The sequence below is a fragment of the Neofelis nebulosa genome, chromosome 4 (genome assembly GCF_028018385.1).
Source record: "Neofelis nebulosa isolate mNeoNeb1 chromosome 4, mNeoNeb1.pri, whole genome shotgun sequence".
In the NCBI taxonomy this organism is placed as follows: Eukaryota; Metazoa; Chordata; class Mammalia; order Carnivora; family Felidae; genus Neofelis; species Neofelis nebulosa.
The window spans coordinates 28,449,886-28,510,833 of record NC_080785.1 but is presented as its reverse complement, the minus strand read 5'-3'; the positions used below and the strand labels follow the sequence as shown (position 1 = coordinate 28,510,833).

At 38.7% G+C, this 60,948-nt stretch overlaps 2 protein-coding genes, 1 long non-coding RNA gene and 1 other non-coding gene across 5 annotated transcripts in view; 2 read left to right on the top strand and 2 right to left on the bottom strand.

Moving 5' to 3' along the window:
- Nucleotides 1-995: 995 nt before the first annotated feature.
- On the bottom strand, nucleotides 996-46,037 carry LOC131509052 (uncharacterized). Its single transcript, XR_009260277.1, has 5 exons — nucleotides 45,842-46,037; nucleotides 43,464-43,624; nucleotides 18,183-18,268; nucleotides 12,007-12,126; nucleotides 996-1,061 (listed from the first exon to the last, which is right to left on the bottom strand). It is a non-coding gene; the product is annotated as an uncharacterized LOC131509052 (long non-coding RNA).
- On the bottom strand, nucleotides 15,218-15,422 carry LOC131511285 (small nucleolar RNA U3). Its single transcript, XR_009261463.1, has one exon. It is a non-coding gene; the product is annotated as a small nucleolar RNA U3 (small nucleolar RNA).
- On the top strand, nucleotides 23,412-31,888 carry LOC131509051 (hyaluronidase-4-like). Of its 2 annotated transcripts, XM_058724431.1 has the most exons (4): nucleotides 23,412-23,588; nucleotides 24,286-25,237; nucleotides 29,071-29,164; nucleotides 31,349-31,888. In XM_058724431.1, the coding sequence occupies exons 2-4, from the start codon at nucleotides 24,317-24,319 to the stop codon at nucleotides 31,795-31,797; spliced, it is 1,464 nt and encodes a 487-aa protein (XP_058580414.1). In that variant the 5' UTR covers nucleotides 23,412-23,588; nucleotides 24,286-24,316; the 3' UTR covers nucleotides 31,798-31,888. The 2 variants fall into 2 exon arrangements, with proteins under 2 accessions (XP_058580414.1, XP_058580413.1); XM_058724430.1 differs by lacking the exon at nucleotides 29,071-29,164 and having other exon boundaries at nucleotides 31,351-31,888.
- A 3,640-nt stretch (nucleotides 46,038-49,677) lies between the features above and the next one.
- Nucleotides 49,678-60,948, top strand: part of HYAL4 (hyaluronidase 4) — a 12,464-nt gene continuing 1,193 nt past the window's right edge. The window contains exons 1-2 of the mRNA XM_058723479.1: nucleotides 49,678-50,673; nucleotides 59,594-59,683. Of these exons, the coding sequence (XP_058579462.1) occupies nucleotides 49,720-50,673; nucleotides 59,594-59,683 (1,044 nt within the window). The 5' untranslated portion in view covers nucleotides 49,678-49,719. The remainder of the gene's footprint in view (nucleotides 50,674-59,593; nucleotides 59,684-60,948) is intronic.

The window sequence follows — 60,948 nt, the reverse complement described above, 5'->3', positions numbered from 1 at the left end:
GTAGTAACCACTTTCAGCTAGAGGAATTGGGCATTTCTGCATAGAAGGGTCATTAAGCTGTGCCAAAAAGAATGGGTTACATCCCATTTGGACAAACAGTGATTGGGAAGGCAGGTCTAACGCAGGGAATGCCTTGAAGAAAGACACACACTCAGTCCCCGAGAGGCAAATCAGCTACTCGAACAATAGCAAACATTCTTGTTTCATCATATTTCCTACTTGGGTGTATTAAATGTTTATATTTCATATGAGTAATGGAAGATATTATTATGAAATATACTCTATATTTGCTCTATAGTAAAAAATTGACCAATCAACAATATGTAGAGAGTAAAATAGTACATTCTGAAGTTCCTTTGATTGCTTTCTACATTTTTCTTGTCAAAGTAAGTTCTTCATTCAGAGCAGCTATTTCATTAGTCAGCAATCTCCAGAGAAACAAAATCAGTAGGGTATATGTGTGTGTGTGTGTGTGTGTGTGTGTGTGTGTGTGTGTGTATTTGTGTATATATGTGTTTATGTCAGATATACACATATGTATGTATACACACATTATGTATACCCCATATTGGTAGCAGAGAGAGATTTATTTCAAAGAATTGGCTCATAATAATGTCGGGGCAGGTAAGTATGCTATTTGAAGTGTTGATGGGCAGGCTGGCAATTCTTGCATGGGTTGACTATAACCCATATAGTCTTGACTCTGAAGTCAGTGTGGAGCCAACATTACCTTTTTTGGTGGGGTAGGGCTTCAGTTTTTTTCTTAAGGTCTTCAACTGATTGGATGGCCTACCCATGTTATGAAGGGTAATGTGCTTTACTCAAAGTCTACTGATTTAAATGATAATCACATCTAAAAACTACCTTCACAGCAACATCTAGACTGATGTTTGATGAAACAACAGATCACAATAGCCTAGTCAAGGTGATGCATAAATCATCATAGTTAACATGATCATGAAGATATTCCCACTAATGAAAAGGGAAAACAGTACCTTTCATTTGTTTACGGGCTTCATTGTAGTTTTACAAAGATTTTTGCACATGTAATTTTAAAAGCCCTGTAAGGAAAGAAGGGAGCATTATTACCAACAATTTCTAAATGACAAATCTGAGGCACAGAGAAATTCAGAATCTTGGAGGTTAAAGAGCCGGAAGTGGCTGGTGTCAGAAATAGAACTGATGTCTTCGGACCCATTACCCGATGGTCTTTCCATTGCACCATCTGCTAGTGTTCCAATCCAAATTCCTATAGCATTTGCTATCTGCAATACCCTCTCCAAACTTAAAGATATCATTATTGATATATTCTATTTCTCCAACTAAATTTTAAGACATGCCTCTCTGTAAATAACCCTGTCATATCCTACATATAATTAAATATCAGTAAGTATTTTTTAAAAATAAGAAGGAATGGTGCTACACATCCTATTTATGCTGGGAGACAATCTGTTTACATAATGGATAAAAGACTCTTTGAATTAGTTTTCAAGTCATGCAGATGAAACGGTCACAGTGCTTTTTATGAGGTTGGCAAGTCTGAAAGGCCTAAATTCTTCATGTTAAGAAAGACTTTGAGTTGTATCAACACGGGCAAGTTGCTCAACTCCTAGGTCTAATTTCTTTATCTGTAAAAAGAGGATGATAATAGAACTTCAGGAATGTGTTGTGGGAATAGAGGCTTACTGCATATATAACAGGTATGAATAGTTCTGTGACACTCAAGGTGCAAGAGATGTCATGGTTCTTTATTTTCCAAATAAAACCATCTCCAAATTACAACTTAGCAACATCGATGAGTCCAATACCAGTTATTAACTGGGGTTTTCCTCATTGGAGCTTACGAAATGGCTTACATCTTCCTGGTTCTTGGTCATAGGATGGCTATTTCCCTCCTTGGCTCCATTTGGCTGCTACATACAGGGTTGTATCTACATACAGGCTGTTATCTCCAGAATGCAGAGTCCAGGCACTTGAGAAATCCACAACCCTCCCCATGTTTCAATTAAGGAATAAAATCCAGTGTAGGGCTACCTGCCCGAAGTCTCCATTTTCACCTCCCTTGGGACAGTCCAGTTTAATCCCTTTATTGGCTGAGAACTTTGCAATGAATCCTATTAAAACCCTCTCTCCGAAGATAAGGGGAATCTAGATTTCAAGGGCCAACAGCCATCTTGTCATCATTCTTTGGTGAAAACAATAGAAAAAATTAAAATACTGATCAGTTTCTCAGTAAATCACACAGTTGCACAGGCAAATCACTTAGCATATATTAGCATATGTTAATTGCTCAATGTACGTTGCTTTTTATCATTATTGTTTGGAGTATTACAAATGAATAGTGACTGCTCCATTGAATCTTTTATATCTTGAGAAGCTTTAAGGTATAGGGGAAATTCCTGGCTTTTGGAGTCAAACAGCTCTGGTGTTGACTCCTGGCTCCGTCGTCTCTTATCTCTGTGAGCTTAGGTAAATTATTTTACCCAGCTTCAGTTTTTCTTTTGTAAAGTTAATTGTGTAGGCTAATTGCACATAACCCATATAGCCTTAGGCTTCACCTGCCAGGACATACAGTTGATATTCATAATAATATCCCGATTCTCAAGGCTTTGAGTCCACACCTGAGTGACCAGTAGAAAATTTGGTCTTTTGGTGGCAGCCCTTCCCATTAATTTATTCTGTCTGGGAAGCCCCGTGGGTGAAGGATTCTCATGTCCTTCATTCTCATGTCAGACCGCTAGGCTGCTGTTCTCATGCTTCTCTTTCCTTCTGAACAGTAGGGAAAATTCTTTAGAGTCCCATGATCAGATATTTCAATAGTTAGGTCCCCTGTGTCCCTGCATTTTCCTTCCATGGCACTCTCAAGTTTAGGAGGAGAGGGGAAATGTCAGAGAAGATCGAGTACAGTCTTCTGCTGCCACTGCTCGCCTTGACACTCAGGCAAACTACCAGGCCTGTTCTTCCATATCTTCTCATAGTTTCTAAGGTCCCTTTCTCTAGATCACCCTCCTTTGGGGAAGCTCAGTCCCCTAGATTGATTTCTGGATGACTGAACACAACATGTGGACCAGGTTTGCGTTCTCTTCTACAGATATCCTGGGCCCGTGCAAAACAAGATGTGTGTCTAGACATCTGTTTCAGTCCTTAGGAGCATTCTGTGATGGTCACAAAGCCCCTGGAACATTTTGTCACACCAAGTTGTGCTATCAGGGGCAAAGAACCTTATGTCATGCTCCAACCTTGACCTACTGCAGAATATTCCTTTAAGCAACTAGTGTATGGTACACAGTAAGCTCTTAGTAAACATAATCCCCCTTTTGTCTTCTTTGCCTAAAAATGATTTGATGTATTTGCCAGATAGTTGACTATAAAACACATTTTATCTTTATGTCAAGCTAATTGTTTTTTTAAGTGTATTTATTTTGAGAGAAAGAGAGAGAGTGTGAGAGAAAGCAAGTGAGTGGGTTGGGGGAGGAGGGGAGAGAGAGATAGAGGGAGAAAGAATCCTGAGCAGGCTCCATGTTGATAGCACAGAGCCTGATGCAGGGCTTGAATTCACAAACCATGAGATCATGACCTGAGCCACAAGCTAATTGTTTTCATAGTGAAAAAAATCTGTGACCCAAAGTCCTCTGGGTCATGTTGTTAAACAGAGCATCTCAGGACTTGGGAGCTTATTATCAATGCAGCCTACACATTGTAAGCATGACTGGCTTAATCAGAAAAACTATTAGTAGAATGTATAATGGCTACCGGGAAAGAGTCACGGCCTTGTACCCTGGTGGAAGCCATTTCAGTTTGGACTCCTACAAGCAAATGGAATAAAACTAGTTCTTCAACTGCCTGTGACAGAGACACATAGGGTAGGATGCTCAGGTTAAGAATAAAATACCAAACAAATAAATAAAAACCTCCCCCACAGTTTATAAGTAAAGCAGGAAGTCAACTGTTTGCAAACTGTATTGCAGGGAAATGAAGCCTCTATAAAGCCTTTATTTAGGTGAACTTTGAACTTTTGTCAATGCAAAGAATAAGTACTATTTAAAAATCCTTAGAAGGCACTGAAGAAAAGAAGTAACACACAGAATGGTGTGGGGGAGACATCATGGGAAAACAGAAAATGATTTGCAGAGCTGGGACAGTTGAGGAAGAGGTGTTCAGATCTGACCAAACCTGAGACTATTCCTTACATCATTCTGGTTTAAGGATTCTCACAAAGTCTTTAAGGAAGAAAATCTGGAAATTAATTTAAAAAATACACTTAGATGATGTTTATGGATATATTATGAGCCTTTCACATTATAATTTAGTTAATCTTTAAAACAACCACATGAAGTGCTATTGGTCCCATTTTTATAGATAAACAAATTGAGGCATAACTTGCCTCCAAACATAGGGCAAGAAACAGAGCCAGAATTAAAAGTCAGGTAGTCTTGATTAAAGATAGTGTTATCATATGATGTAGCAATTTCACTCCTAGGGCCTAGTAATTCTGTCCGGAGAGAAATGAAAACACATGTCCGCATAAAAATGGGTGCACTAACATTTATAGCAGCATTATTCATAATAGCCAAAAGGTGAAAATAATTCAAAAGTCCACTGATGAATGAATGAATAAACAAAATGTGGTACATCCGTACAAGGGAATGTTATTAGTCATACAAAGGAACCAAGTGCTGATCCATTCTATAACATGGATGAACTTTGAAAAAATACTGCTAAATGAAAGAAACCAGTTACAGAGACCACTTATTATATTATTCCATCTGTATGAAATACCCAAAATAGGCAACTCTGTAGAGACAGATAGTAAATTAGTAACTGCTTAGGGTGAGAGACATGGGACCTGGGAGCGATAGTTGAGGGATAACAGAGTCTCAGGGGGGAAAAAAAAACCACCCAGGTAATCTGGTTCCAGAGTCTGGCATTTCAACCCCTGGGCTATGCCATCTTTCTTGACCCAGAAGCCGGCTGACCAGAGCTTTTTGCTGTGTATGCTCAGACATTTTAAGTTTATTTTTGTGAATGGTGTGAGAAAGTGGTCTAGTTTCAACCTTCTGCATGTTGCTGTCCAGTTCTCCCAGCACCATTTGTTAAAGAGACTGTCTTTTTTCCATTGGATGTTCTTTCCTGCTTTGTCAAAGATGAGTTGGCCATACGTTTGTGGGTCTAGTTCTGGGGTTTCTATTCTATTCCATTGGTCTATGTGTCTGTTTTTATGCCAATACCATGCTGTGTTGATGATGACAGCTTTGTGGTAGAGGCTAAAGTCTGGGATTGTGATGCCTCCTGCTTTGGTCTTCTTCTTCAAAATTACTTTGGCTATTTGGGGCCTTTTGTGGTTCCATATGAATTTTAGGATGGCTTGTTCTAGTTTCGAGAAGAATGCTGGTGCAATTTTGATTGGGATTGCATTGAATGTGTAGATAGCTTTGGGTAGTATTGACATTTTGACAATATTTATTCTTCCAATCCATGAGCAGGGAATGTCTTTCCATTTCTTTATATCTTCTTCAATTACCTGCATAAGCTTTCTATAGTTTTCAGCATACAGATCTTTTACATCTTTGGTTAGATTTATTCCTAGGTATTTTATGCTTCTTGGTGCAATTGTGAATGGGATCAGTTTCTTTATTTGTCTTTCTGTTGCTTCATTGTTAGTGTATAAGAATGCAACTGATTTCTGTACATTGATTTTGTATCCTGCAACTTTGCTGAATTCATGTATCAGTTCTAGCAGACTTTTGGTGGAGTCTATCGGATTTTCCATGTATAATATCATGTCATCTGCAAAAAGCGAAAGCTTGACTTCATCTTTGCCAATTTTGATGCCTTTGATTTCCTTTTGTTGTCTGATTGCTGATGCTAGAACTTCCAGCACTATATTAAACAACAGCGGTGAGGCTCAGACATTTTAAAATAACTTATGGTTTGGATACACATGGGGAGAAAGTCAACTAAAAAGAGACCTTAAAGAAGATTGCCTTGAGGAAGCTCAATGATAAATGGGTGGGTAGAGTTTTAACATCTGTCTGCTATGACTACTCCTGTACCCTTCCCTTCCTATTTTCTGTTGCTGCTTACCATCACAGAAAATGTGGGGTGAAAGTGTCAAGGTAGGATGCCAGAACAGATTTGCTACATTGCTGGTCTATTTCACTAAGTTAACCTTTTGAAAATGGCCAAATAGAACTCCAAACTTAATCTCTCAAGGAAACAATTTGCAAGTTGTGAGACAATGTCAGCTAAGTAAACGGAACACAGATACCTCAAAACTGAAAAGCCGAAAATTTTTCTCCTGCCTTTGTCAAAAGATCTCACCATTGATTTCTGGTACTGACCAACAAACAGGTGTGAAGAAGGGCCCCCTGCTGGCCCTTGACTAATAAATTCTAAGTGAATTGGAGGCCTATACTCAGTGCCTTAGTCTGGCACGTGTAACTGTCTAAGATTACCAAAACAGGAGGCTCGTTGATGATGATAGTTTCAGGTTATAAATAATGCTCTCATCATTACCAAAGGCTGCTTTAATTAACCTGGGTTTCATGTGAACAACCACCAATCAGAAATGGTAATATGAAAAGTCACACACCTTGTATTTGTCCCTCTTTTCTCAGAAGAGGATTTCATTCCTCAAGTCTCAATTCTAAAGCTCCCAAAAAGCTTTCATTTGAAAACCTGATTATGTCTATGGTAATAATAATACTTTTCCAAAGTGCCCACACTTACACATTCAGTAATTCTCCATATTCTTTCCTTCTCACCCACCAGATGGTGCTACTTCCTTACATTTCCTAAAGATAACAACTTCCTTCTGAAGGAAGTTACTGCCGTAGGTTTTAGGTACCCTGGGTTCATATTCCAAAATTTGCAAATTTCTCTTATTCAACATCTCGTAATGTAATAAAGAATTTTGTAAATGGAAACCTGTTGGTTGTAATTGGAAAAAAAAAACAAAACACCTAGGTGTTTGACTTTTAAATCACTGTTGTGTATTTAAACCAGAAGTAAGGTCAAGTGGTTACAGGAAAGTTGTGGTGACAGAAACCATGCGATCACCAGAGACCCCCCCCCCGCCCCCACCTTCTACTTGCATGGTATCTTATTCCTAATGGGAATAACGGGGGTAAGAGTAGATGTGTTCTTATCCCACAAACATTGCTTCATTAAAAACAAAATATATTACCCGCAATGATCTTAGAACTGTAACTTAGTCTTTAACAAAGGTTTACAGAGATCTTAGAATATTCTTCCCCAGTCACAAAATGTAAAGCAGTCTCTAAAATAAGGATAATATTTATCCTGAACCTACAAACAACCTTGGGAATGAAAGATCTGAGATTAGGAGGGGGTAAGCGGCTGGATGTGTGCATCAGTTCATAGGGCTGTGAAAGAGACAGATCAAACATTCCATTTGCTCTCCTCCATTTCCTGGCCTTCTTGCAATTAGAATGAGCACAAAGAACTAGTTCTGACCAGTGAAATAGTAGTGGATGTAAGTGTATTACTTGCAGGGTGAGGGAGTCAAAAGCCCATGCAAGTTTCTCAAGTTTCTCTCTTCCCTTAACAAAGTACCTGAGGAAGCTGCATGTTCCGGATGGTGTAGCTAACAAGATGGTGACAGCTCCATTGGCCTGGATCCGTGTGTGGAGCAGAAAGTCTGCCAACTCATATGGGAGATGTGATGTGAACAAAAAATATATTTTTGTCGTATCAAGCTACTGAGATCTTGGGTTGACCGTAATCCTTGAGCATATGCCCAGAACAATGCTAGCATGTTTTTTGGGTTTTTGTTTTTTTTGTTTTTTTGTTTTTTCTGCTCCACTGCTTTCTTCTATCATGTCTAAGCAATACATTACTTGATTCTGTTTCAGAGTATTTGCTTTTTGGGCTTTTGTTAGAATGTAGATTTTAAGTTGATCTGTGTTCATTTGCATTACCTACTGTGCTGAAATCCTTGACTGTTATTTTCCTCTCTCTATAAGGATTAGCTACAAAAATTTCAAGAGAAGGCATTTTAGCATGAGCTTTGTAGATAGAATGGTTAGAGTCCCAATAATGTAATTCGATAATTTGTGTTATAAGTTAAAAAGTAAAAAGGTCTTCATAAGTACCCATTTCTTCTTCTCTAAAATGGGAGGAACAAGATCACAGAACTTGTAAGTTTGATGCGATGATTGATTGAATCAGAAAATTATTATATTTTGAGTACTTTTTAAAAATTAATAATATAGTTTTCTTTTTGCTTTTCTGAGCCCATGACTTTCATCTTGGTTTTAAGGAGGCTTCCCTCTATGAACCTAAAATTTGTTGTATGTGGAATACAAATAGAATAAATTAAAATTCTGCTTCTGATATCTAAAATGAATTGTGCAGCAAGATAACAGCCATGTTAGCTAAGTAGTTAGTTCTCTAGCGATGGAGAGATGTCACTCCTACCTAAGGCCGCCAGGCCTTCCCTGGGGTAAAACACACTCCCTTTTGAACTAGGGGGAACTGTGGCAAGAAGAAAAGAGTAAGAAAGTGGCAGTGAAGGGAGCAGATGTCTCTGTACTTTTCCCTCTCTGGGCTTTGGCTCTGGCCTAGAGCTGAGCACACAGAGAGTAGAGAGGTACTCTTTCTTCCTCTTCATCATTTGAGACTCTGGGAGGAAGCAACCATGCTGGCTGCCTTACACCAAGTTGAAGCACAGTCACCTAAAAATGAACTACGGTCAGGTAGCTTTCCTGGGCTGCCTTTGATCCTATGTAGTATACACTGACCCCAAGTTATTGAGCATCTGACTGAAGAGCTTGCCAGGAGTCACCTTAGCAGAACAAGAGGCCTAGTGGCCAGGATTTTAGAGAATACTTGGACCAAATGAGAGGCACAGCCAGACCCAGAGCAGTGACCTGGACTAGTGGGAGATAATGAGACTTAGCCAGCCAGGGGTCACTACTGTGAGACCAGAGAAGCCAAATCACAGTTGCACCCAACTTAAACTTCAGCCTTAAATACCTCCAAAGGTAAGCAGTATCCTGGTAGATAAAGAATATTGCACTACAAACCAGAAGAAGCAAAGGACATTACCCTCAAGATCCTTGATCCTTCCTGGCTGCCATGAGGTTGTTTAAGCTCCCCTCATGTAATCCCACATGAATGGACTCCATTCTTAGTGAGAGACGAAGAAGAATGAAGGAGGCTGTATGAGAGACTGAGAACTTTTATTCTATAGAAAGGAATATTACACTTTTAAAGATGTTGGTTTGGATTAAATTTAAATGCAATTAAACAATCAACTTGTTTATTAATTCAGAAGTAGGGGGTTCAAACTGAAGACCAAAATAGTTGTAGACAAAATAAAGTAATTACATCATACACACACACACACACACACACACACACACACGTATATACACACACATATATTCATATGTAATATATACATATACATACATTAATATATAATATATACATATATACACATAAAACATGTTTTATGTGTATATATTATATATATTTACATTATATGTAATTAATGTATACATGTAATTATGTATACAATGTAATTACATACATGTAATATGTATACATATTTTAATAAATATATATGCATATATGTGTGTGTGTGTATACACATATACATAAAATGTAATTGCTTTGTTTTGCCTACAACTGCTTTGGTCTTCAGTTTGAATCTCCTACATCTGGGTAGGAAAAAAAATACACAGCATAGTATGACTTAAGCCTATGACCCTGCTACACAGTGCTCATAATAAGTGTTTAATACATGTTGAATTAATGTTAAAGCTTCCAGAATACACAGCATCGCTTCTTGGATATTTAAGAAGCATATAAAATTTATTATGTAAAATAAGGAATTCCTGATTCCCGCAATTCCGATTTACTCTTTCTCTGCCTTTTCCATGTCAGTAAATGGGCTCACCATTCAGCTAATTTCCTCAGTCTTTGGGTTTTTCCTTTTCTTTTATCTCCACATCCAACCCAGCAGGAAATCTTATTGGCTTTCTCATTAAATATGTGTTGACTCTATTCCTTTCTCTCCATCTCTGTTACATAAATTTGATCAAGACCAACCAGATTTCCGTGTTTAATTTCTTAACAGTTCCCCTATCCATTCTATTTTTCCCCCAGAATATAGTCTTTTAAAATGTAATCTTTTAGAAATATAAAAGAAATCTTGTCAATCCCCTGCTTAAAATGATTTCGTGACTTTTTATTACTTTTAAAATAAAATCTAAACCTATTGCCTTTGTCAACAAAGCTCCGCATAGTTTGGTCTCTACTTGGCTCCCTAACTTCATCTCTCACCTCTTTCCTTCCTCAGAGGTTAAAACTGTACAGGACTCCTTGATATTTCTCAGTCATGCCAGAACTTCTGCACATGTCCTGTGTGTCTAGAATCCTCTTCCTCTGGATCTTTGCAAGACTAGCTCCTTTGTGGTCTATATACATCTCATCTCAAATATCACTTTAGAATTTTCTGACTATCCCAGTTATTCTTTATCAAACGTTTATCTTCGTTATAATGTTTTTCACAATCTATAATTCTTTTGATTTTTAAATTCTGCTGACCTGTTTATTGCCTGTGTTCCCCCAATAGACTATAAGCTCTGTGGGGGCAAGAATCTTGTCTATTAACCTAGAACCATCACCTAGAATTCCCATCACCTAGAACCATTATCTGTACACAGAAGGCTCAATAAATATTTGCTAAAAGAAAAAGGCGGGATGGAAAAAAGGAAGGAAGGAAGGAAGGATGGGAGGAAGGAAGGAAGGAAGGAAAGAAAAAAAGATGTGCAAAAAAGAATGAAATGCTCCTAAGTCCAAGGGATTAATAAAGTTCATTTTGATAATGTAATATATCTTATTTTCTGCTATATAAATCAAGAATAAGCCATTTATTATTTATAATGAAACTTGAAGTTATTTGCTTTTTATAATCATTGTATATTCTGAAGTAATTTCATAAGAAATTTTATTAATCTTGGTTATTGAGTTGCTTTACCAAATTGAAACACAATCCATCATGTAATAGTGCTGTTTGTCAAATATTTTCAGCTTCCTGCCTTCAGGTACATGGTAGTAGGAATGTACTTGTGGTCCCTTTTTTGGTTGGGTGGGTCCATGTGACTGGTTCCAGCTAATGAGTAATGAGTGGTGATGGATGTGGTGTGTATCATTCCCAGACTGAAGCATAGAATTACTGATACAAGATGTTTCGAAGATTCGCTTTTTTCTGCCATGGGTTCACTGGATAATGTTGTAGTCTTTATGCTACTTTCATTATTTGTTCTTTAGATGTTTTTCTCTCAATAATTTATTAAATTTTGATGAATATAGGCATTTTTGCTTTACTTTGTAAAGCCATTACTTTGATATGCCTTGGAAATACATATATTTTAAATTTTTATTATTGAAGTATAGTTGACATATACTAGTTTCAAGTATACAGTATAGTGATTTGGTAATTCTGTCCATTAAGCAATGTTCGCCACAAAAAAGTATATTGGAAATTCGATTCAATTCTTCATCACTCACTTATTCAGGAAACATCTACTATGTATCAGATACTCTCCCAGGCTCTTGGGATAGGTCAATGGACAAAACTGACTATGATGTTCACCCTTTTGAAGCTTGCATTATGAAGTCAGAGAGACAATAAATATGTTATTTAAGTAAATTAGATAGTATGTTGTAGGTAATAAATGCCATGAAAAGAGAAAATGTACAGGAAAATGGGAAGTCTAAGATTTGGACTAGGTGGCCAGGGTAGACCTCAACTGGCAGAGTAAAGTACACAGGCAATGTCTTGAAGAAGGTACAGGACTGAGCTGAACAGATAGATATCTGAGGCCAGGGTACTCCAAGCTAGAGTGGAATAGCTACAGCGACGATCCCCAATATTTTGGTCTCAGGACTCTTTTATGCTCTTAAAATAATGTTAAGGACCCTTTTGTTTTATTTTTGACCATTTAGTCCCATGAAAGGGTCCTGAGGACTTACAGAGATCCCTGGGTTATCCTTTGAGAACCCCTGAGCTGGAGCAAAGGCTCTGAGAGAGTCTGATCTGTTGCCTGCTCTGTTGCAGGGACCTTGAGGATGCCAGTGTGACCAGAGAAAAGCCTAAGGGACAGAGACAGGAGAGGAGGTCAGAGAAGTGACTGTGATCAAATCACATAGGGTCTTCCAGGACACTGTAAAACCTAAATCTGTACCCAGAGGGACATGGGGATCATTTAAGAACTAGGAGCAGAAGAGCGGCATGATCTGACAAGTTTTTAAAAGGACATTGGAGGGGCGCCTGGGTGGCGCAGTCGGTTAGGCGTCCGACTTCAGCCAGGTCACGATCTCGCGGTCCGCGAGTTCGAGCCCCGCGTCAGGCTCTGGGCCGATGGCTCGGAGCCTGGAGCCTGCTTCCGATTCTGTGTCTCCCTCTCTCTCTGCCCCTCCCCCGTTCATGCTCTGTCTCTCTCTGTCCCAAAAATAAATAAAAAACGTTGAAAAAAAAAATTAAAAAAAAAAAAATAATAAAAGGACATTGGGGCTGCTGTCTTGCAACTAGATGGGAAGAAGCAGGAGGACAAGATGAGAGACTTGTAAGAAGAGGCTACTATGGTGATCAGGTGAGGGCATCTACATTTGACAGTTAGCTCTAAATGTATCAATAAACTGATCACAGGCTCCTTCAGTACTATTAGATAATGCCGTTTCCCTCTAACTGGTTCACATTCAAGGTACTATTCTCTTCCTTTCCCTCATAGCCTTACATAAAGACATTGTTATTCCTTTTCCGTATTTTTGTTTGTTTGTTTTTCAAGTTTATGTATTTATTTTGAGAGAGAGAGGGAGAGGGAAAATCCCAACCAGGCTATGCGTTGTCGCTTGGAGCCCGACATGGCTCAAACTCACAAACCAGGAGATGAAGACCTAAGCCAAGACCGAGCTGGACACAACCAGTGAGCCACCCAGGTGCCCTGACATTGTTATTCTTTAATCGCACATTTCCTTTCATTTTCTTATTAAAAAGCAAAACAAAACAAAAATATTTATTTTTACAGCTCCTTGTTAGCCAGTATTTTCAACCCCTACCGTTGTGTCAGCAGGCTCATTTTTCTGGATCTTTAAAAAAATATAGTACTTTGCAAGGCAATTATGAACCCTTTTGTTAACATTTTTGTTAATCATTTCATTTATTCATTTGGCTCCATGCTTTTTGTTCTTTTTGTCAGACATATTTTTCTACAAATGAGTGTCTTGCATTTTAAACTAGGTCTGTCTTTGACTTCAATTCTAATATGAAATTTTTTTTCCTCAATTCATTTTCTGGTATGTGAATTCATTATAAAATAAAAATAAAAGTTTCCTTTCTTCTGGTATTTAAAAAATCAAATAATGGGGCACCTGGGTGGCTCAGTTGGTTAAGCGTCCGACTCCAGCTCAGGTCATGATCTCACGGTCCGTGAGTTCGAGCCCCTCATCGGGCTCTGTGCTGACATCTCAGAGCCTGGAGCCCGTTTCAGATTCTGTGTCTCCCTCTCTCTCTCTCTGCCCCTCCCCTGTTCATGCTCTGTCTCTGTCTGTCTCAAATATAAATAAACGTTAAAAAAAATTTAAAAAAAAAGCTTTTAAAAAATCAAATAAGTCTTATCTGTTATGATTTAATTAGAATGTAGTCACTCTAGTTCTCTGCATTTAAAAAATTATTTCTAGTGTAATATTCACCCACTTTAAATCTCAATGTTACTTTTTTTTTTTTTTTTTAATGTTTATTGGGGCTCCTGGGTGGCTTAGCTGGTTAAGGGTCCGACTTCAGTTCAGGTCATGATCTCATGATTCATGAGTTTAAGCCCCACATCAGGCTCTGTGCTGACAGCTCAGAGCCTGGAGCCCGGTTCAGATTCTGTGTCTCCCTCTCTCTCCCTCTCTCTCTCTCTCTCAAAAATAAACAAACATTAAAATAAATAAATAAGTAAATGTTTATTTTATTTAAGGGGGGAGGGCATAGAGAGAGGGGACAGAGGATCCGAAGCAGGCTCTGCACTGACAGTAGTGAGCCTGGTGCTGGACTTGAACTCATGAACCATGAGATCATGAGATCATGACCTGAGCTGAGGTCAGATGCTCAGCTGACTGAGCCACCCAATTGTCCCTCAATGTTATTTTGAAAGGTAATTTATTATGCCACATTGTTCTCTATGCCCATTTCATCCACTAGATTATAAACTCCTTGAAAAATGGGCTTCACTAATCTTCCTTTACACACCCTTATTTCCTTATCCCTTGTTGACTCACAAGAATATAATCAATTATGATATTTATTCATATTATTTCTCATTCATTTCTGGCTTCCATACTGAGGCACTTGAAAAAAAAAATTTAAGCAATCTCTATGCCCAATGTGGGGCTAGAACTTGCAACCCTGAGATCAAGAATCAGGGTTGACTGAGTCAGCTGGGTGCCCCTGCACTTGAAAAAGATTCATAAAACCAAGGAACATTTTTTTTTTTTTAATTTTTGTTTTTTAACGTTTATTTATTTTTGAGACAGAGAGAGACAGAGCATGAACGGGGGAGGGTCAGAGAGAGAGGGGGACACAGAATCCGAAGCAGGCTCCAGGCTCTGAGCTGTCAGCACAGAGCCCGACGTGGGGCTCGAACTCACGGACCGTGAGATCATGACCTGAGCCGAAGTCGGCCGCTTAACCGACTGAGCCACCCAGGCGCCCCCCAAGGAACATTTTTTAAAACTAAATTTTTAAAACCTTCTCAAAGTTAAGTGGAACCGAGGAGGGATGGAAATAGCATTGGGAATTATTAACCCAGAAAAGGGATTTTGGTCTATTTTCTATCTGTGGACCTTAACATTCTTTCAAAAATAGATGAAGTAGTCCAGTGCACTCATTAGCTTGAACTCATGATTGTGTGAGGCCTTTCTCTCATGGGAAGAATGAATAAAGAAGTACAAATCGGTTGAATGAAGATGGCTAACAATTCTACAATTAAAATTTAAAAATATACAAAAACTGCTTATTTCTAAGCAGTTTAAACTAACTCATATATAAAGTTAATCATACTATCAAATCTAATTGATGTCGTCAATTTTATTGCATGTCTGATTTTATATTTTTTTGTGATTTCATATTTCTCCATTTTGTAGGCTGAGCGGAAAGTATTATAAAGCTTCTTCCTTCCTTCCTCTCTGTCTCTTTCTTTCTTCAGACTGCATCCTCTCCCTCTTGCTCTCCCAAAGAAGAAAAGAACCAGTATCAATGGTGAATGGCAGTTGCAGAAACACCGAGAATCGGCTCTAGGCTCAGGAGAGATTGCCGTGTCTCCTGCTGGTGGTTTCCGGAGCTCTACACTTTCAGAGAAACTTCTCTAGTAACAAACCGTAGAAATGATCCTTGAAAGTATAGTCTTGGAAATTTATGGGTCTCTTGAATTTACACTGGGTAATTGCTACATATGTAGAGTGTCCATATAATTTATTGTCTAAATTGGGCCATTTTGAGAATTAAAAGGTGTCACTACTAATGATCGCCTGAGGACAGTGGGTATAAACTGTGACTGTCCCCAACAAACACGTCACCCTATAGACGAGGTGTTAGGGGAGCACTTTTTTTCCCCCCAGCATTTTGTATCCTTGAGGGGAAGGAATTTCCAGAATAGTATGGGAGAAATACTTTTCTCTCTTTCTGCCTCTTCTCTTATCCCTCCCCAGGGGATGGGGAATGATTTTGCTGATTGATGAGTTTGGGAGAGGAAAACTGAGCATGTAATTTCCAAGTATGACTACTGCCAAAGCAACCAGGGTAATGCTCGAAACTTCTAAAAATAAAGATTTCTCCAGATGCTTGTTGCAGAAGTTTCTGACATTATATAAAATAATATATATATTTTGCTTGATAATTCTAATTTTAAATGTCCATATGGACTTTTGGAAAAACTAAATTTAAGCATATCCCTCTCTTCACCACAACTCCCTCTACTGTAAACCTTTTCATATGTTCAGGTAATATGTTCTTTTTAAAGGAAAGCTTTCCTATTTTTACACATCACCGAACACCTTCTCTGTTTCGGAGACTCCTCTGTTTAATTAAATTTAAATTGAACCCTTACTTTTTGCATCCACTACCTTTTTGATTTAGGCAACACATCAAGTTTCATCTACTTTATTTTGTGTATTCTTGAGCTACATTTATTATTAATCTACATTTTTAAAAAGATTTTATTTTTTTAAGCAATCTCTGTGCCCAACGTGGGGCTCAAACTTACAACTCCGAGATTAAGGGTTGCACGTTCCATGGACTGTGCTAGCTGGGCACCCCATCTTATTAATCTAAAATTTAAAATGTAACCCAGATTGTGGAGCCTAGGTTGGGAAGATTGTTTTGTTTTTTTCTTTTTTTAAAGACTTCCCTGTAAAAGAGTAGAGCTTAAGTGTGTTACTTTTGAGTACCCTATAGATCTTTCTCTGATACTGAACCTTTAATGCTAAAGACAGAATCAAAAGACACACTAAAGGCAACACTAAATATTAACAAATACCTGTTTTTCAACTGCTTGAAAAAGTGAGATGGCTTAATAAATAATCATGAAAGATTCAGTGCTCTTCCAAATATATATCTTTTGGATTAAGAAATGTCTACAATTGTTTATTGCTATATTACGCCTCTCTCTTAAATCTGTCAAAACCGACCTTGCTCTCATTTCAGGACTAGAAGACATCAAGTACTAGGACTCTGAATCGAGTGTCAGTCTCTTCCTTTAGCTGTTCAGGAGTAAATTCATTTGAGCAGCCCGAAGTTGAGAGGCTGGTACCATTCAAGCTTTCCTTCTTGAGAAGGAATCCTCCCTCCACTCCAGCTGAAGGAGCTTGAGCAAGAGGTACCAAGAGGGCACAGAGAGACTGACCTTGAGTCTAAGGAACAATATGCCTCCACTCAACTGATTTAGTCAGAAACGCCTGCATAGTTTGAAACTAGTCAGCATCTAACTCCCCCAGCAAGTTGCCTTTTCTTGGTATTCATCTTCCACAGCTCATCACCTTCCTTAAATGCTTCTGGCCCCTCATCTTTAGGTCTGCGGTATCGTCCTTTTTGTTTTTTCTTTCTGTTGTTGGATATTTTCTCTCCTTCGATTTTGAGGTGATCCTCAAATTTCTATCTTCAGGTCTCCTCTCTTTCCTGTAGAGATTTCTCTCCTCACCACCACCTCAATAAAGAAGATTCCCAATTCTACACCAATAGAAAAATTCCCAACTGCCTGCTAGATGTCACCAACCTGAGATATCTACAGCTCAAAATGCAATGTCTGTTACCATTTATATATGCCTTTTGTCTCTCTTCCACTGTGTCTTTCTTTTTGCCATCCCCTCCATCCGGACTCCCTTTACAATTTCAGCCTGCTAAACTCTTCTGGTAAGTTAAGCCTTAAATATCACCTCCAGCTCCAAGCTTATTCAGATTTTTTAAACCACATTTGATGTCTTCATGTTTTGAACTCACATGGCATTCCGGGTATGACTCAATTCAAAACTGATTTTCTTCCACATAATTTGTAGGTTATTTATATAATCATCTTATCCTCATACTATAGGTCATAATTTGCTCCTACTATACTATACACATGTTAAGACAATATAGCTTTTCCTTCTCTATAACTAGCTGATTATCCTCACAAGCCACCACCTACCTGGCATGAATAAAGCACAGAAATAAATGGCATATATGACATGACATTGTTTCTCTAAAGAAATGCATGAGTAGGGTTATATGCATATTTTTCCTGACTTCATCCACCACTGAGGATAAATGTTTCACATGTGAAATAATACAGAAAAATGCCAATGCTCCGAGATCCCTCATGTAGGTGATCAACATTTCACACTGACTGGCCTCTCCAATTTTTACCTGTGGCTTCCTAGAGGAAGGGACAAGATTCTCATATAATCAGCACTCTGTACTCCTTCTGTTCAAGGCCATCTGCTTTTACTTTATGACTTATTGTGTCAGTTTGCTCAAGGTTTTTTGCCCCTGCTCTTTTCTGTGTGGCCAGCAGTCTACTCCAGACCACTAAATACTGTTCCTTTTATCTCCCCCCAGGTAGCTGAGAAGCTTGCCTGAATTCCACAGGAGAATTGTAGGTCCTACAGCGGGAGGAAACAGTGCTTCCTCTTACCTCACAGCTCTTGTATCCAGAACATGCAGGCTCCTGAAGGCAGGAGTCAATGAGAGCCCAGGATCACACAATGACTTTGGATGCACCTATGGAAAGGGGCAAGAGTAGAGAAATCATAAGTCCATTTACTTGGGTCTCCTATAATGTATTTTAGTGAAGATAAATAACTTTCCTTCATAGCAGTCTTGCACAAGTTTTGAATCTTCTCTTTAATTATGTTTTCTAGCTGTTTCTTGCTGGTGAATAGAAATACATCTGACTTATATATTAATCTTATATCCAGCTACCTGATATGCTCTATTTTTTCAATAATTTATATACCCTTTTGAGTTTTCTGCATAAGCAATAATGTCTGAGTGTGGCGGTTTCACTTTCTCCTTTCCAATTATTAGGTCTGTAAAAGCAGGGGAGTAAATGGAATTGCACTGTTGTAAAGTTATTACATTTGTGAAGCGGGGAATGTAAAAAGTCAAGTGGAAAGTGATAATTGAAAAATGGGAAACAAACTGTTGGGTATAAAATGTAGTGTGAATAGCGGCAATATCGATAGTAAATAGACACTGATGAGGTAAGTGATCCTAATGTTAGTCTTAGAACAAACATTAGCAATATAATAAAAAGAAATACAGTTAAGAAGCCAGTAGATGAAATGGAACGACAAAAAAATATTAAAGGAACCCAAAAGAAGGCAAGAAAGTCATAACAGATAAAAAAGATAAGATATAAAAGGAAAGCACGTAGCAATATCAGAGGCTTAAATCAACTATATTGATAATTACATTTTGTGCAAATGGGCTAAATGATGAGGTTTTGGGGTGATAGTGGGGTTTGTGGGGTCTGGAGCCGATGACCGAGAAAGAATTCTCGAAGACGTCTTTGGTGCAAAAGGGTGATTTTATTGAAGCACGGGGACAGGATCCGTGGGCAGAAAGAGCTGTCCTGGGACCATGAGGAGAGACTGGTTATATACTATGGGGTTGGGGGAGGAAAAGTTCAGAAGTTTCCAGTGAGATTTTAATATGCTAAGGAAGATTCCCAAGGTACTGGAGGCCTAGCTATTGTCAAGCTAAGGTTGTTTTTCCCTCTAGCAAAGCATTAGCATTAAGACAGCAGGGAGTTCCTGGAGAAACGTTTTACTCTGCCAGCCTTAAGTATTTGTCAATGGGCCGCAGGTTCTAAGGAGATTTAATACTAACATTTCCTCCTGCCTTTGTTTCCCACATCATTATGGAGGGGTGGTGGAAACAGGTCCTGCAGACTGAGATCTCTATCAGTTAAAGGTTTGTTTTCCCCCTTTTCCTTTGTTCTTGGGCAGCCAGGAGTGCCCGAGGAATATCAACACATCTCCCACCCGGGGGTGGGGGCGTTTGCGGCCTGTCAGCTCGCCTCAGGCTCCCTCCTCACTAAACACACCAGTTAAAAGGCAGATGTTGTCAGACTGGGTTAAAACAAGTCTCAACTGCATGCTGCCTGCAGGAGAAACATTTAATTAAATTAATTAATTAATTTGAGAGAGAGGGAGAAACGGGCGGTGGGGGGGTGGGGGGGGAGCGCAAGCAGGAGCGTGCACCAGAGCAGGAGAGGGCAGAGGGCGAGGAGAAAATCTAAGCAGACTCCACGCTCAGCATGAGCCAGATGCTCGGCTCCATCACGACCATGACATCATGACCTGAGCTGAAATCCAGACTTAGATGCTGAACTGACTGAGTCACCCAGACACCCCCGGGAGAAACCTTTTAAGTAAAAAGATGCAGAAAGGCTGGAAGTAAGAGGAAGGGAGAAGATATAGTACTTGGAGAACAGTAAGCAGAAGAAAGCTGGACTAGCCATATTAATATGAAACTAGGCTTCCTGACAAAGAGTATTAAAAAAGATAAAGAGGGTTGTTATATAAAAAGAACAAAAACGGGAAGACTCAGCCCCAATCCAAAATATGCACCCACCTATGATGTTATGATTTATAATAAGAAATATATGTTTGATCTTCATCCTGTTTTTGTTACAGAGCTCCTAAAACCCTTGCAATTTCTTGGGGTGCCTGGGTGGCTCAGCCGGTTAAGGGTCCCACAACTGACAGAGAGAAGCCGGCTGGTATCCTTTCTCTTCCTCTCAGCCCCTCCCCCACTCCTGCTGGTGTACTCTCTCTCTCTCTCTCTCAAAAAATAAATAAGTAAAACCCTTGAAGTCCCCCCCCCCTCCACCCCCAGAGGGATAAAGGTGTCTCTTGTTATGTCGGTGAGGTGACCTCAGACACACCTCTGGAAAGGGGCTGGTGATCTGGGAACCAGCCACTGTGCTCAGAGGGCTGGAGCTTTCCACCCAGTGTTTTTTAGAGACCAGTTCTCAAGGCTTCAGTTTGGTTTAAAAGCCTCAGCCAAGTGCTCCTTGTGTTTAAGAAATGGGAAGGGACAAAGTTGGTCCAGCTATTCCATGGGCACTCCTTTAGTTGGTGGTCCTATGGCTGTTCTATATGTACCTCTGCTCCTGGACATTTTGGTGGGAGAATAATATTAGTGTTGTTCTAAAGTGGCTCTAAAGCTGTGGTGGCCTACAGGCCAAGCAAACCAAAATCTAACGCCTCAAGATAACAAAATTGAGACCTAAAGACAAACACATTACAGCCAGCTAGACCTTTAAGCTATAGCCAATCAATAATTGCCTTGCTCTGGGGCTCCTGGGTAGCTCAGTCCATTAAACATCTGACTTTGGCTCAGGTCATGATCTCAAGGTCTGTGAGTTGCAGCCCCGCATCGGGCTCTGTGCTGACAGCTCAGAGCCTGGAGCCTGCTTCATGATTCCATGTCTCCCTCTCTCTTTGCACCCCGCCCCCCCCCCACTCCCTCTCATGCTCTGGCTCTCTCTCTCTCTCTCAAAAATAGATATACATTAAAAAAAATAATTGTCTCGCTTTGCTTTCACCTTTTCCCTATAAAAGTCTCTACCAGAGCTCCTGTCAGTAGAGTTCTCCGTAAGCATTTCTGGCTTGGTGCTGCCCCATTCAAATTGGCTTTTGCTCAAATAAACTCAAACTATTTAATATGCCTCAGTTTATCTCTTAATAGTTCATGTAATATCTTTTCCCCAAATTTAAAGCCTATATGATAAAAAGCAATTTCCCTACTTATTTCTGGAAAAATTATAAAACCTCATAAGCTTTTTAGAGAATTTGTTACTTCCTTTTCTTTGGGTACAGACATTTAAATAATTTGAAATTGACCTAGCTTGTCGTTTTATTCAAAATTGGAAATACAGGTCAATTTGAGCAAAAGACTCTAGTGAGTCTAATCTGATTTAATCATCCTCTTTCTTTTTTGGAAAACTATTACTATTTCTCTGAGAAAATAAAAACCATAAATAACCTGCAGGTAAAACAAAAGCAAAAACACAAAACCAATTTGAATGCCTTCAACAGGGCTCCAATTATCAGGCAAACAAGACCCTGGCTTGAGAGAAAATTTCATCTTTGCTTGGAATCCCCCACAACATATTTTAAGAGGCTCTATAGTATAGCTATAAAACCTTGTTGTTTTTAAGTTTTTAGTTCATTTATTTATTTACCTATTTATCTATCTATTTATTTAAAGTAATCTCTACACTCAACGTGGGGCTCAAACTCACAACCTGGAGATCAAGAGTCACATACTCTTCCAACTAAGCCAGCCAGGCGCCCCTAAACTTGTTGAAGTTGTAAACCCCAAAGAGATTTTTTTACTGGATCCTAATAATGCATTGTCATAATAAAGAGTGACTGGTGATTTTATCGTATGTTAAAAAAAACCACAAGATTTTCTGTCATTGAGTGCAAAGAATGAAATCCCCAATCACACATGAATTTGGACTTTAAGTACACACACACACACACACACACACACACACACACACCTATATTTAGAACCATCTTAATAAGTTTACATTTCAGTGGAAGAAAATGTATAACAAAAGCGTGATAAAACCACATCTTTCTCACCTTTGACACAGTTCTTGGCAGAATTGAAAAAGAGGCTCACAGAACTCTGAATGCTATTGGCAAATGATGCCCTGTCCCCTAATACTTCTCACTGCAAAAATCTAAGATACCAATGACAAGTAGGTTACCATTAAAATGGATTATTTACTTCCCTTTAAGAGTCCATCAGAACTCACTCCACCACGACTTTGATGCATAAAACCCCACTCCCAGGTTATTTTTATCACTTGTACTTTTCTCTCTGTACCTTCACATAGAGCCAAATTCACATCACTCCCTGAACCTGGCCAACTTGTTCGTCATGTCCTTTGTCACTTAAAATCTGTAATCAAGAAAATCCCCTAGATCATAAAATGATCCGAGCAGCCTCGGATCGGAGCTATCCTCCACCTAGTCCAGACCTTAACCCACGGCTTTTATAGAGTGAGGGGCATGGTGGTGAGATCAAAAGGTAGTTATCTAAAGCGGCACCACCTGTGCATGATAGGCTTTCTACTGATTCTCTAACGAGGAGCCTTCTGTGCACCATTTAAGGGGAGATCAGAGCAAGTCTTCCCACATTCCAGTCAGGGCTTACATTAGCATCCATGGGGCCGGGAACACGTAGCCCCAAGGGAGGTCATTGCATAGGCATGAACAAGATGGCGGGCCAAAGATGGAGTCTGTGTTGTCAGCGCACTACAAATTCAATGAACAAAAGCCAAAGTGTGTGTATGAATGTGTATGTATGTATGTATGTATGTATAAATAAATAAATAAATAAATAAATAAATAAATTTAGGTCAGATTTATATTCTGAATGATAAAAATGGCTAGAAAATGAAATAAAATCTCAGTAAGCATTATGAAGAAACAATTAATTATATTCAAAAATTCACACTGTTTAATAATGCATAATTTTGTTACTGTAGTAGAAGTTCATTATAAAATGCATACTAGGGTCCAAGGTAATGCCAAAGTCTTTACAATCTTAGGGTGCGATTTTATGAGTTAACACATGATTTTGGTTGGTAACATTTCTTGTGTTTAATATATTAAAGAGAGCAAGAACTACACAAGAAGTAACATATGACTCTCAAAAAGATACTGAGTTTAATTACATCAGAGAAAATTTGTGATTCCTTTATATAAAAAATATGTACATGATAAAATAATTTGGATATATAACTTCCAACTCTGCTGCTTGCAGAATGAGATCTCATTGGCTGGAATGCATCATTTATTAGGCAGTCCTTGTATTCTGGGAAGATTCTTTGGCAGTTTTTGGTCAACTGACTATTTAGAAGGGGTTTAGAGAGCCAGGTTTCGTTTGAGATTTAACTGGTGAAAATACAGCCCAATTTCTTCAAGAGAAAACCATGAAGTTAAAGAACTAATAGGTTTTTAGGCTTCTTTATATACCTGAGAGAAGATAGCACCAAATCCATAATCAACAGCAGGTAAATGCCATGTATGTTTTCTATTTTAGCCTATGCTAATTCCAAAGGTGATTGCTATCTTTTACAAATAGACAAAATGAAGCAAAACCAATGGATAAACAAACGGACAAACACATCTTTGAGGCCAGTGCATTTCCAATAGCAAGCAAGGTATTGCTTACTGCTGGTACCATTTGTTATTTCTTTTATTCTAGTTAATATTTGTTAAAATATCAACATTTGTTAATTTTCAACAGGGCATGTCCTTGGTCACTTTGCCAGTAATCAATAAGGAGATAGGGCAATCCATTCCTGGCTCCCCTTACAACCAAAGTTATGTCTGTACAGGATGGTGTAGATCAATGTAGTCAGAATAATAGGAAATTAAAGCCAGAACATCTAGCATGTAGAGTTGGCATAGCTGAGAATATGTGTGAAAACTTTTACTTTAGTTTTTATTCACTGGATTTTGTTTTCATGTTTTCAGTGTTTTTTTTTAAAAAAGCCTCATTTTTCTTCCCTTGGTTCAAATGAAACTATAAATTAATCCTAGAGAGCAATAAACATTATAAGTCTTAAAAAGAAATTGTTCTACCATTTAAAGAACAGCTTGAACACCATTGTGAGTTTACTTCATTTGCTACTCCCTGTGTAGTGTAAAACTAAAGGGACATTTGACTCCATTGTGTCTGATTTTTTTCCTCTTCTTGTTTTTAAGGAGACTGCTGTAATGGTGAAAACTACAAGCCATGTATAACCTGTGGATGGCATGGTCGGGAGTGTTGTTGCCCTTGATCAAGTTCACTCATTCAGTCCTCAAACCAGTACTGCCCCCAGTGATCAAGAACCAACCTTTCAACATGTTCTGGGCTGCCCCAACGATGCAGTGTCAACATTTCTTCAACGTGGATTTGAATCTCCCATTATTTAATATTATAGCAAATCCTGTAGAGACTCAGAGGGGGTCAACAATTGCCATATTTTATCCAAATGAATTAGGGTACTATCCTTATTTCTCTCAAGATGGAAAACCCTTTAATGGAGGGATACCACAGAATATGAGTCTTTCTAAACACCTCAGGAAGACAGCTGATGACATTGCAAAAGTTGTCTCTTGGTGGAGATCGGAAGGTCTTGTTGTCATTGACTGGGAAAGCTGGAAACCCCAATGGGATAGAAATTGGGGCAAGAGAATAATATATAAAAACCACTCCTTAGCCTTCACTAGAAACCGCCATCCTGATTGGTCAGAAATGAAAGTGAAAACAATTGCCCAACAGGAATTCGAAAGTGCTGGAAGGAGTTTTATGAACACCACTCTCACATTGGCTTTAGAAATGAGACCAAAGTGTTTGTGGGGCTTTTATCTCTACCCAGACTGCTACAATTATGATTATAGGACAAACCCACAGATCTACACAGGTAAATGCCCAAATGATGAAATTTCCCGCAATGACCAACTCCAGTGGCTATGGGAAAAAAGTACAGCACTTTATACGTCAATATATTTGGATAAAATATTGAAGTCAAGTTTAAATGCTTTGAAATTTGTTCATTATCGAGTTAGGGAAGCCATAAGGATTGCTGAGATGGCTAGACATGACTATATTTTGCCAGTTTTTATTTTTTCCAGACCATTTTATTTGCATAGTCTTGAAGCTTTATCACAGGTAAGAAAAAGTATAGTCACTCACCTAAAAAATGTAAATTTGGTACAATGAGTATACAAAATCTGTGAAAAAAATGTTTTAGGGTAATTATTTTCCCTTAATAATAGAACACTATTTTATTATTATAAAGGTACATATTTCTTCAAATGTCAATCCAGTTCTGAAACAATATCACTGACAATTAGATGTTTACTTAGTTTTTATGTGTGTATGTATGTATTTTCAAATGTTTATTTATTTTTGAGGGAGGCAGGGGGCAGGGAGAGGGAGGCAGGGGGCAGAGAGAGGATCCAAAGCAGGCTCTATGCTGATAGCAGAGAGCCGATGTGGGGGCTCAGGCTCACTAACTGTGAGATCATGATCTGAGCTGAAGTCTGACACTTAACCAACTGAGCTACCCAGGTGCCCCATGATGTTTACCTAGTTTTTTGGATGATGACTCTTATCAGCTTAGCATTTTCAGGGTTTTCCTGTAGAATAGTTGTCAAGCTTGAGTTAAATGATGTAACAGATTAATTTTAACCATGGAGCAATTTCAGAATCAGCTTTTTAATATAAAAGAGTAGCACCAATTTTGCAAATCTAAAAGGTATAGAATAAAGCTTGGGTAAAGTATTAATCAATTATAGTTTTTGTTATATTTCATTTTTATGTTTTAATTAAGTTCACTGAAAATAACATAGATTCTATTAATTTTATATTTAAGAGTCTACAATGTGATCTAGTGGCTAATATCAAGGCATTAAAAGTGGTTTATGCAAACAGACATTGCCTTAGAAATAACACAAAGTAGGAAGAACAAAGAGGTGGGAATGAGCTTGTTTGGAAGATAATGAGTTTGCAGACACTTGGAAGTGTTCAAGCTTTTTAGCTAGATTGTCATTTAGATAGGACATTATTGTAGGGATTCAATCACTGGGTAGATGACTAGATAAGAAAACCCTTAAATCTCCATCCATACCTGTGGCTCACATTTCTGTGATTCCAGTGCCCAATACAGACACAGGGCCATTGGATAGACAATACACAGCTCATCTTATTAGACCACTTATGTTTGAGACGAGGGCATTTAAAAGCAGTATCAATTATTCCTCAAATATTTTAGAATAAAATCTATTGACCCAAACGCTATTGATTAGACTTGACATTTACATCGTTGAGGATTACTCAGTAATGGGTTGTTTATTCAATATGTTTAGGAGGAAAAGAGTATTAGCGTCTTGACAAAAAGTTGGAAGATTTCAGAGTTATCTAATCCACCTCTGACCCAAACATGGATTCTTTCTTATCTGGCCTCTGCTTCAACACTTTTTGATGGGCTCTCCCTATTCCAGAAGAAAAATTGCCATTTTGGGATGATGTTAATTCCCAGAAAGTTCTTGAGTATGTTGAGTCTACTCTGCCCCTGGATAATTCACATCATTAAGTCTAATTCTACCTTCTGGTGTAACCTAGAATAAATCAAATCCTTCTTTGAAAAGTCAGTTCTTCAGGTATTTGAAGACATCAGTCATACCTAGCAGTCTTCTTGATAAGATATTCTTCAAGTAACAGATCTTTCGAATCATGTCACTTTCTCAAATCCTTTTGGGAAAACACTAGGTTACATTTATTCATTCCAAAATTATTTATTGAGTGACTACAATGTGTCAGACATGATATGTTATTAATAATAATAATAGTAGAAACTGATAATAGTCCATACAGTGAGGTAGTTTCTCTTGATAGAAAATGAGAGAATGAGATGAACCACATTTTAATAAAAGTCTTTTTCATAACTGTCCCATTTTTGTACTATTAGACATCTGCCATAAATTATGGGCTACGTATCATCTCTGAGCTCTACTTTGGAAATCAATAGACCACATACTCGACTCATCAAAAGCTATAAAGCGGGGGCAGATGGGGAGAGAGAGAGAATCTTTTAAATTTTTTTTTTCAACGTTTTTTATTTATTTTTGGGACAGAGAGAGACAGAGCATGAACGGGGGAGGGGCAGAGAGAGAGGGAGACACAGAATCGGAAACAGGCTCCAGGCTCCGAGCCATCAGCCCAGAGCCCGACGCGGGGCTCGAACTCACGGACCGCGAGATCGTGACCTGGCTGAAGTCGGATGCTCAACCGACTGCGCCACCCAGGCGCCCCGAGAGAGAGAATCTTAAGCAGGGCTCTATCCCACCACCCTGGGATTGTGATCTGAGCCACAATCAAGAGTTGGACCTCAACCGACTGAGCCACACAGGTCCCCCTATACTGAAGCATTTTAATCCTATCCTGTTGCCTTCACATATCAAAAAATGAGATGGGTCTTTCTTACCTATTGTCTACATAACATAACTTTTCAATGAAATAATTTAAAATATCAGCTCTGCTTGATATTTTCTTTCAGAGGTGTCTCAATTTAAGTGAGCGACTTGATTTATATTTAAGGAATGTGATATTAGTATAAGAGTGCATTATAATAGAAGGATGATTTCCTTTCTATTGGTATTACCTAGATAAATTGCAGACCACAAGCACTAGTGTTACTGGAGGTTTTCCATAATGTAGGGAAGTTTTGCTTTGGCGTGGTCATCTTCTCAACCTTGTTTTTGAATACTGTGTCTTTGCACTGGATCTCTGGCTCTCCACACCTCGGAGGGAAGGGAAGAATGCAGGTTCCTTCATCTATCATCTCTCTGTTTCATCCTCCTTTTTTCCCTGTTCCTTTGCTCTTGGTCTATAAACATGAACATAACCTCCTCCGTTTCTTGTCTTGGTGAATTATAATCTACTTAGTCACCCAGCTTGAGAGTCAAGCTCCTTTCTCTTTTCATTATCTAATAGGTATCCATCCAAATCACTCTTCAGTCTGCCCCTCTGCTTTGCAAGGACCGACATGGCCTTTGTTGAGACCCTCATCATTTCTCATTGAGCAGTGTCCATCATCTCCTAATGGATGCCCCTTGCTATCTTCTTGGCTTCCCCTTCCAATACATGTGTTATGTGACAGTCAAAAGCATCTATCAAAGTTGCAAATTGGTGGCTTTCCAGTACTAACACTTTTTTTGTAGTCAAGTCCTAATAATTTAAAATAGCCTAAAAGACTTTGTATTTAGATCCTATTTATATACAAAGATTCAGATGCCTTCCCTTTTTCCCTAGTCCCCTGTGCTTTACCATAGGAGTTATAGCAGTTCTCTGGGTGGACTATGTTTCTTCTCTACATGTGAACCTCTGCCCTTATTCTTCTACTGTACACCAAATTCTGCTCTCTCTAATCTATCTTATGAATTTGTACTCATTTCAAAAGACATATCTGAAATCTCACCTCCTGAAGAAAGCTTTTCCAGATTCTTCTATGTAGCATTAAACAGTACCTCTAATCTATATGTCTAATAGGCCAATATAGAACTTAATTTGTTATACTATACTTACTTGATTTTTTTTATCACAGCAAACTTTGTTCTTTTTTTTTTAAATTATTATTGTTCAGTGGTTAGAGGTAGTATAACATCAGAGTTGAGAGTTCCAGCAAATTATAATTAGTTGTCTTTATGTCTGTCTCAACCATCACACTGAAGTGCTTCCTTGAGGACAGGAACTAGAATCCATTCCATTTTTACATTCTCAGTGTCTAGTATATTGTCTGGAACATCATAAATATTTATCAAATAAAAGAAAGTCACCAAGGCAGAATCGCCTTTTCTAATAATTCTCTACAGTGCTTTGTTTGAGAAACAAGGATCACATTATCGATGTGTTTTTTACCACAATTGATGGGTTAAGTCTTATCACTGAAATGTCAATGACTAAGTTTGGCAGAAACTACTTGTGATACATCTCTTTTTTAGGAAGATTTAGTACATACAATTGGCGAGAGTGCCGCATTGGGAGCGGCAGGAATAATACTGTGGGGAGGATACGAATACTGTGGGGAGGATACGAATACTCTGATTCAAAGGTAAGCAGTGATCTCTCCATCAGCATCTTGAACATTTTCTAGATACTGTTTTTGCTTTCATTTTTCACATTAGAGCCGAATGGTTATTTGCTCAGATGACTCTAATGAAGTTCAAAGAGTATGGGGACGAACATCGTTTGAACACTTACTCTGTAGCAGCCACCGTGGTAAGTAGTAGTGTGGAAAGAGCACATGTTTTTGAATCAGACAGCCCTAAAGGAGAATTCTATTTTTACATTCTAGAAGTATACTCTTAGGCAAGTTAATTCACCTCTATGAGTCTCAGTTTCTCCATCTTAAAAAAAAAAAAAAAGAGGGGCACCTGGGTGGCTCAGTCGGTTGGGCGTCCGACTTCAGCTCAGGTCATGATCTCACGGCTGGTGGATTCGAGCCCCACATGGGGCTCTGTGCTGACAGCTCAGAGCCTGGAGCCTGCTTTGGATTCTGTGTCTCCCTGTCTGTCTGCTCCTCCCCTGCTCACACTCTGTCTCTCTCTCTCTCTCAAAAATAAATAAACATTAAAAAAAAAAGATACTGAAATAAAGCCTACTCTGCAGGGATCAGTAGATGCAATGATACACTCTATATGTGAGAAAGATATAAATAATAAATTTAAAAAATAAGTATTTTTCATCCATACTAAAGAGGATAGATTTTTCTAAAAATGGTATTTTATTGCCATTTTATCCATGATAGAAATGCTCATGGGAGGAAAAATATATGTATTATATTAACAATCTGCTCTTGTTAGTAATGCATACACAAAATAACTATTATTTTTCACAACTGACTTTTCGCATGGTCTATTGGTCGCCTGTTACATTGCCTAAGTGAAAACTCTGAACCACAGCTTTTCCTCACTTCCAGGTATTAACAGATAGTCTCATTTTGGGTTATTAAAACATCCAGTCTCCAACATACAAAAACAGCCAAACATCATTTGGCACGGAATGAGTTAGGACGATGGGGCTGTTAAGAGCAGGAGACGTGAAGTTGGGTCGTTTGGGGTCCAGGGCTCATGTTTTGTCACTTACTAGCCATGTGACCTTGAGCAAGTCATCGACTTTACAATTTCTTTATCTGTAAAATGGGGGAAATAATAGTATATGTCTCACACGGTACATGCCAAGTACATGTTTGCTATTATTATGTGGGTTAACATTTCCTGCACCTCCTCCCCACACCGCAAGCTTAGGTCTTAGGTATGGGGAAGAGAAGTATGGGGCAAGTTCTTTGTTCATTTGCTTTAAAGATGGGTGTGGGAGACTGGGTCGGAAAGGAGACAAAGTGGGCAATGTAATTTTTATTGATTTGGGGCATTTATGATGATTTTTGTCTTTTGAAGTTCTTCCCAAACAACTGCCACATAGGTACTGGCTCTTTCTTGCATGAGGGGTCGCTGGCGTTTGGTTACAGACACCCTCCCGCCTTGCACGCAACTTGCACCCCCAGGGCTCTGCTCCTCAGGCATTGGAAAGCGGAGGCTGGCATTTGCTCAGATGGGGAAGGCCGCCAGAGTTGCAGTCTGGGAAGAGGATCAGGAGATCAGATTGGAATGTGTTAAGTTTGAGATGCTTGTGAGACATGCAGGTGGAGACGTCACATCAGTAGGTGGCTATGCAATTGGTTCAGGGATAAAGCCTGGGAGATACACATCTGGAGTTCTATTTAAAGCAAGGAGATGGGGTGAATGCTTCCAGCGAGGGTATAGCTATACACAGTCTTAGCAAAGTCTGACCTACAATGTTTCTGCATATTAAGTATCAGTGTTGAAGATATTTCACAATTAAAGTTAAATTTAATTTTTTTTTTTTCAACGTTTTTTATTTATTTTTGGGACAGAGAGAGACAGAGCATGAACGGGGGAGGGGCAGAGAGAGAGGGAGACACAGAATCGGAAACAGGCTCCAGGCTCCGAGCCATCAGCCCAGAGCCTGACGCGGGGCTCGAACTCACGGACCGCGAGATCGTGACCTGGCTGAAGTCGGACGTTTAACCGACTGCGCCACCCAGGCGCCCCTTAAAGTTAAATTTAAAATAACCATACCATATTAATGCTGATGATCTTCCTCCTCAGCCTTACCAAATACAAAACTCCAAGTATTAATACCACCTGTATAAAAGAACCACATTTCAAGAGTGATCTAAATGCATCTCTGTTTTATTACAGAAGGCCTGCTTAACCGTGCAAAAGTCTATCCAAGGGCCATTGGGCCATTATGCAGTTAATGTGACATCTGCAGCCAAATTCTGCAGTCAAAGCCTATGTAACAATAATGGAAGGTGTGTCCGAAAAGCACCTGAGTCCTCCGCCTATCTGCATATGCCTGAAAGCAGCGCTAAGAAATACATCCTAAATAAGAGTTTCAGATTCGTCATTTCTCCAGCCGATAAACTGAAGACAGTAAAGGTCATGAAGAACGGGTTTGTGTGTCACTGTTATTACTGCTGGCATGGGGAATCCTGCCGGCAACACTCTTCAGATCTCTTGAGAGAGAAGAATAAGGCTCCTATGACTAACTTTAAATTTTCAGTGTTTCTCAGCATGACCTTATTTATCATTCTGTTGAATTTTGTTACCCCCTATTGCAATGCCAATTTTTCCTTGCAATACTGAAGAGTAGAAAATGCTGCTTTTTTCCCCTTTAATCTACTTCTAAATATTTATTGGTTTTAAAGTAAAAAAAAAAAATTATTTTTTAAGTGATCATTGGTTCCATTCCTGGATAGAGTGATTGTGTATTGGGTGCTTAGTTCATGCTGGGCACTTGTGATAAGGAAGTGAACACACAAAAGTCCCTGATCTTGGGGAGCTTAGATTCTTGTAAGAAATTGAACAATAAATAAATACGTATATATCAAATGGTGATAAGTGCTATGGAAAAGAGTAAAGCAGGGTGAATGGATTAGGGGGTGTCAGGGAGCATGGAAAATTATATATATAGTAGACAAATAAGCCCCTTGATGAGATGGCCTGAAGGCAGAAGAAGGAGTTGGCAAATACATCTGAGAAGAGCGACCTTGGAATGCGGAATAGGAAAGAGTAAAGACAAAAACCTTTCAGGGCACTTTGGTGGCTCAGTCAGTTAAGCGTCTGACTTTGGTTCAGGTCAAGATCTCACGCCCCGTTGGGCTCTCTGTTGTCAACACAGAGCCCGCTTGGGATCCTTTGTCTCTCTCTCTCTCTCTCTCTCCCTGCCCCTTCCCTGCTCGAGTGCTCTCTCTTCTCTCAAAAATAAATAAACATTAAAACAACAACAACAACAACAAAACAACAACAACAACAACAACAACAAAACCTGTAAATGGGAGCAGATCTGGAGTGTTTCAGGACATCAGGAAGGCCAGTGTGACTGATGCAGGAAGAAAAGCAAACGGAATGGAGAGACAGGTCATTAAGTTTATTTGAATTAAGAGTCTGAGCGAAGGTACTTCCTTTTTTTTTATTAATAATTAATGAGAAACTTCTGGAGGAAAGCCAGTCAAATAAGATATAATATCTACATTAAAAAAAATAAATACACACTTAAATTGGATAGAAATAAGAGTATCTATTAGGATTAGATCGATATTGCTACAATGTTATTGAGAACTCCAATAATGTATAACAAATTGGAAAATTTGTAGTAAGGTCATATGGGATATGGAACAGACAATAACATGGGAGCTAAAGAAGCAACCATTATGTTCTAGCTTTTGTGTTTCATGGATTGGGAATTTCTAAAAAATTCAAGTGAACCCAGGATACTAAGTCATAGGGCAAAAGGGAATCTATACTGAATGCTGTAGGGTTCAATTTTATGAGAAATATCACTAGGGCTCTTAGTAATTGATTTGGCAATCATCCTTATCAGAAGGTAGGCCCTGTTAGATTCCCATAAAATGGAATTCATATAGGAAATTCTTTGATTTGATATTTGTTGGTTTAGTAAAGTATACTGTATCTAAGCAATTCATTTCCCTTCAGTTCTCAATGCATGGTAAGTCATTTGAAAAATTCATGGGGTCGGGGTGTCTGGGTGGTTCAGTTGGCTAAGTGTCCAGCTCTTGGTTTAGGCTCAGGTCATGATCTCACAGTTCTTGAGATCAAGTCCCACGTCGGGCTCTATGCTCACAGTGCAGATTCGTTCTCTCCCTCTCTCTCTGCCCCTCCCCTGCTTGTGCTCATTCTCTCTCTCTCAAAACAAATAAATGTTCAAAATTTTTTTTTGAAAAAAGAAAAATCTATGTGGTTACTTGGGCTGACCTCGTTACAATCCAGACCAATTTCTTTCATAAACAAAATGGGTTATAGTATCCCAAGTACTATTTCCCTTAGCTTAGAGAAAATATTTTTCTGTCTGACGCTCTCCAAATATTGCACTTTCACATGCACTTCATCTTGGTGTACATAAAGAGTGTGGATGGATAGATCACACTCAGATTCAGACTTCACTTGTTTGTGCATTTATTCATTCATTCACTTTCAGGAGAAGTAAAAGTTAAAGAGGCAGTGAAATAGAGTAAGTTAAATTTAGGGCTATTTGCTAAATTCCTCTATTTTGTTGGTATCCTGCTGCACCAAGGCTGACATTACAGTGATTGAATTCTTGTGCCTGAACAAGAAATGATTTTTACAACTATTCAAGGTGGCACTAAGCCCTGATAAGGAAAAGGGATGGCTCTTATCCTTTAGTGATACGTTTTTCATCTTTATGATATCAGGGTTTTGACAGGCAATGAATTCCATTAAAGAAGGAAAAGGCATACATTAATAAATATCACCATTTGAAAATGAAGAAAATAAGATACGGAGAGAACGAGAGGTATAGCCAATTTTACCCACTAACCAGTGACTGCATCAAGTATAGGACACACATCACTGGTCTCTATTGTTTAAATTTGCAGTGCCTCCAAAATAATTAGGGCATAAGAAGAAGAATTAAGGTAGATGAGATAAAAAGGGAAAACATATAGAAAATACCTGGAAGAAAATAGGAAACATCCCAATCCTAGAACCCACAGATAATCATTTTATTCTTAATAAAAAACATTACACTTTATGTCACTTAAATTTAATAGCAAAAGAAACTAAAACTCAAGAAACTACCACATTTCTAACAGCCGATTCTTCAAAACTTTATTTTGTAAAAAAAAAAAAAAATCTGCACAAGTTAAAACAGATTAGGAAAAACATTTAATTTTGTTGTAATTTATTTTGGCTTGCATAATTTGGGTTTTCCAGACTATAACACTTTGTCAACTGTCTCATAAAAATGGGAAGTCATCAATCATGTCTGATCCAAAGACGAATAGGCACACCTCTATTTTTCTTCTTCTTCTTTTTTTTAAATTTAAATTCAAGTTAGTTGACATACAGTGTTGTCTTGGCTTCAGGAGTAGAACCCAATGATTCATCTATTACATAAGACACCCTGTGCTCTTCCTGAAAAGTGCCCTAGTAAATGCCCATCACCCATTTAACCCATCCCCCCACCCCACTTCCCCTCCAGAAGCCTTCAGTTTGTTCTCCATATTTAAGAAAGAGTCTCTTATGCTTAAATACAGAGAACAAACTGAGCGTCGCTGCCAGGGTGTTGGGTAGGGGGGATGGGCTAAATGGGTGAGGGGCATTAAGGAGGGCATTTGTTGGGATGAGCACTGGGTGTTATATGTAAGTGGTGAATCACTAGATTCTATTCTTGAAATCATGATTACACTATACGTTAACTAACTTGGATTTAAATTAAAAAAAATAATTTAAAAAGAGTTTCTTTTGGTTTGCTTCCCTCTCTGTTTTTATCTTATTTTTCCTTCCCTTCTCCTATGCTCATCTGTTGAGTTTCTCAAATTCCAAATATGAGTGAAATCAAATGTCTCTGACTGACTTATTTCACTTAGCATAATACCCTCTATTTCTATCCACGTTGTTGCAAATGACAGCATTTCATTCTTTTTTTATCACCGAGTGGTATTCCATTGTGTGTGTGTGTGTGTGTGTGTGTGTGTGTGTGTGTATACCTTATCTTCTTTGTCCATTCATCGGTCGATGGACTGGGCCCTTTCCATAATTTGTCTATTGTTGATAGTACCGCTATAAACATTGGGGTGCCTGTGCCCCTTGAATCAGCACTTTTGTATCCTTGGGATAAATTCCTAGTAATGCAATTGCTGGGTTGTAAGGTAGTTCTATTTTTAATTTTTTGATCACCTCCATACTGTTTTCCAGAGTATCTGCACAGAGTATCAGTGTTTGTATTCCCACAAATGCTGAGAAGAGGGTTCTCCCTTTTCTGCATCCTTGCCAACATCTGTTGTTTCCTGAGCTGTTAATTTTAGCCATTCTGATGGGTGTGAGGTGGTATCTCATTGTGGTTTTTGATTTGTATTTCCCTGATGATGAGTGATGTTGAGCATCTTTTCATGTGCCTGTTAGTCATCTGGATGTCTTCTTTGGAAAAGTGTCTGTTCATATCTTCTGCCCATTTCTTCACTGGATTATTTGTTTTTTGGGGTGTTGAGTTTGGTAAATTCTTCATCTGATATGTCATTTGCAAATATCTTTTTCCATTCCATCGGTTGCCTTTTAGTTTTGTTGTTTCCTTTGCTGTGCGGAGGCTCTTTATCATGATGAGATTCCAATAGCTCATTTTTCTTTTTATTTCCCTTGGCTCTAGAGACATGTCAAATAAGAAGTTGCTGCAGCCTAGGTTGAAGATATTGCTGCCCATTTTCTACTGTAGGATTTTGATGGGTTCTTGTCTCACATTTAGGTCTTAATTTTTTTTTTTTATATTTATTTATTTCTGAGACAGAGACAGAGCATGAGCAGGGGAGGGACAGAGAGAGAGGGAGACACAGAATCAGAAGCAGGCTCCAGGCTCTGAGCTGTCAGCACAGAGCCTGACACGGGGCTTGAACTCACAAACCATGAGATCATGACCTGAGCCGAAGTTGGTCGCTCAACCGACTGAGCCACCCAGGTGCCCCATCTATTTTTCTTATAAAAGATCAAAACTTAAACTCTATTCCTGTGCTATAATGCTCTAAGAGACATTAATAAAGGATACATCTGTGAGCAAAACAGCGTATAAATTCTATAAATCACATTAGTAAATGAAATATGTTTTCCAAGATGGTTAGTAGTCACTGTTAGAAACTCTGAAAGTGACCATCCCTTTACTGAATTGCCTAAACAATGACCCTTTGTCTGATTAGAGCAGTGTTATGTCTTACCTCCCATTAATTGTTAAAAAATCACAGTATCTTTTATTTGGACACAATTTTTTGATCAGACACTTGTTTTTCCCCCACTTTCTTAATTGTTTCACCTCACAATCAGAAGCAGAATGTCATAATTATACTGGGTCTTAATAAATTTTTGTCATCATCTTTATTTACAAAAAAATTTTTTTAACGTTTACTGAGACAGAGAGAGACAGAGCATGAACGGGGGAGACTCAGAGAGAGGGAGACACAGAATCTGAAACAGGTTCCAGGCTCCGAGCTGTCAGCACAGAGCCTGACGCGGGGCTCAAACTCACGGACCGCGAGATCATGACCTGAGCCGAAGTCGGCCGCTTAACCGATTGAGCCACCCAGGCGCCCCATTATCTTTATTTTAAATTGGATATATTCTTTATTTTTAGCTTTCTCTTTTAGAGTCTCACCTTCAGCTCAGGATAATTTTCTTTCATTATTTTTCAGTGGCTTCCTTTCTTCCATACTCTTCTATCCACTCATGAAATTACTATTAGATGGATCTTAGTTCTAGATCTGTACTCAATGTTGTTTTCCTTTCGTGTATTCTAAGTCTTTGTCTTTTTTCTTTGTATTATAGATTCACTCACCTTTTCTTCTAGAATACTAGTTTAATCTTCATCATATTTTGACACTCAAATTTTTAATTCCAAAGAACTCTTTTTTTGTGTGTCTGTAATGAAATTGCTCCTTTTTCATAGCAGCCTTGTTTTGGTTTGTGTATTTGGTAGCTTCCTGGATCTCTCTGAGAATGTCAATTAGATTAAAAAAAAATTTTTTTTTAATATTTATGTTTGAAGGAGAGAGACAGACAAAGTGTAAGTGGGGGAGGGGCAGAGAGAGAGGGAAACATAGAATCCGAAGCAGGCTCCAGGCTCTGAGCTGTCAGCACAGAGCCCAATGCGGGGCTTGAACTCACAAACCGGAAGATCATGACCTGAGCTGAAGTCGGGCGCTCAACAAACTGAGCCACCCAGGCGCCCCAATTAGATTTTTTTTAATTGTTGCTCTTCTTATACACTTTATTCTGTTCTACTTTCCCTAAGATCAATTGTTCCTTTTATTAATTTCATATTGTTCATGTGTATCAAATGTTTGGTGGTCTTTGATCATCTATTTATATTCATGAAGGACCAGAGCAACTGAAAGACTGTCATAGGGATTTCCCCTCTCCGTGTGTGTTTGGACATATTTACTCAACAGGGTTCTTAGGTTGAATGGGAGGGTGGACTGTATGAAGACAGTTAAAGGGGCTAAGGCATGTTGACAAGTCAGATGCCATCTGGAGCAAGTGAAAAGAAAACAGGCAGGTTGGTAGACCCTCACAATGATCAAAGTAAGGAGAAACTTAACATGAAAGAGGAATGTAATTCTTCTTGGGTTGAGCAGCCTTTCCTTTTTTTATCCCCTCCATGCCCACTGCGGAGACCAGTTCGGCTCTGCTTTTGTATTTGGTTCAATTGCCAAACTCTGAAACCTTCCTAGGAAGATCTTTCTTTGATTTTAAATGTCCTGGGGTCAAGGGGTGCCTGGCTAGTTCCTTTGGAAGAGCATGCGACTCTTGATCTCAAGATTGTGAGTTCAAGCCCCACATTGGGTGTAGAGATCACTCAAACAAACAAACCTAAAAAAATAAAGTCTACATAGTCTGGGAAGTTGAGTGGCCTCACCAGTTCTGCTATACTGGAAGAAATATTTTATTGATTGCTCTGATAATTAGTCCTCAACATGCTTCTTTTTTTGGATCTGTTGTCACTGTACTTAGGGTTTCTCTCTCTAATGGAAGGAACAGCTCATACCTCTGCAATAACTTTCTACTATTTTTTTTCTTTTAATTTAAATTTCTGATTCAATTCAATCTGTTTTCAGCCTTTGGGTCATGTCACCATTTCTTGTTTTCAGCTTTATGCGATATTTTTTCTTTCTTTCTTCTTCTTATTTTTTAAATGTTTATTTAATTTTGAGAGAGAGAGAGCAGGAGTAGGGGAGGGGCAGAGAGAGAGAGGGAGACACAGAATCCAAGGCACGTTCCAGGCTCCGAGCTGTCAGCACAGATTCCGATGTGGGGCTTGAACTCACAAACCGTGAGATCATGACATGAGCTAAAGTCAGATGCTTAACTGAGCCACCCAGATGCCCCATATAATATTTTTTTTTCTAAGGACGTATGCTGAAAATGATGCAGTAAATATATGTGCTTAGTGCATCATCTTGAACCATTTGTTCTAGTAAATTCATGTTATATTTACTCAGGATGATAGTTAATGACTTACCAAGAGTTAATTATTCCATTATGATCAAAGACAGCCCATTAGAATCTATTTTTTAAATAATATACATTGTAGTACACAAAGCACTTGATCTCCTATTTTCTCTTTAATCTGGAAATCTTTTAAGTATAGTTTTCTTTACCTCTCTATTTTCCAACTAAAGTTTCAATCAAAGGTTCTTCTTAAGTCAGTGAATTTAAGTTGGGTATTTTCAGAAAGCAATGGTCATTTATACCAATATGCTTTTAAGACAGTCTGAGTTTGGTTATAAAGAGATTTAATGCAACCCTCCAGTTTAACTTGGAGGACTGAGTCACCCCTGTAATGACATGTTTCTCTGAGCCACCACAGGCATCCTTTGCCACTCAACCTCTGCTTGGCATCAGGTGACTAAAGGGCCAGCAGCAAACAAAAGGAAAGGTAAAATATACTTTTTGTTCTGTTGGAAAAAATTTAAGGACTGTTTTTAAAAATATGCTTTCTTAGGGGACTTAGAAGAAAACTAATTTTGTTTTATTTCTTGGAATACCCCAATTTCTTTTCTGGCCTAACTTTATTTACTTTTCAAATATTGTACCTTTCAAAATGTGAGCTTGCTTTTACGAACCTAACACTGTACAAAATACATTTGTCACTGACAGTTATAAGTTAAATTTCAGTTAGTTTTTTATTATACATTTGTTTTTGAAAATGATTGTCATGTTAATGACTATTCAAGGCTTGCTTCATTTCTCCTCTACATGCATAATTTCTTTGAAAAGCACCTTTTTGCAATATGTTGGGTTATCATAACCTAATACTTAACTCACAATAGCATCAGAATGTGTTCCTCAGAGTAGATTAGAAAACTAACTGTAAATAAAGCACAGGAATGTATGGCTTTATGACTGAGCTACAATTTTAATATTTTTTTATAACTGATAGCTGTGAAGGATTCCTCAAGCTAACTTTATATACCTAAATGGTTTTATTTAGACTATAAGAGCATTTCTTTATTGGATAAAGATTTTATTTTATTTTATTTTTTAAAGATTTTATTTTTGCATAGTTTTTAATGAAGGATATTTTTAAAGATCTGTTCCATTGTTATCGTATCTACACTGATGGGCAGTATTAGAGAACTTATTTGGAAAAAGAATTCAGTTTTAAGGAAATATATGACATTTAAAAGGGTTCAGAAAATGGATTTTTTCATATAAATAGGTTTTTTCTTTCCAAATACTGATAAAGAGAATGAATACTTAGAGATGATAATCAAAAGATATTTCCAATAAGGAAATCTCTTAGTAATTGGGCAAAGGATATACACATAGATAGACAGATTTAGATTTTCCAGAAAAGAAAGAACAAGTACCAAAACAATATAAGAAAGATAAATCATAAACCATTTAATGTAGAGAGAGAAAGCTTTAAAGTCAAGAAATTTCCTAATGATGAAGAAAAAATTTGTCTACTTCACTGGCTACATAGATCAAAGGTAAGATAAAAGATTTGAAGAATTATGAGCTGAATAACATAGTGTAATAAAATTTGGTATCTCTAACCTCTTTGCCAGTTCCTGAATCTAGATACTGATGTTGATTTATTTCAGCCTAGTTTGTAAATCAGAATCCAGTTTGATGATGGAGGGAAGATATCATGTTGAAGTGTTCACAGATTTTTAACATTTAAGTGGAGTCATGAGAAAAGAGTTGAAAAGATGCTAAATGGAAAAAGTTAAAAAAAAACTTTAGAAAATAACAAGTTACAAAAAATTCATGTGCAGAGATTCAGAGTTCATATTCTTTACGATTTTTTGAGAGTTATGATACCTACCGTATTTTCTTAGCAATAAACTTTGTGAACCTGGTTCTTTCTCGGAAAAAGCTTCATCAAGTTCAGTAAAGTTATACTTACATCATCATCTATAATTACTTGTTTGTTGAACTGTTAGTCTCCTTAGGGTAGCACATTCCTTGAATTTTTCAACATATAATAGAAGTGTAGATGCTGCGAATTTCTGACAGGAACAGTTTCCAGTTGTCTTTTTTTCACAGAATGAAGTCTTTTAAGTGAGCACAGGCCCAGTGCCCATAATTGGTCCAAATAAATGAGTTCCATGTTCCGTCTTATCAAGAATATTTGAAAACAACACATCTCACTCTTCAAGGAGCTCTATTTCTTAGACCTATTATACAGGGTGGCTCAAGAATTGGTTGGAATTGCTCTACCTCTGTCATAGGCATTCCAGAACAACCTCACTTGATCCTTAGTCCAACCCAGAACCTGCAATTGGAACATTTCTGAATTTCCTCGTTGTAATAGGAGACCCTTTCAAGGTTACATTTGGAAATTAAAATCTATTTCCAAACATTTTCAAGTTATATGGTTTGCAAAATTAGATAGCAATTGATGGCTTTCATTAAATAAACTTATTTTTAAAAAATTAAAAAATCTTTGTATGAAAAAGTATCAATTTATCATTAACTACCATTAATGCAGAAACTCAACTTTCTTTACCAATATCCAAATGTAACACAGTTCTCATATCATGTGAATGGATAACCAAAGTAGAGGACACATTCTCTAATGATCTGTTTAAAATGCATGCAAATTATTGATTAGTTAGATACTGTATTTGGTGTTTCAACAGTTTGTTATTATTTTTTTAGGAAACAAAGCATAATCCACTTGGTTGCACAATAATTACTACATACTATCTGTTACTTAAACCTGATGGAGATTAGCCTAACTGGCACAGCCCATTGCAACATCAAGAGTTTCATCATCAGCCAGCAGGTGTATCTGTAGTGAAAGCCTAGTGCCTTGGAAGAAGATAAGAGATAGCTACATAGCTGATCATACAAGATCCAAACCTAAAGAGTAAAGAAAAATACATGCAAACATGATTTCACAAGCTCTTGCTTTCCTCATGTGCCACAATCTTTTTAGATAGCTTAATTTTAATGAGTTTGACAGTTTGTGTTCAGGTTTACCAAAGGTTGATGGAGATATTTCAGGTAGGAAACATTAGTTGCCATGTCAGTGGGCACTACAAACTCAGGTGTGATTCAGTTGAGTACCAGGAGATCAGACCACAGTGGTGAGAAGTCCAGAGAGCAATTCAATTCAGAGAGATCTTGGGCAGAAAATCTGTCCTGTGTGGCAATGTCAGCAAGAGGGTTACAGAGTTGCAGAGAGGCATGAGGGGAGGGGTGGTGGGCAAGATTCCATCCCATATTCATAAATTTTAAAGATTAGAATTTAAGTTCATAATTTTAATTTTCAACAGCCAACACTTTATGTAGCTCATAAGCAGAAAACAGACATCTATACTGTGTTTGGATTTATAATATACAATCATTATTCGTCATCATCATCCCCCCAAAAGACAGTATTGTGACACATTGGAAAGACTAATTGAAACAACAATAGTAAAAACTGAATATGACAGACAATGAAACTTGTTCTAGTGTGTTGATAATGGTAACTAGCCCTGGAGTCTAAGATTTTGAGCTCTGCTTCATACTGGCTTCTGTTATACGACCTCTGAAATGCCCTTATTTTGTGTTGTAAAATAGCCCAAAAGGATAGTTGGACAAAATTTTGTAAAAGCAGTAAGATTTAAGATTTGAGAAAGTATTTATTAGAGAGAAGTGTGAGGAAGAATAAAAAGGAATAAAAATAATGCCAGGAACATTTGAAGAATTAGAAAAAAAACTGTCAGAATTTAAGCTTTGTCAGAAAGGTATAACTGGATAAAATACAATGGAATTAAAGTGCTTAAGAAATCCAAGGAAAAATGATCTGAAGTTGAATAGGTAAAATCCACCCTCCTGAGTTATTTATAATTAGGTTGGATAATTTTCCAAAACTACAACATAGTCAAGGAAAGAAGAAGAACCAAAGCATCTTTTTCATATTCAGTCCCTCCAAGTACTTTTATGGTTGTGACTGGAGTTTTGCACTGTTTACAATCAGAGAAGTCCTATTTCTCCATAGCATCTTTTTCCACTTGTAAGAAATAATGTACTCATATTGTGCACAGCATTTTGTGGTGCGTAATAGTACTAATCAATTTCTTCAAGCCAATCTTCTGTGTTTCTACTGAACATCTACTAAACCATTAACCACCATTAGTTTTTCTTTACCATAGATAATTAACCAAGCTATAATTAGCTCTTAATACCCACATGTCAGTATACAGTGGTAACTTAAAGTGTTGGCTGATGGTATTTACTTCAACTACAAATAAAGGGGGGAGGGGACTTTCTTATTTCCTAAAAAGAGCTTTTCTTGCCAGATTTCAGAAAAGCATATCTTTTCTCAAATAACTTGATAAAAAAATGATCTATGTAATAAAATCCAACTCAGATGTTAACTTTTCAGGAAGCCATGCCTGATTCCCTATAATCAGAATCAGTTTATATCTTCTTCTTTTTTGTTGTTTCAAGAGAACTCTATTATTTTTTGATTCAAATAATGGTTTTGAATAACTGCTTCATCAACATAGGACAAGAATCTCAGAAGTTGCCACTCAAAGAAATATCATCCACTTTTTCCCCTCAGCCACCAGCTCTCCTTTCTGGAGACAAGCAACATAATTAATCCTTGAGTGTCCCTCCAGATATATTTCTTAGTACTCAAACTATATACATATACATGAACAAATAAATATAAATACAAATATAAGTATATCCCTTTCTCAGAAAAATAATGGCAGTATTCTATACACATCTTATTTCTTAAAAATGTTAAATATATGTATGAATATGTATATAAAACAAATATATACCTTAAAGAATAATTATGGTATCTGGTGAATATCCATGTCAATATGTAGAAACAACTTCATTCTTTGTATAGTTGCATAATATTCCATTGGGTAGAAGCCTACAGTTTCACAACTTCTGAATAATGGACATTCGATTCCAAACTTGATGATTATGGGCAATGCTGCAATGAATAACATGGAAGCAGAATTTCTAGGTAAAAAGTTTTGTGCATTTGTAATTCAGATAGAAATTTCCAGTTTTCCGTTTCCTTTGGGAATGCACCATGGTCATTTACTCTTTCCTCATTACAAACAATTTGGAGTCTGTGCCTGCACATTTTACCTTGCTCAGATTTTTACCTTGTTAAAATATGTATGCTATACAGAGAGATGGGTGCCATTTGTAAAAAAGCCAGTCCAACCTTAGTTTCCAAGACATTCCTGTCACAACTCAGGCAGGATATAAAATTAAGCCATTAAATTACATTAAAACATTGTGATCTGACTACAACCTTTGGTGTCTCACATGCCTGCAGCTTCCACTCCAATCTTGTGCCCTGACATTCAGACCTAGTATGTGAAGAATCCAGGTCAAACTCTCCTGTGTAAGTATGGCTCCTGTCCCCAGGCCTGGGGTCCTGCCTCAGCTCCCCTTCCCTAGTTTCTGTTTGTTTACCCTGCCTAATACCCAGTTCTTCCAGTCAATGACTTGGGTCATATCTTGGAGGAAGGGGGTGTTGTAAGTTATCATCTTGACTATGGGCATTGAAAGGACTTATGTAACATTTCACAGACCACTAGATTGATTTACTGTTCACAAACATTAATTAGAAAGCTGAAGATTCAAATTAACCTAATGTTATTTTAAGGAGCTTAGTTAAAAACAGGTTGACAGAGGGAACATTTTATGCAAAACGTGGTCCTGAGACTTTGTGTGCTTTTCCAAGAAAGCTGTTGATCTTGGCTGCAAGAAATTTCAAGTCCTAAAGGAAAGTAATACTTTTTGACAAAGACTAAGTATATACACTCTTGCATAAGGACAATTATACTCTCTTTCAGATAACATTTCATAAAATGCAAATTGTTCTTGCTTCATAAAAAAATGTGGCCTTTCCCACTGAAGAGCGAATTTTCCATGAGCAAGAGTGACACTGAAATAGTCATTTTTATATACTCACAAAACTTAAGTTTATCTTTTAGGAAATGAGGGAAGAGAAGGGAAGTGGTTTTGTACAATCAAGATAGTCCAGTAGTTTTAAATTTTGTTCAGACGGAGGGACATCAGTGCTCTTTGATGTAACACAAAATAGAGTTATAATAAAACTCAGTACCTAATGATGAATTGTGGGACTTAAAGGATATCATCATAGAGTGGATTCTATTTAAATCAATGGCACTGAGTTTTTAAGAAAAATGTAGGGGAAAAACTTAATTGAGAAACTTCTATCCATCAAAGTGTATTTTTTCTCCTGCTGGAACAGCCAATTTTCACAATGTTGATATTTCATGAGAAGAATTTAAGAACCATCAGGATAAGACACCAGTTGACAATCAGACTAAGGCAGGAACATCCTTCAGAGGGAAAAACAGAAGCCTATTATTGGCGTTTGCTTTAATAAGCTTTTATTAAAAGCAGATTAACAATTAGTTCTGCAGAGCTGAGGGTACAGCTTTGAACTCAGTGGCCGTGCTGTAGCTTCCATTTTGATAAATATTTATGCTTATAGTTCTATTATTAGCAAAATATCACTTTGCCCAACCCTTTCCTCAAAGGTTTGGAAATAAAACATTGCATTTTAAAATTTCCAAAAAAACGGGGTTCATTGGGATCCCCATTTAGGGATTAGGACTTTGAGGATACCTTTTTAAACCTTATGGATTTAGAGGCAGACACTTGGCACCTTAAAGGTTTTGATAAAAAAAATCTCAATATCATGAAAAAAAGAAGAGTTGTAGATTTGGAAAATTAATTCCTTTCACAAATACATTACTGGATGGGTGTGTATGTTTTTCAAAGCATTCCCAGAGTATTCCCCTCTATTTAGAATTTGGAGTTGCAATCACAATTAAATGCAAACTAGCAGGATTAATTTATAGATTTATAATATTAATAGTTTTCATTGTGGCGATCATTAAAAACACCATGAACTTCTGAATATCTGGATTCCACGACATTCATCTGTGTTCCGGATTATTCCAAGAGTCTCCTTATCGGCTTCTGCTGCTTCTCTCTTGTGCCCTTTCCCTTTCAGGCTGGCCTCAACATAGCAGCCAGAGGAATCCAGTTAAGCCCAGTTCAGACCAGGTCGTTCTTCTCTCAAAACTTTCTAATTCTTTCCCATCACACGTAGAGTGAAAGCCAGAGTCCCAACAAGGCCCTACAAGACCCTGTCTCTTACCTCTCTCTTTTATCCAGTCACCGGGTTGTTTGAAGTTTTTCAAACAGGGCAGAGATCCTCCTGCTTCAGGGCCTTTGCATTTGTGTTCCTCCCATGCTTTCCCAAACTTCCAGGCTTACTCCTTTTCTCTTTCAGATCAGCGAAGCCTTCCCATCTAAAATGAATCCTGCTTTATTTTTTTCTCTGCCGTTACCACCTTCCAAGGTACTATCTACTTTATTTACTCATCTTGTTTATTGTCTGTCTCCCCTGCAAAGATTCAAGCCTTGTAGGGCAGGGGTTTTTGTTTGCTTTGATCAGTATTCCTAGGACTTAGGGTGGGAACCTGGTTTATAGAAGGTGCTCAATAAAAATTTCCCGAATGCTCAGTAGTGTCTTTACACAGGTGTCAATGCCCCGAAGACTACTGGGAACGCACCTACAGTTAACTGGGTTGGGTTTATTACGGGTTCCAGCAAGGGAAAATGCCCAGCATGAGAAACTGTGAGGTTGCTCAGTAAGAGGGTTGTCAGCAAGAGCCTTTGACAGAACTCAGGATTTAGCTGAGTGACCTGGCAGAAGGTCTAAGAAAATGGAGATTTTCTCCATATTGGATGTTGTCAGAAAGCAAGCACATATCCATACTTGGGTAAGGAATAGCAGCCATTCCGGCAACAGGAGAGAAGGATGTTTGATATTTTATGGGTTGCACAGTGACCTTGTTTTTATGTGTGCTTGGACAAAATGAAAAAGTGGCCTTGCTCTGTCTCATTTTATTACAATCTGAGATTAAACTTGTGTGAGGTCGGTATTCTGTGAAATTGTTTGTCTAATAGGAGAATAACACGGCATAGTTCTAAGTGCCTCCAGTTTCTGAAATCCGGATGTTGCTTTTTTTTTTTTTTTTTAACGTGTCACAAGCAACTAAACTTTTGTGGGGAAGGAGTGAGAGGGGAAATAGTAAATGGAGGATAGAAACTTCTCTGCAGACTCTTGTATCTGCACATGGCACACCTGTCTCTCTCAAGGCCCCCCCCCTCCTCCTTCTTCACCATCCTTCACTGTCAGGATGGGGGAACCATAATGAGGTAAGGGTTGAGGCCTGCTTGATATAAGGCGGTCCCCACTTTTCTGTTATTTTTTCACATTCTCCTTTAGTGGGCTAAGAAGAGCAGAACTGTGAAGCTGAGTCAGAGTAGTTTCAGCTAAACCTTCCTCACTATGGCTCTTCTCTCCAGCAGGGCACGGGTCTGAGGAGAAAACCACCTCCCATTATCCTCAAGTTTTCAGGGATGTGCCACTTTGCTGGGAATCATTTGTTCAGGGGCCTTCAAAATGTCTTCGCAGAAGTTTCCCTGTGGAAGGAAGGGAACCAGTTCTTCATACATGTTCCCAGAACAAACCCTGTTCCTATGAAGAGAAAACTGGTGATAAAATTTAGGGGAGAAGTCCAAGTGACACTCCTCACTCATCCCCACCCCAAATATCTTGCCAACTCTTCCTAAAATTCCAGCAATTAGAGATGTGCTTAAAGAAGCAGACCTTTCTGGGTAGATTGTAAGAGGGGGGGAGGAAGAAAGAAAAGGAAGGTTGCTGTTGGTGACTCATGGTTAAGGGTGGGTAATTGCACAGACTGTTACGCTGTCATGACTGGTCGAGATACAGGTAGAGCTCAGTGGGGATTTGGGTGGCAGGGGCAGGATGAACTAAAGGGGGTCCAGAGGAGTTCTGAAGCAAAGGGCATGTTGGGAGGGAAGGCGTGCATAGGTTCCCTGGTGAAAGGGTGGGTAAGCAGGCAGCCAATGGCTGCATAATGGGGGCAGGGGACCAAAAAACTTTCCAGAGGTGCCAAGTGAAGGGATCTCCTCCCAGAAAGCCATGTTTAATTAGGAGAGTGACAGAGGGTGTACCAGCACCGTGACCTGCCTGCGTGGGAAGCAGAAAGCTGACATATACAGCAAGCAGAAGACACAGGCACTGAACTTTCCTTACTTACCTTGCCCGTATTTGTTGTGTAATCCGTACATTTGATTAGGAGTTTGGCCTGCCACCTGCCATGGAGTGTGTACCTTCCAGTAACCAGAATAAGGGGAATAATAATGTTCCAGGATAAGGAGAAAAGAATAACTTGGTAACTTTGTAATGAATGGGTGAAGATTTGCAGGCAGTAATGAGGGGGCTGACCAAAGGGGAAACAATAATCAGTGGAAAGCTATGTTTTGAATAAAACCCAAAGCAGAAAGTGAGTGTTCTGATAGGTTGTATATATATATATATATATATATATATATATATATATACACACACTTTTTTTTGGTATACATTTATAGCCTTCTCTAACATGAGCTGAATTTTACCTTTAAATAAAAGCTTTTTCTCCCCTATTAATGAACACATATGCAAGTAAATCCATTTTTCTTATCCTAAGGCAGAATATAATAAAAAATCAAAGAAAAGGGACATTTTAAAGGACCACGATTCTTGTTGTATGTATAAAATTATATCCTCTTGAAAATAGTGTTCTCTTCAAATAATAATTTATACCTTCAGTGTGACATATTTCAAGTTACTAAGATAAGCAATCTTATCCATCTTCGTGTTGTGGAGGAACACATATTTATTCAATTCACAGATGAAGAAAATACCTCCATAATTCTTAAAAACTTATATATATATATATATATATACATATATATACACACATATTTTAATGTTTATTTTTTATTTTTGAGAGAGACAGTGTGAGTGGGGGAGGTGCAGAGAAAGAGAGGGTCAGAGGATCTGAAGTGGGCTTTGCACTGACAACAGGGATCCTGATGAGAGGCTCGAACCCACCAACTGAGAGATCTTGCCCTGAGCCAAAAGTCAGGTAGCTCAACTGACTGAGATACCTAGGTGCCCCCAAACTGATATTTTGCTTATATCCATTTACTTAGCACTTCTTAAACGTCTTTGAATAAAGTTTTACACATTAGTTTAGTAACTGGTCTGTTCAGGTTTTCTATTTTTCATAAATCATTTTAAATTTTGGCTTGCCTCATGTCCTAGGTCTCACAAATGCTATACGGTTTAGCTGGTGACATCTAGCGGCTAAAAATGATAATTACATACAATATGCAGCACACCGCTTTGCGGACGGAAATACTCAAAAGCCACAGATTCCATGGAAAAAAACCTCCGTCAGCCAGACTTCCTGGTTGTAACGAACCAAAACAAAACCTCACTGACTTGAGCAGAGAAGTGCTGTCCCATAAGGACAATCCTGCCACTTAACACCAACACCATGGATAGCAGGTTCCGAATGCCCCTGAGAGGCCATTTATGGACGCCGGAATTTCTGGCCCCACCACCTTTCAGGCTTTTTGATTCCCAAGATCTCAATTCAAAGTCCAGAGTAGGATGGATCCTGACTGCGATTGCATACCAGCACCTTAGCTGCAAGGAAGGCTGGGAAAGCATCTCAACATTTTTGGCTTAGTGAGATAATACAAAGTTATTATAAGATTAAATGAGATGAATTTTTTATAAAGTACTTAAGCTTAATGCCTAGGATTTGATGACTTTTCAAAAATGATAATGGGTATAATTTTACATTTTTATTTGATCATAAGCTTTTTCAAGAGCAACCACAAGTGAATAACCACATCTTATTCACTTTGTATTCTGGGCATAGGGTCTGAAGTTCCATGAATTTTTATTGAATTGCATTGCTTGCCCCTGAATGGAAACTCAGTCACTACACTTGCTTCTGTATCTCAATTTATGTATAGTCGTCTTTAAAATCTAATAATCTACCAGTATTTGAGTCTTTTTCCTCAAAATTATCACTAATAGAAAATTACTTCTCCCTACAGGTCTTCCACAGTACCTTAAGGCGGAAGATAAGGTTTTATCTTATCATGAAAGTATTATCGGAAGGACAATTAAGGTTTTGTGTTGTTCAACCAATACATCTCACATCATGGCTGCTCATATTCTTTATTCTGAAGTCTATCTCTTCTCTAAAACCTGCCCGACTTCCAATTTATCAAAGGAAACCTTTTATAGCTGCTTGGAATGCTCCAACGGATCAGTGTTTGATAAAATACAATATAAGACTAAATTTGAAAATGTTTCAGGTGATTGGAAGCCCACTGGCCAAGGCCAGGGGACAAAATGTCACCATATTTTACGTCAACAGATTGGGATACTATCCATGGTATACATCACAGGGGGTCCCCATTAATGGGGGTCTCCCTCAGAACATAAGTTTGCAAGTACATCTAGAGAAAGCTGGCCAAGATATTAATTATTACATCCCTGCTGAAGATTTCAGTGGACTTGCTGTTATCGACTGGGAATATTGGCGACCCCAGTGGGCCCGTAACTGGAACACAAAAGACGTCTACAGACAGAAGTCAAGAAAACTGATTTCTGATATGCAAGAGAATGTATCAACTACTGATATTGAATATTTAGCCAAAGCAACATTTGAAGAAAGTGCAAAAGCTTTCATGAAGGAAACCATCGAATTGGGAATGAAGAGTAGACCCAAGGGCCTATGGGGTTATTATTTATATCCTGATTGCCACAATTATAATGTTTATGCCCCGAATTATACTGGGTCATGCCCGGAAGAGGAAGTGTTGAGAAACAATGAGCTCTCTTGGCTCTGGAATAGCAGTGCTGCTTTGTATCCTTCTATTGGTGTCAGAAAATCTCTCGGAGACAACGAAAACATTTTGCGCTTCTCGCAATTTCGGGTGCACGAATCCATGAGGATCTCCACCATGACATCCCACGATTACGCTCTGCCTGTGTTCGTTTACACAAGGCTAGGCTACAGGGAGGAACCTTTATTTTTTCTTTCTAAGGTAAGACACCCCTTGCTGAGGATGGGGGAGATTTCCTCCCTAACTCTAAAAGAAACATTTCTTTTGTTAATTATGTTCATTGAAGAATTCCCAATTAGTGGTCTTTTAGAAAGGAGCCTAATTCTTTGACTAGCCATCCTCTTAGACTCTTTACTTATGCAAACTGAATTTTAATGATCTTATTTAGAATTATTCTTTTAAGGAACATAGTATGGAGGGAAGGTTTAAAGGTGATAACAACTATTATTGCCTCCTCCCCAGCTTTGATGACCGTCCCTCGCTATTGGCCTTTGTTGAAACGGTTGGTGGCAAACAGGCTGGGAAATCAGAGAGGATGTTTTAAAATGGAATAATTTGGGGCACCTGGGTAGCTCAGTTGGTTAAGTGTCCGCCTTTGGCTCAGGTCATGATCTCCCGGTTTGTGAGTTTGAGCCCGGCTTCAGGCTCTGTGCTGACATCTTGGAGCCTGGAGCCTGCTTCAGATTCTGTATGTCTCCGACTCTCTCTGCCCCTACCCCCACTCACACTCTGTCTCTCTCTCTCTCTCAAAAATAAATAGGGGCGCCTGGGTGGCTCAGTCGGTTGAGTGTCCAACTTCGGCTCAGGTCATGATCTCGCAGTTCGTGAGTTCGAGCCCCGTGTGGGGCTCTGTGCTGACAACTCAGAGCCTGGAACCTGCTTCAGATTCTCTGTCTCTGGCTCTCTCTGCCCCTTCCCCCACTCACACTCTGTCTCTCAAAAAATGAATAAACGTTAAAAAAATGAAATGGAATACTTTGCTCACACATGTGGAAGTGTAATTGGAAGCATTCTTGCTTCTGGCCTCACCATCTAAGGTCAAGAGAAAAAAAGTTTTTCTTTTCATGTATAATACCAGTTTTCATAAAAGGTGTGAGGCACAACAATGCGAATATATGTAACACTACTGAATTTTACCTTTAGAAATGGTTTGGGTAATAAATTTTATGTGTCTGTTTACCATAATTAATAATTTTTTTAAACTGAAAAAAGTTTTTTCAAGAGGCTTAAGGGTGAATCTGCAAAAATAGGTGGCTCTATGGATTTAGCCCTCCCCTTCCCCCCCCCCCCCCCTCGCCAATCAAGTGGGAGATGTGTGATAGTCCTCAGGCACTCCTGGCTGCCCAAGAACAAAGGAAAGGGGGAAAACAAAGGGTTAACTGATAGAGCTCATAGTCTGCAGGACCTAAATCTCCATCACCCCTCCATAATGATGTGGGAAACAAAGGCAGGAGGAAATGTTAGTATTAAATCTCCTTAGAACCTGCGGCCCATTGACAAATACTTAAGGCTGGCAGAGTAAAACGTTTCTCCAGGAACTCCCTGCTGTCTTAATGCTAATGCTTTGCTAGAGGGAAAAACAACCTTAGCTTGACAATAGCTAGGCCTCCAGTATCCTGGGAGTCTTCTTTAGCATAGGAAAATCTCACTGGAAACTTCCCCAGGACTTCCCCCCACCCCCAATTCCATAGTATATAACCAGTCTCTCCTCATGGTCCTGGGGCAGCAACTCTTTCTGCCCATGGATCCTGTCCCTGTGCTTTAATAAAATCACCTTTCTGTACCAAAGACATCTTCAAGAATTCTTTCTTGGTCATTGGCTCCGGACCCCACGAACCCCACTGTCACCCCCAAAAAACCTCATCATTACCCACAAACCATAAGGGTAACTTTTAAAATAGATGAATTTTCAGCCCAATTTCTCTCCCTTTTTCTCCCTTTGCTATTGTAGTCACTCAAATGGAAACTTCTAGAGATAAAAATCTAAAAGTGGATGCCACTCTAATGGTTGGACTTGGGCAATTATGTGTAAACTTTCTATGATAAGAAAACTGGAGACTTGTTCAGGCTTTCACGTGGGTATTTTAAGATATTACTGGGTACTATGACTTTATCACACTTCTTCCTTTCCCACCATTACAAGTTTCAATTCACCAGCGTGTATTAAGATATAAAGATGTTCTGAGTGTGAGATATCTAAAGGAGGAGGCTCAGGACATACCCAGGTGAGGGCTTTAGCATGACCACTAGGCATGTATGGTGCCTTTATTTTTATTTATTTATTTATTTATTTTTTAACGTTTTATTTTATTTTTGGGACAGAGAGAGACAGAGCATGAACGGGGAAGGGGCAGAGAGAGGGAGACACAGAATCGGAAGCAGGCTCCAGGCTCTGAGCCATCAGTCCAGAGCCTGGCCCAGAGCCTGACGCGGGGCTCGAACTCACGGACTGCGAGATCGTGACCTGAGCCGAAGTCGGTCGCTTAACCAACTGAGCCACCCAGGCACCCCATGGTGCCTTTAGAGAGTACAGCTTAATCCTCAGAGGAGGAAAAGACGCGATGTATCAGGATTTGGTAGATGCTATGCCTTGGATGCCATTAATGAGACAAGTAAGGGAAAAAAAGTCTCTATTGTGAACTGATATTTGTACTTCCCAGAAAAGTCAGCAACAAATGATCAAGGATGATAGGAAATCAGTACTGCCTGGTAGGTTTACAAAGTTATCTAGATCTTTACAAAATAGTCTTGACCCTGGAGCTTAAATACTACTTTCTTCTATGAAACTTCGTTTCGTTTTCTATATTTGGCTCAAACAAGTTTCTATCTTTAGTGATAATAAATTCACTTTTGGAAGAAACAACAAACTTTAAGGGACAAAGTGTTCATTTCAAAAGATTAGTTTAGACTATTGGTACATTCTGCACAGTCTGTAAACCTAGATAAGTTTCCTTGAGTAGGCACAGCCTCAGAAATACTTGTTCTAAGTAAAGAAGGAACAATGGTTAGGGTCTCATCTAGCAACAGTTCTCTTTGGCAGTCCCAGGACTCATTCTGTATCATTCTGAAAACTTTCGGAATGGCAAGGTATTTCCAAATGTTTTAAACCCTCAATTTACCCACCATTTTACTGTATTCACCATAAAAATTCTGCCCACAAATTTTTAAAAACCTGATATTCATATATACCAAATCATAAGTGACTAATAATGGCTTCCATGTCCAATCCTCTCAAAGATATCTGCACTGTATTCTTTTTAAGAATATTTATTTATTTTTGAGAGAGAGCTAGAGAGAGAATGAGTGGGGAAGGGGCAGAGAGAGAGAGGGCAGAGGACCCAAAGTGGGCTCCGTGCTGACGACAGAGAGCCTGATGTGGGGCTCAAAACCATGAACCATGAGATTATGACCTGAGCTGAAGTCAGACGCTTAACGGACCAAGCCACCCAGGCACCCCAAAGATATTTTAGTTTTAAGTAATCTTTACACCCACTGTAGGGCTCGAACTTAAAACCCTGAGATCAAGAGTTGTATGCTCCACTGACTGAACCAGCCAGGCACCTAGATATCCGCACTTTAGAGTGTGTGTGTGTGTGTGTTTGTACATGTGTACACACGCATATACAGTAAAACCTTGGATTGTAGGTAACTTGTTCTGTGAGTGTTCCGCAAGACAAGCAAACTTTTCTAATAAATTTTAACTTGATAAACGAGTGATGTCTTGCCATACGAGTAGTACATGATGCCCAACTTCATATGATCACAACTGAGCCAATGGGTCTCTCTCTCTCTCTCAGTCTCTCTCTCTCTCTCTCTCTCTCTCTCTCTCTGCAGGGATGTGGGCAGTCATTTCCCATGCTCCGATGGTCGGTCTCAGGCTGCGTTGTTTGGCAGAAATCAGTGATTTTTCAGAACGTTGGAAGGTGCCCACAACTGGCACTGGTGTATTTTTTGTCAGTTCAATGTACCTATGGACAGTTCTTTGCTTTTCCCTTCAAGAGTAAGCTTAGGAATGCTTTGCTTCATTCTAGGTCAGGCTACCTGCAGATAGAGACCATTTCCTCTGCTGCCTTATTTCCAGTTACATTAAATAGAACATATGGCAAGAATTTATTTATTTATTTATTTTTTTTTTTTTAAATTTTTTTTTTAACATTTATTTATTTTGAGACAGAGAGAGACAGAGCATGAACAGGGGAGGGGCAGAGAGAGAGGGAGACACAGAGCCGGAAGCAGGCTTCAGGATCTGAGCCATCAGCCCAGAGCCCGACGCGGGGCTAGAATTTATTAATACTAAACTATAGTCAGCATCCATTAGTGATGGTGCAAGTCGTCCTACACAATAACCTTCGTCTCTCTAGAGGGTTTGATATACAAGTGCTTTGGATTACAAGCATGTTTCTGGAAAGAATTATGCTTGCAAACCAAGGTTTTACTATAGTTAGGATTAGAAAAACAATTTATCAATAAGTAGCAAATTTCTTAAGCTGTCAGACCTCAGTGCCTCATTGTTTTAATCTATAAAATGGGACAGTATTACCTGCCCTACCTACCTATCAGGAGTATTATGAAAATCAAATGAGAACATTGTATATGAAAATTAGAGGCACTACAAAAATATATGTGGTATAGCTGTCACTTTTGAACAGGTACTGAAGCCTTAAACTCGGAAAGGGAATATGTAGGAATGGAATCTCAGTCAGCAGCCATTGCTTGATGGGATGACATAGGGGCAGTTAGCACCTTATTTCACATGAAAGATTGTCTATGCTACTTACATCTACACAACCTAAATATAACTTGATGCTATGTTTTAAAAAATAATGAAAGGACTTTTCTTGACTAATAGATTTAAAGATGTTTTTCTGTAAAATTAATTAACCTTCCCTCTGCTGGTGCACCAAGGGAAGCTCATTAGTGATGTTCCAGTTCCCCACAGTGGGCACCTTCCTTACATGCACTGTGCTGAGCATCAGGCAATGAAACCCGAGTATGGAGAAAACACTAGGACCTGGCCTGGAAGATTTGTTGCTGTTACATCATGCACTATTGTCTTATTTCTTCTTTTGTATGACATCCCTCATGTGGCTCATGCTCTCATGTGGTCCCTGTGTATTCCCAGAGGCATCTTACCTGTGACTTCTCTCACTGAAAAGTGCCCTTGCTCTTTTGGTCCTCAAACATAGCTGCTCTGTGATTCATTCAACACCCTGCCCTCAGCTAGGTGACAGTGGGCTAATCATTCAACACCCTGCCCTCAGCTAGGTGACAGTGGGCTAATTTGGTAGACAAATTTGCATTAATATCTGGCATTGACTCCTCATCTCCAGTCAACATGTGCATGAAGACTTGCCATTTTGAATCCCTTCCAATAAACTCTACTCTGATAATGATGCTAAAGGACACATTGGGAAGAAACTAACATTCCCAACTGATAATCAACTTGGGAAGGTGTGGGTTTCACCACAAACACCTGCAGCTTTCTTACTTGCTGAGTATGGATCAATAACTATCAATATGAAATGCAAATGCTGTGTCTCCCTCTTTCCTCTGATAACAATGGTTTAACCCAAAGGAATTCATGGGAGATTTGGGGTTTCCAGCTCAGCATGGTAAGAAGCTTGGACGTTGCCACTCCATCCTAAAAAGTAAAAAGCAAAACAAACTGAAAAATCAACCCCTCTTAGATTCAAAGAGAAGTGAGGACACAGAGCCAATTGCTGCCCTCAAAGTTAGGCAGATAGGTGAGTATAGAGAATCACAGCTTATTAGGTCAGAAACCTCTGTGGGGACCACTGCCAGAGTTGGGAAACCTGAACTATAATTGACGAATTGCTGGAGGCTCAGTGTGAAGTCCAGGGGACTCAGTCATGGGTAGGGGGGATATACTTTTGTGAGTTCTAACTCCAAAAGCTTATCAAGTACTCACAGTGAATATCACAGAAAAATCTCATGCATCTGGTAGGGAGGAGGAGGAAAAGAACCATTTTGAATACTTGAGAGCCTTTTGTTCTTTTTTGTTGCTGTAAGTTTTTTAAAACTTATTTTGAGGGAGACAGAGAGAGCAGGGGACAGGCAGAGAGAGAATCCCAAGTAGGCTCCTTGCTGACTTGGGGCTTGATCTCAGGAACTGTGAGATCATGACCTGAGCTGAAATCAAGAGTCGGATGCTTAACCGACTGAGCCACCCAGCTGCCCCAGAGCCTTTTATTCTTGTTAACAAGGTCTGCCATCAGGAGAAGCTATTTTAACCAGAGCCAAACCCCCTGGGGACTTACCAGAGACTAAGTGAACTAGGGGAAGGGAAATACTCAACTCTAGTTGGCTCTAGTCTTCCACTAGGGAGAAGGCAAATGCCCTGCTCTAACCCCATCCTACCTGAGAAGGGGGAAACATAACTGATCAGCTTGTGAATTTCACAGTCCAGAGGCAAAAGCTCACTAAAAGACTGAGACTTAATCATAGGACTATAGAACCCTTCCATTCCCCCTACATCTTACTAGCACATTACTAAGTGCCTATTTATAGCAGTTCCTTTTATGAGCTATTTGCCTATCAAGAAAAGATTAAATCATGTCTAGCCATCAAAAAAAAAAAAAAAAAAAAAGCTACAAGACATTCTAAAAGGCAAAAACAGAATTCGAAGAGACAGAGCAAGCATCAGAACCAGACTCAGCTATGGCAGGGATGTTGGAATTATCAGACTGGAAACTTAAATCAACTGTAATGAACATACAAAGGGCTCTAATGGATAAAGTAGAGAGCATGCAAAAACAGGTGGGCAATGTAAGCACAGAGATGGAAATTCTAAGGAAGAATCAAAAAGAAATGCTAGAGATCAAAAACACTGTAATAGAAATAAGAATGTCTTTGACGAGTTTATTTAGTAGACTGCACATGGCTGGGGAAAGACTTTCTGAGCCAAAGGATATCTCAATAGAAACCTCCAAAACTTAAAAGCAAAGAGAACAAAGACTGAAAAAAACTGGAAGAGTCAAGAACTAAGACACCTGGAAAGGGTGTAACATACAGGTAACAGGAATTCATGGAAGGCCATTGGGAGATTTTGACCCCTCTGATTACATCGTGTGAATATGGCTTCATTGCATTCAAAGTGAGTGGAGGGAGGAGTCCTACTCCATTATATCTTTGCCAAAGGAGGCAATGGACACGGACCCAGTAGAGTACTCCTTCTGGGCACCACGTGGCTGGCTCCTCCTCTGTCCTATATTCATCATATCATAGATAATCTTCAAAACCATTTCACTTCCGCTAACTCATTAGAGCCTCATGAAACTCCTTCCTTTCTTGTTATGTCAGGTCTGACCTATTCAGCAGACACTGTGGTCACAGAAATGGAAACAGATGTGAGCCTGAAAGAGAAATTAGTTCAAACCAAAATCTCTTCCTTTTTTGAAGATTTCCAGGAAAAAAAAAACTTAAAAAAATGAGAGTGTAAAGACTTCAATTTGAGTGGACTATAAGAGTGTCAGATAAGATTTATCTCTCAAGTGTCGATATTAATATAAAATGCCCCAGGTAAAATTCAATTATAAAGTTCTGGTTTTATTTCCCACCAAATCATCCAGTTACATTTTCCAGCATATAATTGGTAGAAATTCATCCTTGGAGTAAAAGGTGAATGCTTAGTATCTTTTTTTGTTTTTTAAAGTTTATTTATTTATTTTGAGACAGAGACAGAGAATGACAACAGGGTCCGCACTCTCAGCACAGAGCTCGACCACACAGGGCTTGAACTCACAAACTGTGAGATCATGACCCACGCCAAAATCAAGAGTTGGATGCCTAACTGACGGAGCCACCCAGGCACCCCTGAATGCTTAGTATCTTAAACAGTGGGAGAGTATACTATAATTTAGTAACTTTATTTAGGAAGCCTACCATAGGAACTTAAATTAGAAAAACAACTGTTAGGGAAAAATCCTTTATATGATGGCCAACAGGACTGATAAGGAAATTTCAGTCCCTGCCTGAAGACTTCCCTTCCAGGTTCTTGTTCCCACCCTGTTTGCCTCAGGCACCAAATTACTACTAATGAGGAATGCAGAAGTAACAGACCGTAAATTGTCCCCTCTGTTGATGCTCAGGTCTCAAACGTCTGGAGAATGATCTCCTCTGAGCCCACCAGTGTAAAATAAACCTCCTCCTGCCTTCCAAGATCTCTGAATGCTGCTTGGTTCTTCTGCCGGGTGATCCAGACCAGTTCCCGTAACACAACTTCATACCTTTAAATCCCAATTTCCTTCTGAAATGGCCTTGCTTCATGTTAATCTTTAAACACTAAAACAATAATCTTTTAGGATTACAAAACCCAAATACCCCTGGTGAGATTCTATTTTTGTTTACCTTCACCATATTAAGAAAAAGGCCACGACTAGATGAATCACAAATAAGGCCCATTAAATCAGATACTTTGAAATGATACACAAATAATTTCAGAGACCAAATATAAGGGCTGGACCAAATCAGAGCCTGCAGGTCCTTAATACTATGTTACTTTGCCTGGCCTTGGGATCCAAGTGACACAAAACCCCTCTGAGTCACTGCGGGGGGGAAGTTCTCGGGAAGGAGAGGGGGGGCGTTGCACACTGGAAAGAGAATTTAGCCAAAAGGAAGGTGAGGTATTCTTCACATTTAGAGAAGCAAACACTTTTGTAACACTCTGGGTCATGTACATAAGGCTGGTTTGTGTGCACGTGCCCCTAGGTGACTTCGATTAAACAGCTTCTGGTGGCTATTTACAGGCTGATTGTCATCGAAATAATATCTTGTTTGGCAAAATGCAAGTTCTTCTTCAAAAATATTTAACGTTTTTCCATATGATTGTGGAGTGTAATTTTTGAGCCTTGGTTCATTCAATATGTGTGTTACTCTAAGAAAGTGGAGAATAAGGATGCTTGGCTGGCTCAGTTGGTGAAGTGTGCAACCCTTGATCTCAGGATTGTGAATTCGAGCCCCACGGGTGTAGAAATTACTTAAAAATAAAGTCTTAAAAAGAGTGGAAAATCATCCTATTATAATGAACTCAGCCTCCAACCCTAATCCCTGGCACGCCGTTTTATATCCAAATGAATAATAAACTCTACTCTCTTCAATCTAGCAAGATCTAATCAGTACTATCGGAGAAAGTGCTGCCTTGGGAGCTGCAGGCATTGTTATCTGGGGAGACATGAACTTAACTTCATCTGAGGTAAGGCAGTACCTCAAAGGCACAGTTAATATTATTTAAAGTATTTGTTCTTTTCTTCTAGAGCTAACTCCAGTTGGAACTCTCCTGGCTCCCACAATAAACCAGCTTTAGAATTAAAGTCCGAATCGAGGGGCGCTTGGGTGGCTCAGTCGGTTAAGCATCCGACTTCAGCTCAAGTCACGACCTCACGGTCCGTGAGTTCGAGCCCCGCGTCGGGCTCTGGGCTGACGGCTCGGAGCCTGGAGCCTGTTTCCGATTCTGTGTCTCCCTCTCTCTCTGCCCCTCCCCTGTTCACGCTCTCTCTCTGTCTCAAAAATAAATAAACGTTAAAAAAAAAAAATTAAAAAAAAAAAAAAAAGTCCGAATCGGTGCCCAACACATAGAAGGTGCTCAATAATATTATTAACATTTGTTAAGATAGTAATCAGAATACTGACATTTTTTAACCACTCGTTTATAGGCTACGATTGTGCTAAATGCTCTTTGTTTTGGACTTAGTTACTTACTGGTCGTAATAACCCTTATGAGGTAGGGCCTACCACCCTCATTTATAGAGGAAGACACAAGAGAGGAAATCCAACTAGAGTAACATCTAGTTAGGCTAGTTAATGGTGAAGCTGGCATTAACCAGAGTTTGACTCCGGAGCCCTTCCATTTAACTACTATTAAATGTGCTATATCCTATTTTGAGAAGAAGGAACAGATGGTATCTTTTTAATCTCCACATTGAACGTATTTGTCCTCTATGGGGAAATTAGCTAAGAATTAAGAGCATTTAAAATGAGATTTATATGTCTCTTCAAATTTCTCTCAGTTCACATATCACTTACTCGAAGAAGTCTTCCTAGTGTTCCCCAATTCACATTAGTCACAATCTCTTCTGTATTTCCAGATGTTGTTTGTTTATATCTCTATAGTGTGATACATTTTCCTGGAATTGTAATACTTGTATCCTCAAAACTTTTTTAAATTGAATTTTTTGCAAGTTCATGATGATCTGATATTATTCTTAGAATTTCAAAGGCTCAGCTTGTTGCTGCCAAGATATCTTTCATGAAGCTGTGATAATATAAGGTTAGGTCTCCTCTGCCCAATAGGAGAATTAGGTAGAAATGGGGAGAAGGAATTCCTGACTCTCCAGGTGTGATAGTTCTCCTCCAGCCCATGTGACTCACGAGAAGCACTTCATCAGGAAGTTTAATGCAGGAAGTGCATAAACCAGGTGGTCTCTGTTTAGAACACATAACGGAACCACAAAAAAAATG

Excerpts from the sequence above, each read along its gene's own strand:
- LOC131509051 (XM_058724431.1), top strand. The coding sequence starts at position 24,317 with ATGTATAACCTGTGGATGGCATGGTCGGGAGTGTTGTTGCCCTTGATC. Across the intron at positions 25,238-29,070 it reads GTCTTGAAGCTTTATCACAG|GAAGATTTAGTACATACAAT; the intron begins GTAAGAAAAAGT and ends TCTCTTTTTTAG. Across the intron at positions 29,165-31,348 it reads ATACTGTGGGGAGGATACGA|AGAAGGCCTGCTTAACCGTG; the intron begins ATACTCTGATTC and ends CTGTTTTATTAC.